The sequence below is a fragment of the Vicia villosa genome, linkage group LG3 (genome assembly GCF_029867415.1).
Source record: "Vicia villosa cultivar HV-30 ecotype Madison, WI linkage group LG3, Vvil1.0, whole genome shotgun sequence".
In the NCBI taxonomy this organism is placed as follows: Eukaryota; Viridiplantae; Streptophyta; class Magnoliopsida; order Fabales; family Fabaceae; genus Vicia; species Vicia villosa.
The window spans coordinates 8915325-8987413 of record NC_081182.1 but is presented as its reverse complement, the minus strand read 5'-3'; the positions used below and the strand labels follow the sequence as shown (position 1 = coordinate 8987413).

Genomic DNA, 72089 nt, shown 5'->3' with positions numbered 1-72089 from the left:
CATGCTCCACCTCAACAGGAATCTCTACCTGTTCCAGCTCTTCGTCAGATGTTTCTGTACTTCGACCAACATCATCAGTTTTCTTAAAAGCCATTTCAGCTTCATTGAAAACTACATCTCGACTGGTGATACACCTCCTGTGACCTGGCTCTAGGCACCATAGCCTATAAGCTTTGACTCCTTCAGGGTATCCCATGAACATGCATTTCAGAGCTCTAGGTTCGACCTTGTCTTGCCTAATGTGAGCATAGGCTACACAGCCAAATACTCTCAGTTTGTCGAGATCTGGTGGATGTTCCGACCAAACTTCTTCAGGTGTCTTCATATCTAACGCTGTCGAAGGACATCTGTTTATCAGATATGTTGCTGTCGAAACAGCCTCAGCCCAGAACACCTTTGTTAACCCCGCACTAGTCAACATGCATCTGACTCTCTCCAAAATAGTTCGATTAAACCTTTCAGCCAAACCATTTTGCTGTGGAGTACCTGCAGTAGTTCTATGTCTTGCAATACCAGAGGCAGCACAAAAACTGTCGAATGCCTCATTGCAAAATTCAAGGCCATTGTCGGTTCTCAACCTCTTGACCTTTCTGCCAGTCTGATTTTCAACCAGAGTCTTCCAACTTTTGAAATTCTCAAAAGTTTCATCCTTAGTCTTCTGGATGAATACCCATAATTTTCTGGAATAATCATCTACTATGGATAGAAAATACCTTGCTCCTGAATGTGATGGACACCTTGCAGGCCCCCAAAGATCAGCATGGATGTAATCAAGGGATCCATGTGTTCTTTGTTTGCCTTTGTTGAACTTCACTCTGCAAGATTTTCCAAGTACACAGGGTTCACAAAACTTCAGCTTTTCGATTTTGTCTCCACCAAGCAGATTTTGTTTCCCTAATTCGACCAGACCCCTTTCACTAACATGGCCCAATCTCATGTGCCAGATTTCTGTCTTCGACAAAGGTTTCGTGGATACAACATTTATCGAACCACTTACAACTTCAGCCTCAAGGGTATACATGTTAGGAGTAAATTAATGGTAAATTCATGTGTTAATATAAGTGATTTCTTCTCTAAACCAATGCAAAAATGTGATGAATCCATAGGTTTTTATTAAGAATTGAACTGAATAAGTTTAGTTCGTGCGTAAAGCAAATCGAATCACTTGTGGGTGTTATTGTTGCAGGTTTTGAGCTGAATAAGAACTTAAGAAGAAGATGAGGAGGAAAGAAAGCTGGAAGTCTCAAAGGCTGAAGAAAAAGATGGAAAGTACAAAGGGCGCGCCGCGAGAGTTCCTAGGCGCGCCGCGAAAATACTTCTGTTTGAGGGGCGCACCGCGCCAGCCCGTTGCCGCGCCGCGGCCTCGGCGTTAAAAGCCCAAAAGTTCTGTTTTAAAGCCATAGTTTTTCAAGTGGTAAGGGATACTTTTGTGGGAGCGAAATTAGGAGAGCTATCTGATTCTGAAGCTGAGAACAACAATTGAAGGTGGATTCTTTACCAATTGAAGACATTCTATTGATGAAGATGAATTCCTCCATTGATTCTTGTATGTTCTTCATGTCTATGGAGAGCTAAATCCCTCTTGTTGAGTCTAAGGTAGTAGTTAACCTATGAATATACATTACCATTGATTAATTCCTGTGAACAATTGTTTGAATTTATTATCAATAAGAAACCTTGCTTTTAATTTACATCATTGTTGAATCTTTGATCGAAAGAAAGGATTTAACTTTTGCCCTAGGTTACTATATTGATTCAATTGCAATTTGCAGAGATGGAATTGTAATTGGGTTTTCATAATTATCGTTCTTAATTACTATTATCGTTATTGTGATTTGGAGAGATCGAATCTCATACCGGTAAAAGTTATCTAATTTGATTTGCAGACATGGAATCTTATTTGAGGATAAGTGAAGATAATGATTCAAAGGATTGTTCTATTGCGAATTAATTGATAATTGTATAGGATTAGGTTGATGAACCCTAAAGACTCAACATCTTTCTTTAATTGTTAACACAAAGTCCTTTACTTGCTTTTATTTTATTATTTGCTTTTGATATTATTATTAGTATAAAACAAACCAAACCAAATTTCTTAACTCAAAATAAACAACTATAGAACGGCAGTGATATTAACCAATCCCTGTGGATACGATATATTACCGAAAATATTTACCCACAAATACTTTCAACAAATTGGCGCCGTTGCCGGGGATTGGTGTCAATATTGCATGCATTGCAATAGTTCTTATTTTGAGTTTTAACTTTTATTTTCTCTATTTGGTTGTTTCACGTGTTTGCTAGTTTTGCAGAAGATTGTGTATGCGCAGCAAAGTTTCTAGCGATCAACTTCTTTTTGATCCCGAGATCGAAAGGACCGCTAGGAGGTTAAATAGCAAAGCACGAAAAAGAGCGAACATAGCAAAAGCAAGAGACAACGCAACCGCGACATCGTCACAACAACTTGAAACCATTGACGAGTCGCAAGAAGGATTCTTCTTTCACGAACTATTCACGGAGGAAGAACCGGAAGTTTTTATACAACCTACTGTTGGCAACATGGCTGCTAATGGTCCATGTGCTAATAGTCCAAGACTCAATCCTCAGTTCGCGAGAACTGCCGCCAACGGGCGACCGACAGAACTGAAGACCGGTATCATACAATTGATTTGTGCAAGTCCTTTCGCCGGATTGGACCATGAAGACCCGTACACGCATCTTACTCGATTCTATGAGTTAGCGGGTACTACGGGTGTCGCTCAAGCTGATGAGGAAGCATTATTTAAGAGGTTGTTCCCACACTCTTTGCTATCTAAGGCAAAGGATTGGTATCTGGATCAACCCGAGGTAGTGATGACAAATTGGAACACATTGGAAGAAAAATTTCTGGAAAGGTTTTACTCTCAAAACCGATTCTTCGAAGCAAAAACAGCAATAGCAGTATTTTCTCAAGGTAGTAATGAATCTTTGAATGAAGCATGGGAAAGGTATAAAGCTATGTTGAGAAAGTGCAAAGGACACGGTTTTTCAGACGTTGACCAAATCCATATGTTCCGTAACGGTCTCACAGCTACAAACAAGACACTTTTGGACGCCACAGCTGGTGGTTCTCTCATGTCCAAAACACCTGAAGAAGCTACTCAGATAATAGAGCGAATGGCTCTAAATGATCGTCAAGGCAATCATGATCGAACAGTAAGAGATAAGAAACCCGGTATGTTAGAGTTGAACAACAGTGATGCTCTACTTGCTCAGAACAAATTGCTAACTTCACAAGTGGAACTTTTGACACAACAAATGTCTAAATTACCACAACAGATCAAGGAGCTGAACTGGGTATCTAATTCATATCAAGTTGCTAAGTGCGAATTGTGCAAGGGAGATCATCAAACAGGATTCTGTCCACCAGTGCAAGAAGAAGAAGTGAATTACATGAACAATAACCAAGGACAAAGGCAGAATCAATATCAGAACCAGCCATACCAACAAGGTTATCCACCAAGATATAACAATCAAGGGTACCAACAAAGGCCACCGAATCAAGGGTATCAACAACAAGCATTCCAACCATACACTCAACCACCACAACAACAGCAAGGAGGACAATCCAAGTTAGAGGAGACAGTGAATCAGTTCATTCAAACATCAGTAATAAATCAGAAGAATCAAGAAGCGGCTATAAAGAGTTTAGAAACTCAAGTGGGCCAACTTGCTAAGCAGATTGCAACTCATCAATCAAATGCAACTTTCTCGGCCAACACTCAAGAGAACCCAAGAGAACATTGCAAAGCAGTGGTAACAAGGTCTGGACAAAAAGGTGGCAAGGATGAAACGAAAACTAATGAGGTTGAAGACGATAAAGAAAAAGAAGATGAAAAACATGATGGAGAAGATGAAGAATATGAAATTATTAGAAAGGGGGATGAAGAGGAAGATTTGAGTAGAGAAGTCAAGAAGGAGAAATTAAAAATAAGGAGTGCTAAAGATAAGATGGCGAACAACACGATTCCGAGTCAACATTTGCCATATCCTCATGCTCCTTCAAAGAAAGACAACGCTAGACAATATGCCAGGTTTATGGAAATTTTTAAGCAGCTACAAATTAATATTCCATTCTCTGAAGCTATTGCCCAAATGCCAAAATATGCGAAATTCATGAAAGATATCTTGACAAAGAAGAAAAGACCGGAAGAAGAAGAGGTTGTTATACTTGATGCACAATGTAGTGCTATCATATCGCGTCTTCCTCAAAAGGCGAGATATCCTGGAAGAGTCACTTTACCGGTTACAATAGGGAATCAAAATATTGGGAATGGATTGATTGATCTCGGATCCAGCATAAATTTAATTCCTTTATCAATAGTAAAGCGGCTGGGAAATATTGAGATGAAAGCAACAAGAATGACTCTGCAACTAGCTGACAAGTCTACCACTCTCCCATATGGAATTGCACAAGACATGTTAGTGAAAGTTGACAAATTTTTGTTTCCGGTAGATTTTGTGGTAATCGATATGGAAGAAGATAAAGTCTCACCTATCATTCTTGGAAGACCATTCATGAAAACAGCCCGGATGATGATTGACATCGATGACGGTATAATGAAGCTAAGAGTCCAAGATGAAGAGGTATGTTTTAACCTCTTTGATGCCATGAAACAACCCAAAGACAAGAATGATTGCTTTCGCATGGATGTAACTGAAACAAGTGTCGAAGAAGTAGCAAGCCAAATTCATCTTTCTAACCCTTTAGAGAGGTCTCTTGTTGAGTCATTTAATGTACTCACTCAAGAAGAAGAAAAAGAAATTGAGTTGTTTCTAAAAGAATTAGAGAAAGGTGGCAACACATCCAACAAAGAAGACAAAGTGGAGGATTTGGAGCTGAAAAAAGAAGTGAAAGAGTCGAAGTTAGAATTAAAAGTGCTTCCAACTCATTTGAAATATGTATTTTTAGATGAAGAAGGAAGAAAGCCGGTCGTTATTAGCTCAAAGTTAAATGCGACCGAAGAGGCAAGACTCATACAAATCCTTCAAAAGAATAAAGCAGCAATCGGATGGGTATTGGCAGATTTGAAAGGTATCAGCCCCGCATATTGCATGCACAAGATTATGTTAGAAGAAGACTTCAAACCAGTGGCCCAACCACAACGAAGACTGAACCCAACAATGAAAGAGGTAGTAAGGAAAGAGGTAATCAAACTCCTTGAAGCAGGAATGATTTACCCAATTTCTGATAGTGCATGGGTAAGTCCGGTACAAGTTGTTCCAAAGAAGGGAGGCATGACGGTAATCCGGAATGACAAGAATGAACTCATACCATCTAGAACTGTGACCGGGTGGCGCATGTGCATAGATTACCGGAGACTCAATAAAGCAACGAGAAAAGACCACTTTCCATTACCATTCATGGATCAAATGCTTGAGAGATTATCGGGGCAGAATTACTATTGCTTTCTGGATGGATATTCCGGATACAATCAAATCGTAGTCAACCCAGAAGATCATGAGAAGACAGCATTTACATGTCCATTTGGAATCTTCGCATATAGGAGGATGCCATTTGGACTATGCAATGCCCCAGCAACCTTTCAACGATGCATGCAAGCCATATTCTCTGACCTTATTGAAAAGAGTATTGAGGTATTCATGGATGACTTTTCAGTGTTCGGAAAGACATTTGATACATGCCTGAATAATCTGGACGTGGCACTTGAAAGGTGTATTGAGACCAACTTGATTCTTAATTGGGAGAAGTGCCATTTTATGGTAACAGAAGGAATTGTACTCGGACACAAAGTATCTTCAAGGGGACTTGAAGTAGACCAAGCCAAGGTGGAGGTAATTTCAAAACTCCCACCTCCAATCAATGTCAAAGGAGTACGAAGCTTTTTAGGTCATGCAGGATTCTACAGAAGGTTTGTTAAAGATTTTTCCAAGATTGCCAAGCCTTTGAGTAATCTACTCAACCAAGGTACGTGTTTTAATTTTGATGAATCTTGTGTTAAAGCCTTCAATGACCTGAAAGAAAGGCTAGCCACCGCACCTGTGATAGTAGCACCAGATTGGAAAAACCATTTTGAACTGATGTGTGATGCTAGCGACTATGCCATAGGTGCGGTGTTAGGCCAACGGAAAGGAAAATTTTTTCATGTCATACACTATGCAAGCAAGGTGCTAAATGACGCTCAAGTCAACTATGCTACCACAGAAAAAGAATTTTTAGCTATAGTGTATGCTCTTGAAAAATTCAGATCCTATCTCATTGGGTCAAAAGTGGTGATTTATACTGACCATGCAGCAATAAAATATTTGCTCACCAAACCGGATTCGAAGCAAAGACTCATTCGTTGGGTCCTTCTCTTACAAGAATTTGACATAGAAATCCGGGATAAAAAAGGGTCAGAGAATGTGGTAGCAGACCATTTATCTCGGTTGGTCAATGTAAATGTCACCAACCAAGAAGCTGAAATAAATGAGACATTCCCGGATGAACAACTTTTTGAAATACAAACAAGACCATGGTTCGCCGATTTGGCTAATCATAAAGCAACCGGTATGATACCGGAGGACTTTGACTGGAACAAAAAGAAAAAGTTGTTAGCCGATGCAAAGTACTATGTGTGGGACGACCCATACTTGTTCAAGATAGGTAAGGATGGAATTCTAAGAAGATGTGTGACTGAAGAAGAAGCCCAACAAATCTTGTGGCATTGTCATAATTCACCAAGTGGTGGTCATTTTAATGGATGGAGGACAGCAACAAAGGTCCTCCAATCCGGATTTTTCTGGCCAACAATTTTTAAAGACGCCCATCACCATGCAAAGAGTTGTGACAAATGCCAAAGAGTTGGAGGGATAAGCAAACGGGATGAGATGCCACTTCAAACCATCATTGAAATAGAAGTTTTTGATTGTTGGGGCATTGATTTTATGGGGCCATTTCTTCCCTCTTTTGCTAACGAATATATTTTAGTTGCAGTAGATTATGTTTCCAAGTGGGTTGAAGCCATCGCTACACCAAAGGCGGATGCCAAAACAGTGCTAAAATTTTTAAATCGTAACATATTCACACGTTTTGGCATGCCTAGAGTGATCATAAGCGATGGTGGATCTCATTTTGTTAATGAACAGGTGGCAAAAGTGCTGGACAAATATCATATCAACCACAAGATAGCTTCGCCTTATCATCCCCAAACCAACGGGCAAGCAGAGATTTCCAATCGAGCAATCAAGAACATTCTCGAGAAGACAGTGTCAGAATCCCGTAAAGACTGGTCGGTAAGGATAGATGATGCCTTGTGGGCATATAGGACAGCATACAAAGCACCAACGGGTGCATCGCCTTTTCAAATGGTTTACGGTAAGGCATGTCATCTACCGGTGGAGGTAGAGCACAAAGCACTATGGGCCTTTCGTTTCTTCAATAGAGATGATAGTTTGGCGTATAAGAAGAGGAAGAATCAACTCCATGAACTTGAGGAATTCAGGTACCTAGCATATGAGTCTAATAAAATGTATAAGGAAAACATGAAAAGGTACCATGATAAGAGAATCAAGAAGAAAGAGTTCAAGGTAGGCGACCTTGTATTACTATTCAACTCCAGACTCAAGCTCTTCCCAGGCAAATTGAAGTCTAAGTGGTCAGGACCGTTTATAATCAAGGAAATTAAACCCTACGGGGCCATTACTATTGAAGATGGTAAGACCAAAGACAGTTGGACCGTTAATGGAGAACGGTTAAAAAGCTACCTTGGGGGAGAGTTTGATAGAGAAGTATGCACAATCTCCCTGTTGAACTCCTAGTCAAAGGGGTTTAACCGTCGAGCCATGCGACGTTAAACGAAGCGCTTGTTGGGAGGCAACCCAACAGAGTAAGCATCTTTCAATTTAAGTAATTTTCTTTTATCTTTTTAGTCTATTCAGTTATCATCAACCAGTGCCATCAGCACAAGGGAAGTTGCAAAAGAGCGAAGTGGGGGAACAAGGAACAAAAGAATTTTTTTTAAAAAGGATCGCGCCGCGGGCGTTAAGCGCGCGCCGCGACGCAAAACAGAAGTATTTGCGCGCCGCGGAGGTACGCTTGCGCGCCGCGGTACAAGGCTAAAAATAGGTTGTATTTTGAAAACCCTCACTTCCCCCTCATTCTATCTTTTACAACTTCCAAGTCCAAAAGCGCAACCTCCGGTTCAGAGCTCCAATCAATCACCCAGTTCGCTATTTTTGCCCATCATTACTTAATCTACAGCAAGGTATGTTCCTCACTCTCCACTCTTGTGTTCTAGCCGCTGTGTTTCACTTGAAGGTAACCCTAAAGTGAGGTATTAAGAATTAAATGATATTTGTGTGAACCCTAGGGTAGAAAACATTGTTTTATTGTCCAATTGCTCTGCTATGGTCTGACTAAGGGCGTTAGGACCTTCAAAGAAGGTTCAGTGCAGGGAAGGAACCCTTAGATGCGCCGCAGCCGCGCCGCGGGAAACCGCAGTCGCGCCGCGGCTGGAGATTGTTGACAAATTTTGTTTTGTTTATCTAACCCTCTATGCTGCTCTGTCATTGTTTGTGATAATTGCAGATGAATCCAGCCAAGAGAGTGCGCACCAATTCCACAAGCTCTGGTCCCAGAGGATCCCGTGCTACTGCAAACCAAGCTGATAGATTTCTAGGTCGGGCCCAAGCAGACAGGTTCAAGAATCTGGGTTCCCGCACCATTTTAACTGAGAAAGTGGTTGTCCCCTTAGGACAAGGAGGGGGTCCTTTTGCTGCTATGTGGGATTTTCTTGAGAATAGGAACTGGCAACGTGTGTTCGAACCACACACCGTCATTGACTATGACATAGTAAAGGAATTCTATGCAAACGCTATCAAAACCACCGATGAATCAGTAGCCTACACATATCAATCCTATGTAAGAGGAAAAACTGTGGCATTTGATAGAGCTTCAATCAATGAATTTTTAGGGGAACCCCTCCAATTGACGGACAATGAGAGGTGTTTCTACAGACAAAATGTAACTAACTGCGTCAATCTTGTGGAGCTGATGTCTGAAACAATTTGTATTCCAGGGAGAGGACCAGAGCTTAGCCGGCAAGGAAATCCAACCCACTACAACAGGAAGGATCTGAGCATTCATGCAAGGGGCATTTTGTCAGTGATCCTGTACAACATCAGGCCAAGGACACATGTCACCACGGTTCCGCTCGAATTGGCATTCCTGATAACCGCCATCATGACCGAGAACACTGTTGATGTTGCCTTCATTCTTTCGAATGAACTGCGCCGAGCTGCATTGAGTGACACACAACATGGCATTAATGCCAAATGTGTGTTGCCACTACCTGGATTGATTATGGGGCTTTGTAAAGAAGCCGGAGTGGAAATTCCTGGACAGGGACATCACGTTATTAACACTTTTATTGATGATGTTTATATTGACAGGTTTTGTGCAAAGCCATACTACAGGGATCAAGCAACCGATCCTCCTCCAGCTGGACCTTCTGTTTCTGCAGCACCCCCTCAGGGTAGTGCAGCCCCTTTTGACCCTCTGGTAGCCCATCATTATTATTCTGCTATGTTTGAAGCAAATCAGAGGTCCCAGATCTTTCTGCACGATGCTATGCAGCAACAATTCAGGAACCTGTCTGTAGCTCCTGAAGAGAGAACTTTCCCAACCAGGGAAAGCTACTTCACTTACTGTGGTTGGCCGGAGACCAACCCTTTTCCTATTGGGGGGGATGCAGGTACGGGTACAGGTGCAGATGCAGGTGGTATTGCTGGGGCTAATAACCAAGGTCAGGATAATGAGGCGGATATTGATAATGATATTGATGCCATGTTTGTTTGAGAGTTGAGAGGAGATGTACGAGTGAGTGAAAAATTGTTTTGTGTTGGTAATTGAGTTGATGATAAGACTGCTGTTTTGTTTTCTGTTTATCTGATCTAGACTCTAGTGAACCGTAGTGGTCACTATGACTTGTTTTGTTTGAATTAAGTTATGGTAAGTTTTGCAATTCGTTGTTTCTTTCAGTTTTAGTTTTTTTTCTCCCAGTTAGAGTAAGTAGTCCCATAACAAAGCGAGAATCTCAAGCGAAGTATCAACAAGGAAGCAACATGTATGAAAAGTGGTAGGAAGTGAATGTTCAAAAAATTTTTCACTTTCACTTTCTTTTTCAATAAGTAACAAAGCAGGTATGAATTTTTGAACTCAAACTCTTAATGTGTGCAATGAAACTTAAGGTGTTAGTAAATACTGTCAGAAGTTCTTTATGGTACATTGTTTGTTGGATCGGCTTAGCCTTAACCATTGTGAGGAAAGATTTCCATTGTTTACTATATGTAGGAGACCATCAATTATTTTGACGTGTTTGTATCATGCTAAACCGTTTGTTGCATCGTTTGTGGAAATCTGTGAAAGTGATTGAGGCACTTGTTTGAATCTGAGAGTTCTTTTAGCCTATTCCAATGAAAAAACTTATTTGCTTCTGTGAGAGTGTGATCCTTTGCTAACCATTCTTTGAGCCTGAGGTCAAGGTAAGTATCATAATATGCACCAAGGAAATACCTGGTGAGTTTGATCTCAATAAAAAGTTTTGTTTTGGACCATCAACCATAAAATTTGGTGATGTGTTTTCTCTTTGACCTTTTTAGAAAGTAGGGGAGCATTCATATAATCTGAATACAGGTTGATCTCCAAGTTGGGGAGAGTCACATTCAAAAGAAGAGTAAGTACTTATGGTAATCGGTGAAAGATAAAAGAAGTCGTAGCTTGAGAAAAAAGAGAAGTAACAACGTTAGAATATAACGGTTGCTGAAAAAAAGTGAAGAAGAAAAACCAAGCTACGAATGAAAAAAGATGGACAGGTAAAGGAAGTAGAGTTTTAGAGAAAAAGAAATAAGTTATGAATTGGATGCTTCCCTATATTAGGAACAACCCTTGATTATCTTCTTTTCTTTGAATCTAAACCACATTACAACCATAGAAAGACCTTCTGATTCTCAGATTCCACAAGACTTGATGCGAGCAATTTGGTGAACGTATGATATGGATCCTTGTTGATTTAATTGTTTGGATGAGTGTTTAACCCCTCTTTTATTCATCATACTTTTTGATGAGAGTGATTAGTGCTAATTCAATTACAATTGTGTAGTGTTTTGAACTTCTGGAGGTAATTTGCTTTCAACGTTTGTTTCATGTGTATATTCTGAGTTTGCAGGTAGAAGAGGAGTATTTGACTTAGTTACTGGATTGAACCACTTGAGAAAAACTTTTTTGAAAAACTTGTTGCTTGATTGTCGGTAAACTTTGCCGGAGGTAAGTAATTTTGTTTAGGGACAAACAAAACTCTAAGTTGGGGAGAGTTTGTTAGGAGTAAATTAATGGTAAATTCATGTGTTAATATAAGTGATTTCTTCTCTAAACCAATGCAAAAATGTGATGAATCCATATGTTTTTATTAAGAATTGAACTGAATAAGTTTAGTTCGTGCGTAAAGCAAATCAAATCACTTGTGGGTGTTATTGTTGCAGGTTTTGAGCTGAATAAGAACTTAAGAAGAACATGAGGAGGAAAGAAAGCTGGAAGTCTCAAAGGCTGAAGAAAAAGATGGAAAGTACAAAGGGCGCGCCGCGAGAGTTCCTAGGCGCGCCGCGAAAATACTTCTGTTTGAGGGGCGCACCGCGCCAGCCCGTTGCCGCGCCGCGGCCTCGGCGTTAAAAGCCCAAAAGTTCTGTTTTAAAGCCCTAGTTTTTCAAGTGGTAAGGGATACTTTTGTGGGAGCGAAATTAGGAGAGCTATCTGATTCTGAAGCTGAGAACAACAATTGAAGGTGGATTCTTTACCAATTGAAGACATTCTATTGATGAAGATGAATTCCTCCATTGATTCTTGTATGTTCTTCATGTCTATGGAGAGCTAAATCCCTCTTGTTGAGTCTAAGGTAGTAGTTAACCTATGAATATACATTACCATTGATTAATTCCTGTGAACAATTGTTTGAATTTATTATCAATAAGAAACCTTGCTTTTAATTTACATCATTGTTGAATCTTTGATCGAAAGAAAGGATTTAACTTTTGCCCTAGGTTACTATATTGATTCAATTGCAATTTGCAGAGATGGAATTGTAATTGGGTTTTCATAATTATCGTTCTTAATTACTATTATCGTTATTGTGATTTGGAGAGATCGAATCTCATACCGGTAAAAGTTATCTAATTTGATTTGCAGACATGGAATCTTATTTGAGGATAAGTGAAGATAATGATTCAAAGGATTGTTCTATTGAGAATTAATTGATAATTGTATAGGATTAGGTTGATGAACCCTAAAGACTCAACATCTTTCTTTAATTGTTAACACAAAGTCCTTTACTTGCTTTTATTTTATTATTTGCTTTTGATATTATTATTAGTATAAAACAAACCAAACCAAATTTCTTAACTCAAAATAAACAACTATAGAACGGCAGTGATATTAACCAATCCCTGTGGATACGATATATTACCGAAAATATTTACTCACAAATACTTTCAACAATACAAGCCTTGTTTCTTCACGCCTCTCAAGACTTCCTTCGAACCCTTCATGACTCTTAGGATACTTTTCTCTCCTTGGAAAACATATCCTTTCTTGTCGAATTCACCAAGAGAAAGCAGATTTCTCTTCAAATCAGGAACATACCTGACTTCAGTCAACAACCTTATTGACTCATCATGGAGCTTGAATCTAACAGATCCAATACCTGCAATCTTCCAAGCCTTGTTGTTTCCCAGCAATACTGATCCACCATCTTGATCACATAATTCCTCGAACAAGTCTTTGTTTGGAGTCATGTGCCAAGTGCAACCTGAATCCATAATCCACTCCTTCTTAGAGTCACTGCTTGAAACCACAAGAACATCAGATGATTCGAAATCATCTTGAACAATGGCAGCGTTGCCATTATCCTTACCTCCATGATATTTCAAGCGTTCAGGGCACACCTTTCTTGTGTGACCCTCCTTCTTACAATGGTAGCACCGAATGCCAGATGCTTCGCCACTGTAAGTCTTCGACTGGCTTTTGCCTTTCTTCTTGTCGAACTTACCATCCTTTCGTAAGAGTTTTCCTTTAACGGCCAAACCTTCGCCAACAGTCAAAGGTTTATGCTCCTTTCGTTCATTCAAGTCCTTAGAGTACAAGGATGATTGAACTTCTTCAAACGTCAGGGACTCCCTTCCATACAAGAGAGTTTCTTTGAAGTGAGCATGTGATCGAGGCAAAGAACACAATAGTAACAGCGCTTGATCTTCATCATCGATCTTCACATCAATATTTTCAAGATCAAGAATCAGCTTGTTGAACATATCCAACTGCTCAGCCAATACTTTGTCTTCAATCATCTTGAATGAATACAAAGCTTGCTTCAGGTAGAGTCGATTTACCAGCGATTTGGTCATATACAAACTTTCAAGTTTCACCAGTAACCCTGATGCCGTCGTCTCCTTTGATACCTGCCGGAGAACCTTATCACCAAGGCTCAACAAAATTGCGCTGTGTGCTTTCTCGATCATATTTGTCTTCTCCGCTGCCGTCAATTCTGCATTCATGGCTGTCTCTCCCTTCAACGCTTCCAAACAACCCTGCTGAACCAGTAGGGCTTTCATCTTCAAGCGCCACAGACCGAAATCATTCACTCCGGTGAACTTTTCAATCTCATACTTTGTTGAAGGCATCTTCTCCACGCTCACCGCACCAATTTGTTGTGAAAAACGATACCAATAACAAAGTATAATAGGAATTAGGGAAGAGAAGAAGAACACAAGAATTGGTTATAACTGCTATTCTTTTACTTTCTCTTAAAACAAGATTACAAGTTTACAAGAATAACAAATAACCTCTCTCACCCTAAATTAGGATTTGCAGCTTGGCAATGATGAGAGACTAGTATGCTATTTATAATAAAACCTAACATACTAACTAATGGGCTTTTTCAGCAAGGCCCATTACACAAGCCAACTTAATAAACAAGCTAACTTAACAAATTAGGGTTTAAACACTAAAACCTAATTTAACATGCTAACAACCCTAGCATCTTCGACATCTGCATGCTAGACCCATCTTCGACTACAGCATGCACACTTCGACACCAGCATGTGAACAATCCTTCGACTTCATGCTTAACTCTGTCGAACTGTCGAACCAAGAAGCTACCCTTCGACAATACTAGAGTTCGATCCAATATCTCACATATATAATATATAAAATATATAAATTAACATATATCTTCGGAGTCGGGGAATCCACGGGGACGGAGGATACTTTCCCAATCCCCGCCCCAAAGTGTTATCGGGGGAACTTTTCCCTCCATCCCCATCCCCACGGGGAAAAAAATCCCCAACTTCGGATCTCCGCACAGATATTCCCCACAGAGATCCCCATTAACAGATGCAATTGACATCCCTACTCATCTTCATATATTTTAACCGGTCTAGCCGATTTAATATCAATTTAATCACATAATCTATCCACAACCTAACTTCTAATAGGTAAAGATTCAATTAAAACGGTCTAATAATTATGGACTCAATTAAACCGGTCGGACCTGACTAAATAGATTTCAAAAGTATCCTTCTACCTTTCTAAATAAAATTATATTTTGATAAACAAAAAGAATGACAATCCAAAAAAGAGTGTGGCTCTGGTCAAAGCAATGATAGCAGGAGGAGGAGGTGCTATGAAGATTCTCTCGTGCAAACAAAATCTTAAGTTTAGCTGTCAGCTATGTATTTATTGGTGGAAACTTAATTAACACCCCAACTGGCTTGGTCTGGTTGATATCCGACCGGTTCATGCAGGCCGGGTCAGACCCACTGCCTTAATCTGCTCGACCCAGCTTTTATCATATACAATTCAAAGTAGTAAAAAAGGTAATGAAAAAGATCAAATTCAGTTTTATAAAAATGGTGGCAGGATCATGAATCATGATGTCTGTTAAAAGCAATAAGTCCGCATATTATGCTTACTTTAGAACTGGAATACTTCATTTAACTTGTTTACTTTAGAAGTGGAACACTTCCTTTACTAGTCACTACCGAATTTCTGCAACCAAATATATAGGGTAGGGCTTTATCAATTTTTTTAATGTCAATATGAATATACTATGAAAAGTAGCTAGCACAAAACTAGTTTACTATTGTTAAAAATGGTTCGTGTATTTTATTCCATAATTCTTAATGCTAGATAAAGGTAAATTTATAAATTTTGTTTATAATAAACCATTAGAGAGTAATGTGCTATATTTCTACTCTAAACTAAAATACATTTAGATATATTGATGATATCTTTTAACCTCTTACTTTTTATTTAATAAAAATATATTATTAAATTACATTTTAAAATATATATATTGTCTTATATAGAAATTTTGTGACCGATTCAAAGACTCAAGTTCAAGACCTATTGAGGAGGATACAAGGCAGCAAATTCTAGAGATGACAGGTTTTAGAGAAGGCACTCTGCCTTTTAGATACCTTGGTGTTCCTCTAACCTGCAAAAGATTGTATGCAGCTCACTATCTCCCTCTTATAGAGAAGATCCTCCAGAGGTTACAACACTGGAGTACTAGATTTCTAAGCAAAGCTGGTAGAATACAACTTGTGCAGAGTGTTAGCTTTGCCATAGCCAATTATTGGCTCCAATGTCTCCCCATGCCCAAGTGTGTGTTGCAGAAGATCCAAACAGCTTGTAGAATTTTTGTGTGGACTGGGGGCACTACTCCTAGTAGGAAAAGCCCAGTTGCTTGGAAGAAGATATGTAAACCTCGTGCAAAAGGAGGGTATAATGTGATTGATCTTGAGAGCTGGAACATTATCACCATGATGAAACTCCTCTGGGATCTGAAAATGAAATTTGATTGCCTCTGGGTCAGATGGATTCATTCTTACTTCATCAAAGAGCAGGATTTGATGCTTATGGAGATACCCACCTCTGCATCATGGATTTGCAAAAGTATCCTTAATACCATATCACATACTACTGAGCTGCAGGTTCAGTGGGATAAAAGTTTGCTGGATAATCTGCTGGTTGGCAATATAGCAAGGCCTCGTGCTCTGTTCTACCTTTGGCTTTCTTGTCATCAAAAGCTTGCTATTTAAACAAGACTAAAGAAGATTGGTATAGATATTGATACAAAATGTTGTTTCTGCCAGGAAGAGGAAACCCTAGAGCACCTTATGTTTTGTTGTGATCCGATGAAAGTCATTTGGCAGGATATTTTACTCTGGATTGGGACTGCCTGTATGCCCTTGCAATGGCATCAGGAAATCGATTGGCTCTCTCGATACTTCAGTGGAAAAGGAAAGAAGTGTGGCTTAATGAAGTTGGTGTTGAAAGAGTATTGTGGTGTACTTTTCGTTTATATCGTATCCACAGGGATTATTGCGATATCACCGCCGTTCTATAGCCTATTTTGTCGTGAGTTAATGTTACTTTAAGTTTGGGTTTGCAAAAGATCATTCAACACTTTTAGTAGCAAAGAGTAAAGTAATGAAAGTTCTAAGTTAAAGAAAATGTATCAAGATTCGATTTCATCGACCTAAATTTGTATGTCTCCTTATAAATATACGTATATGAACATGGTAACGATCAACATAATTACGTATCGACGCCTATATCATCCGTGTCCGCAATGATATAGTTAGATTTACCGTATTGTTTAACCGACGATTTCTCCATCCTTTAAACAATACAAATAACGTTTTAAAACCGATACTAAGTAAACATCAAACGCTAAATCCATGTCTGCAATTTATAGTTTGATAGATGATAAAGTTAGATCTAGATACAAATATTGATGTCTCAAACACTTATACCAAAGAAAATCTTTACTTAACAAACTAAACCATCTATATTGATCATCACATGTTCATACATAATATATTCACAAGAACACATACAAAAAGCTAGGAAGATTACATCTTATCTTGATACAAAAGAGATTTAGCTATCCATGAGAATGGTAGCTTGCTCAAGAAGTAAAGAATGAAGATCAACAAGCATCAAAGGCGATTAATCGACGATCAAGGCTTCTAATCTTCAACTCTTAGTTTGCTACAGTGTTTAGGGTTTATGAGCTCTTAAGAATGTCAAGTCTCCTTCCAAAAATCAGAATTACTCTTTATATAGTAAAACAATTTTCTGTCCAGGGCGCGTCGCGCCCTCCAGCGCGCTTCGCGCCATTACACTTAAGAAATATAAACCGCCCATGCGCGTGACACGCGCAACTCTCTGCTTTGAAGCTCCAAAATATCTTGCCCAGGGCGCGACGCGCCCACATCTCCGCGCGACGCGCGCATACTTCTGCCCAGCACTCTCTTATCATGGTCAAAACAAGCTCCAAACTTCTCAAAAATGGCAAAAACCTACAAAATCACAACTAAAACACATATTATCATTAAAAGAAAGCTTAAAATTATAAACTATAAATAATTATCTAAAACTTCAGGGAATTGTACGAATATACGACAAAAACGGTCGAAAGGTGCCATTAATTAAACTAAATATTAACACAATTTGGCACCTAACAACTCTCCCCAACTTAAACTCTTGTTTGTCCTCAAACAAAACAATGATAAATTACCGGGAACACAAAATTTCACAAATGAAACAACCAGGCAGAAACAAGAACAATTGAGTGGTTCAAATTCCCACAGCACACAAAGATCAATCCTTACCAGTTTTCATCAAAGCACCATGATAACAATGCTAATCCTATATACAAATTTTATGTCAAAAATTCCACAAGCAAAAGAAGTTCAAAAATGAATCACACCTACACACTTCCCTCTTGAGAGAACAAAAAATGGAGGATCCTAACACTCACCAGACAATGACGCAAACATACCGAATTAATTATGAACTCATCTAAGCACAAAATAAATAAAAAAGTATATAAGCATGAATCACTAAGGACTTTCTGGTTGTAGCTTGGCTTGGTTAACAACGAAGTGTCATATCTCACGGCCATTGAATCGAAAGGGTCAATACCTAAGAGAGCATTTAAATACACTTACATCCACACCTCTTTATCAACAGATCATACAACATTATTGCTCAAGAGTTCAACTTTTTATTTTAAAGGACTAGCTATATACAAAGCTTTTTTCTTTTTCTTTTTCTCTTTTTTTTTTCTTGAGCAATCACTTATTTACTTCTCATTACCAATACAACCAAAATTTTTTATTCTCCCCAACTTGAATATTACCACCACATAATCACGAATGCTCTCTATTCTAAGGCGAAAAGGAATCATTCCTAACCACAATTAATGGTGCTCTTCAAGGTTGAAAGAAAATCATCAAGATTCAGATCAAAAATCGGCAAATATAGACAAGGAATTGATACCGATTGAATCTTGGCAAAAACGGCTCAAAATGGTTATCAAATGCACACACACTCACCGGGTAGGTTATATTTGGTAGAGAAGTTATACTCGTAATGCACAACAAAACGCCTTGATCACTTTCATGCTTAACACAATTTAATAATAAATGCAAGATTAATCATAATAAAAACGAGTTAAAACGCACATTGCTGGTATCCAGCACAATTTATTATATATCTACACAGTGGAAAGTCTCCTCACAACTACAGCTAGGCTAAAATGATTCACAATTGAACTAATTTTATCAACAGAAATTAATGACAACTAATTTGTACAATTTAAAAGCATCAGAATCAACGGTACTTGATAAACAAAACGATAAAGGATGTACCTTGCACGTACAGTTTTCAACTTATATCATCACCACTCAAATTGCGTTGCATCGCCTAAATTCATCGTGACACAAAAATTCATGTTCCAACTAATTAATCATCAGGACAACTTATCAAAATTAATTATATCTTAAATATAAATACTAAAAAAAAATAAATGCGATAAATAAAGTAAACTGAACTTATATATATAAGAAGAAACCACACCAAACCGGTGTTAACTATCCAAAGGCTTAAACCTAGCCTTTCAAAGTACCTCATCCAACAGGATGGAACAAAATTAAAAACAAAGTAAAAATTGTTCTAACATAAAACTAAAAACAATAAAAATAACAATAAAACAGTAAAGCAAAACTACTCCTCATCAGAAGTATCCTCATCATCATCAGCCATCCCCTCCTCAGGATCTGGCCTGCCCTCAGGCCATGAAGCATAAGCAGATAAATCATCCCTGGAACCAACAGGCTGCTGCAGAGAAAGCTGCCGGATAGAATCCTGCAAAAACATAAACGCTCTCTGATGCGCCATATGCATCTGATAGTTCCAATCACTTGCATCACCATACTGAGGACCAGCAGGCGGTGCAGCAGCAACCGGAACAGCTTGAGAAGCATCGGGAAGGTCAGATGTATTAGCAGCAACACCAAAAGGACGACCTCCAGGCAAACAGTACCTGTTAGCAAAAATATCATCTATAACACCATCCATGGGAATCATACCACCAGATGGAAACCGGACACCAGCCTTCCTGCATAAACCCATAATTAATCCAGGAAAAATCAACCTACATTTGACCCCATCACCATGAAGAGTCCCATTCAGGGCGACTCTTTTCAGCTCGTTCGCCACAATCCTGGACACATCAATGTTATCACCATTCAAAATACCCTGAACCAAACCTGCAGTATCAATGGTGAGGGAGGAAGTGTGACTCCGTGGCCTAATGTTGTAAAGGACCACCGAAGTCACCAACTGAGCCTCCTCCGTCAACTGACTACGAGTAAAAGTCTTTGGCAGCCCAGCTTTAGTCAGAGTATAGGTGAAACCAGCCCTGCAAATCCTCTCCCTAATACTCTCCACGTCCCAGTTTCCTCTATTCAACCTGGGATGGTACTGGCACTCTTCTACCAAAGCAAGAGGGTTATCCAGAAAATCAAAAATTGCTTCTTTGCTAAAGTCAATGGTCTTACCTCTCACCCACGTTCTAAACGGGTAAGCTTCAGTACCTAACCAACCGCTCGGAGGCAAGGCATTTGCGTAGAATTCTCTGACAATCTCCACCTGATAGAATTTTGGTGGAGTGAACAACTTGTCCCAGCATGTTTCAGACAAAGCAGTCCACGCCCTTTGGAAGAGGCCGTGGTCAATAGGAACCACAGTGCGTTCACTCCACACAACTCGGCTTTCGAGCTCATGGTACCTCGCCTCTTGCTCCGGACCTTGAAACTTCGTCCGATCAAACCTGCCAGCTTGTGAGGAAGATCCCTCACCAGAACCAGTCTTCTTTCTCTTTAAAAAGGGTGCCATTCCTGCACAATTTCAAATCACACAAAACACACACAAATTGAAACAAAGTTAGCATAAACTCTATTTTAATAGCCTATATCAATCACATTCATCATCAATAAAAAAAACAGACCCTATACAACTTCACAGAATGCATAAAAAAATTCAAAGTTTAACCCAGGGCGCGACGCGCGCTCTGCGAAACCCAGAAAAGAACTTCATTTTTCTGCAAAACAGAAGAGAAGAACTTGCTTCTCCTCCCCTCTAAGGGTTCCAGCAGGCTAAAGATACAGCAAAAGGTTGTTTTCTACCCTAGTTTTTCAAAATCTATCAAAAATTCCTAAATCTAAAAACCTAAAGTTCTAAAACTTAAGTTAATGGAAATAGAGAAGAAGAGAGAACATACCTTGATGATTGATGATGGTAGAGAGACAAAAATAGTGAGGAAATGCAACAATCTAAATGAACAAGTGTGTGTTGTGTTTTTTCTTTTCTTGGAACAAAGAGGAGAAAGGGTGGAATGGAGGCAAAGACCTCCAAAACCCTAACTAAACCTTCTGCCAACGAAACCGGGTCGGGCCCAGCATGGGTGGTCCCAAATCAAAATTATTTTTTTTCAAAAATATACACAGCGCGCGACGCGCGAAGACTCGGCGCGACGCTCCCTCATCTCTGCCTGGAAGGGGTCCTTGAGTTCACATAGCGCGCGACGCGCGCATATGGGTGCGACGCGCGCTACACCAGAAACAGCAGAAAAACTGCATTGTTTCAGCACGCCCAAAAATACCGGTAGATCGTTTCTGGCTCGACGACAACTCAAAAATCCCACCTGCACAAAGAACACAAATACAAGTGAATATATACAACTTGGGGTGCCTCCCAAGAGCGCTTTGTTTAACGTCGGTCAGCTCGACGGTCAAAGGCAATCAAGGATCGCCAAACGATAAAACACAAGTTTCACGATTAAAATCGCTTCCTCGATAAACCTTCAACCTCTGACCATTAACTACCCACTCTTGGTTTGATTTTTGGTCCTCTATCACAATAGCCCCTTGGCTTCTCACTTCTTTGACCAAAAACGGTCCGGACCACTTCGACTTCAACTTTCCCGGAAAAAGTCTTAACCGGGAATTGAAGAGTAAAACTAATTGCCCTACCTTAAAGTCCTTCATTCTAACCTTACTATCATGATAGAATTTGGTCTTTTCCTTGTAAATTGAATTAGACTTATAAGCATGCAATCTCATCTCTTCCAACTCATTTAATTGGATTTTTCTTCTCTCTCCACACAACTTGTGGTCAAAATTCAAAAGCTTCAAGGCCCAATATGCCTTATGTTCTAATTCTACGGGAAGGTGGCAACTTTTACCATACACCATTTGGAATGGTGTAAGACCGATCGGTGCTTTGAAAGCGGTCCGATATGCCCACAAGGTTTCATCAAGCTTCATTGACCAATCCTTCCTAGAGCTAGACACAGTTTTCTCAAGAATTCTCTTAATTTCTCTATTGGTCCTCTCAACTTGCCCATTAGTTTGTGGATGATATGGAGTAGCTACCTTGTGTTTTACTCCATATTGCTCCAACACTTTTTCAAGCGGGGCATTACAGAAATGAGATCCACCATCACTAATTAACACTCTTGGCGTGCCAAACCGCGAAAATATATTTTTCTTCAAAAATTTTATCACAGTCTTACCATCCGCTTTGGGTGAAGCAATCGCTTCCACCCACTTAGACACATAATCCACAGCTACCAAGATGTATTCATTTGACATAGAGGAAGGGAATGGTCCGACAAAGTCAATGCCCCAACAATCAAATACCTCTACTTCTACAATACTTTGGAGGGGCATTTCCTCTCTTTTCCCAATTCCACCAGTTCTTTGACAACTGTCGCATGAGGCGACATGGTGGTAAGCATCTTTGAACAAAGTAGGCCACCAAAATCCCGATTGAAGGACTTTTGTGGCCGTACGCAAACCATTAAAATGACCACCATAAGGCGAATTGTGGCAATGCCACAAAATGCTTTTTGTCTCCTCATCCGCGACACATCTTCTCAAAAGATTGTCACTACTCAACTTAAACAAGTGAGGATCATCCCAAACATAAAAATTAGCATCGTTTAAAAACTTTTTTCTTTGATTCCAAGTTAGATCCTCCGGTATCCAGCCAGATGCTTTGTGATTAGCCATATCTGCGAACCAGGGTCTAACTTCTTGTACCATGTACAGTTTTTCATCTGGGAATTCTTCCCTCACCTCTTTTTCATTGTTTGTCACCTCGGTATTCACTAACCGAGACAAATGATCCGCAATCAAATTTTCGGTACCTTTCTTATCTCTCACTTCAAGATCAAATTCTTGAAGCAAAAGAATCCACCGAATAAGCCTCTGTTTTGAATTAGGCTTGGTGAGAAGATATTTGATTGCGGCATGATCTGTATAACACACCACTTTAGAACCAATGAGGTAAGAACGAAACTTTTCCAATGCAAATACAATTGCGAGCAATTCTTTTTCGGTAGTGGCATAGTTAACCTGTGCCTCATTTAAAACTTTGCTCGCATAATGTATAGCATGAAATTGTTTGTTCTTCCTTTGGCCTAAGACCGCACCAACCGCATAGTCACTAGCATCGCACATGAGTTCAAACTCAAGCGACCAATTAGGAGCGACAATTATGGGTGTGGTGGTCAAATTTTCTTTAAGTTCTAGGAAAGCTTTTAGACATGATTCATCAAAATTAAATTCCATACCTTTGTTGAGCAAATTACTCAAAGGCTTTGCGACCTTGGAGAAATCCTTGATGAATCTTCTATAGAACCCAGCATGTCCCAAAAAGCTCCTTATGCCTTTCACATTCACCGGAGGGGGAAGCTTTTCAATAACCTCGATTTTTGCCGGATCGACCTCAAGCCCCTTTGAAGATACCTTGTGGCCAAGAACAATCCCATCCGTTACCATGAAAGTGCATTTCTCCCAGTTGAGAACCAAATTTGTTTCAATACATCTTTCCATCACCACATCAAGGTTTTTCAAGCACAAGTCAAATGACGACCCGTACACAGAAAAATCATCCATGAACACCTCGATGCTTTTCTCGATCAAATCTGAGAAGATAGCTTGCATGCACCTTTGAAATGTTGCGGGAGCATTACATAGTCCAAATGGCATTCTTCGGTATGCAAAAACGCCAAAAGGACATGTAAAAGCAGTTTTCTCGTGGTCCGTCGGATTCACTGATATTTGATTGTATCCCGAATAACCATCCAAGAAACAATAGAAATTTCTTCGGGCTAACCTCTCTAACATTTGATCCATAAAAGGTAATGGAAAATGATCTTTTCTTGTTGCTTGGTTCAACCTCCTATAATCAATACACATACGCCACCCGGTCACCGCTCTCGAAGGAATCAACTCGTTCTTCTCATTTCTCACTACCGTCAACCCACCCTTCTTAGGAACAACATGCACCGGGCTCACCCATTCGCTATCGGAGATGGGATAAATCATCCCTGCCTCTAATAACTTCACAACCTCTTTTCTAACAACTTCTTTCATGGTTGGATTCAATCGCCTTTGAGGTTGTGCTATGGGCCGAAAATCATCTTCTAACATAATCTTATGCATACAATAGGCCGGACTAATACCCTTCAAGTCGGATAAAACCCATCCTATTGCTTCTTGATTCTTTGTCAACATTTCCTTCAATCGATGCTCTTCCTTGTTAGACAAACCACTATTAATGATAACCGGCTTAGTAGAATTGTCACCGAGAAACACATATTTCAAGTGAGACGGTAACACATTCAACTCCACCTTTTGCTCTTCAACTTTAGGTTCATCCTTCAACTCTTCAATTTGAGTTTCAAATGGATTCATCTCATCACAAGCCTCTAAATTTCTCAAGCAATCTTCAATTTCCTTCTCTTGATCTTTGGTGAGAACTTCAAGAGCTTCCATTAAAGTCTTCTCAAGAGGATTCGACAAGTGCATTTGATTCTCCACTTTCATAATAGCCCTTTCGGTAGCATCGATTCTAAAACAATCATCCTCATCACTCGGATGCTTGATGGCTTCAAAGAGATCAAGACATAATTCTTCATCTTGGTACCTTAATTTCATTAAGCCATCATCAATATCTATCATCATTCGGGCCGTCTTCATAAAAGGCCTTCCTAAGATCAATGGAATCTCAGGATCTTCTTCCATGTCTATGACAATAAAATCAACAGGATACCAAAATTTGTCAACCTTGACAAGCAAGTCTTCCGCAACTCCATGAGGATGAGCTGTGGATTTATCCGCTAATGATAACGTCATTCTTGTCGGCTTCAAATCGTTGATTCCTAATCTTCTCACCATAGACAATGGGATCAAATTAATGCTAGATCCGGTATCTACCAAACCTTTGCCTATGTGAACATTTCCAATAGACACCGGTAAGGTTACCCGCCCAGGATCATTTGATTTTATCGGAGTAGTGCGTTGAATTAACGCATTACAACAAGAGCTCACCGTTACTACCTCCGGATCCAAGTATCTTCTCTTCTTAGTGATGATGTCTTTGATGAATTTTGCATACATCGGCATTTGCTCTAATGCCTCGGAAAAGGGAACATTGATTTGTAACTTGCTAAAGATGTCCAAGAACCGAGCATAGTGCTTTGCATCTTCTTTCTTTGACGGACCGGGAGGGTAAGGTAATTTCTTCACTTGTATATAATCATCCACCTTCTTCTTTCCCTTCTCACTCACACTCAATTTTTTTCTCTCTTTTTCTACAACTTCCTCAAGAGTTTCTTTTTTCACTAATTCTTTCTCTTTCTCATTTTCAACTAAATCACCCTCAACATTTTTTTCTACTTCAATCACCCTATCTTTTTCACTCTCAACAATCTCCTCCTCAACTATCTCTCCTACACCCATATCAATATTTCTACCGCTACGAGTTAGAATTGATTTACAATGCTCACGAGGATTTTCTTGTGTAGTAGCCGGAAAAGGACCTTTGTTTTGATCGGCAAGTTGCTTTGACAATTGCCCGACTTGAGTTTCAAGATTCTTTATGGCGGCATCCGTACTCTTTTGGCTTGCAATTTGCAATTGTATGAATTGGCTAAGAGTGTCCTCTATTGAAAGCTTTGATTGTTGAGGTTGTTGGTTGTAACCACCTTGATAAGGATTTTGACGATTCGATGGACCCGCTTCTGGCCTCCATCCTTGTTGATAACCTTGATTACCTCTTTGTCGGTAACCTTGGTTATTGTTGTAAGGTTGTTGTTGTTGTTGTCTCCCACCATAAACTTGATTAGGATTAGACACATAATTCACCTCTTCACCCGGTGGAGGACAAAAACCTGTTTGATGGTCACCCCTACACAATTCACAACACATCACATGTTGATTTTTAGAAGGGCTCCCATTTATCTCTTTGATTTGTTGAGGGAGTTTTGACATTTGTTGAGTGAGCAATTCTACTTGTTGTGTCAATAACTTGTTTTGAGCAAGTATTGCATCACTAGTATTCAATTCAAGAACTCCCGGTTTTCTTTGCGATGCACTACGGTTGTGTTGCCCTTGATGATCATTCAAAGCCATCCTATCAATGATAGCAATTGCTTCAGCAGCTGTTTTTGACATCAACGAACCACCCGCGGTAGCATCTAAAAGAGTTTTTGGTTGAGGTTGGAGTCCATTTCTAAAGATATGGATTTGAGACAATTCATCAAACCCATGACCTTTGCATTTTCTAACCATGGATTTGAACCTCTCCCATGCTTCATTGAGAGATTCATTCGAACCTTGAGAGAACACCGCAATAGAAGTTTTCGCTTCCATGAACCTATTGTGAGGAAAAAACCGATCCAAGAACTTCTCTTCTAACTCGTTCCAATTTGTCATGACATTATTTGGTTGATCAAGGTACCATTCCTTAGCTTTTCCAATTAAGGAATGAGGAAAGAGTCTCCTGAACACCTGTTCTTCTTGGTCTTCCGGAGCACCAATTGTTCCGGCGATCTCGTAGAACTTTGTTAGATGAGTAAATGGATCCTCGTGATCTGCCCCTGTGAACGGATTTTGGTATAATAATTGAAGCAACCCCGTCTTCATTTCGGAGTTTCTTCCATTGGCCTGATCACGAGCAAATTGTGCATTGAGACGAGGGTTGTTAACACATGGCCCTCGAGGTGGAGGATCCGCAGCCATTTCTTCCTCAACCAAGTTTTCAACCGGAGTTGAAGAAGAAGATGCTTCTTGTTGTTGTCTTCTTTCCCTAGCTAGTTGTCTCCTCCTACGAGTTTTGCTATTCTCTCTACGAGCAGTCCTCTCAATCTCAGGATCAAAAAGGAGTTGATCTGCAGGTATACGTCCTCGCATAAACTGTAATCTGAAAAACTAACCAAGCAAATTAACAAACACAAGGAAAATAAATTTAGAAACAAGATATTAATTATAAGACTCAATACAAAACAAACTATTGCAATGCTTGCAATATCTAAACAACAATCCCCGGCAACGGCGCCATTTTGTTGAAAGAGTATTGTGGTGTACTTTTCGTTTATATCGTATCCACAGGGATTATTGCGATATCACCGCCGTTCTATAGCCTATTTTGTCGTGAGTTAATGTTACTTTAAGTTTGGGTTTGCAAAAGATCATTCAACACTTTTAGTAGCAAAGAGTAAAGTAATGAAAGTTCTAAGTTAAAGAAAATGTATCAAGATTCGATTTCATCGACCTAAATTTGTATGTCTCCTTATAAATATACGTATATGAACATGGTAACGATCAACATAATTACGTATCGACGCCTATATCATCCGTGTCCGCAATGATATAGTTAGATTTACCGTATTGTTTAACCGACGATTTCTCCATCCTTTAAACAATACAAATAACGTTTTAAAACCGATACTAAGTAAACATCAAACGCTAAATCCATGTCTGCAATTTATAGTTTGATAGATGATAAAGTTAGATCTAGATACAAATATTGATGTCTCAAACACTTATACCAAAGAAAATCTTTACTTAACAAACTAAACCATCTATATTGATCATCACATGTTCATACATAATATATTCACAAGAACACATACAAAAAGCTAGGAAGATTACATCTTATCTTGATACAAAAGAGATTTAGCTATCCATGAGAATGGTAGCTTGCTCAAGAAGTAAAGAATGAAGATCAACAAGCATCAAAGGCGATTAATCGACGATCAAGGCTTCTAATCTTCAACTCTTAGTTTGCTACAGTGTTTAGGGTTTATGAGCTCTTAAGAATGTCAAGTCTCCTTCCAAAAATCAGAATTACTCTTTATATAGTAAAACAATTTTCTGTCCAGGGCGCGTCGCGCCCTCCAGCGCGCTTCGCGCCATTACACTTAAGAAATATAAACCGCCCATGCGCGTGACGCGCGCAACTTTCTGCTTTGAAGCTCCAAAATATCTTACCCAGGGCGTGACGCGCCCACATCTCCGCGCGACGCGCGCATACTTCTGCCCAGCACTCTCTTATCATGGTCAAAACAAGCTCCAAACTTCTCAAAAATGGAAAAAACCTACAAAATCACAACTAAAACACATATTATCATTAAAAGAAAGCTTAAAATTATAAACTATAAATAATTATCTAAAACTTCAGGGAATTGTACGAATATACGATAAAAACGGTCGAAAGGTGCCATTAATTAAACTAAATATTAACACAATTTGGCACCTAACAGTTGGCTGCAGCGGAAACGATCTACTACTGTTGGAAGTATAAGAATGACACATGTTTTGGTCATACCTGATAGGAATATAGTTGTAAATAATATCAAAGATACCATCATACATAGGGGATGGAGAGTTAGAAAATATAGAAACATAATAGCTCAACTCTTGATGTAAGTACTAGTGTTAGGTTGGATCCTTTGTGATCACCTTGTTTTGTAACTGTTTTTTGAATTAATCCAATATTTTATTGATTCAAAATTCAAAAAAAAAAAGATTTCTCTTACTTTATATATAAATAACATGTTTTTCTAAAATTAAAATATCTCTCATCTTTATCATTTTTTTTTTGCACTTTTACTTTTCAACATTAGGCATACATTAATTCCTTGTAGTTTTATAATAACTTTTTTCACACTTTTAATGTGAGATTTTTATGAGTATTTAATACACAATATTTTCTTTTCATTTCACAATTTCACATTTTTTCACTTTTGATCTTATCAGTTGATCAAAATCTGAATTGGGTCAGAGACTTTATCTACAATGCTAGAATTAAAGAGGAGAGGGTGTATCTGCAAGGCACTCCAATATTAAAGTCAGTAAGAGCGCACAGATACGTGAGAGTGTTTTTAGGATAAGATTTGGAATACCTGACCCTCTCAAATGAGATGGTATTTATAATTCCCCTAGCGCATTGACATGGGTTCCTATTTAGGGTTGGGCATCTAGAATTCAGGCACAAAAATAGGTGACTGGCAGGAATTCTGTGTAAAAATTGGGGCGGGAAGCTCGTGCTCGTCATCCTGGAAGGCTTCCGGGAAGAGTGAAAATTAGCCGTTGGTGCGGGCAGAGATGTCGTTGAGGGTAACGATGGTAAAGTTGGTCTTTGGGTCAACCGACCACGCGTTCCCTTTTGAGGGGAAGAAGGAGAAAAACGCCTTTCGTTGTCCCCACCAATTGGGCCAAATCTTTTGGATCGTCCTGGACTAAGAAGTGGATTGGGCCATGCTCAGCCATTGGGCCAGTCTAGAACAGGAGCCCCCAAGTTGTTGCTTCCGAGCACGGTAGTAATGACTTATGATCAGCCTATGAGTCGGGGAGGAAGATATGTTGTTGGCGAACATCGTTTGAAACGAGGACGTTTCGGAAATTCTCCGAGGACGTCATTGAGAAGTGCAAAGGTTGTCTTTTGTGTTCGACACTCGGGGAACCTGAACGGGTGATTGGAGTCTGTGATATATATATATATATATATATATATATATATATATATATATATAATGTCTTATTGTTGTGATATAATCTAAGTCCAAGCACAAATTAATTAGGGTTTCTTTCTTATTTAGTATATAAGTTAGTTGTATATAAATAGACATATTCTTCACCGTGAGTTGTTAATCAATTGCTGCAAAGATGAATGATACTAATCGTATTCCGAATTTTCTTCCAATTCTTAAGGTAAAAAATTTGAACTGATTGCGCAAGCAGGTGAAAAATTGCTGAGTAACGTACCGAAGACTAGCAGTACGCATGCTTCAAGTAGTCGTCCGCCAATGGAATATGAGGAAAGACCGCCTATTGAATATGAGGAAAACTTTAATCAGATCGGTGACATGGTTGAGGATGCTTTTGGTGTGAACGTGACCTATGATCAACCTGAAGATTGTGATGGGGAAGAGATGCCGAACGAAGAAGCGCAGAGATTTTATCAGTTGTTGAATGAGATGAATACGTCGTTGTTTGACGGTTCGTCTGACTCCAAGTTATCAATGTGTGTGAGATTATTGGCCTCCAAGTCAAATTGGAATGTTCCTGATCAGTGTTTGGAATTCTTTGTAAAAATGATGTTGGACTCAACTGCAATGAAAAACAACTTACCTACAACATTTTATGAAGCAAAGAAGTTGGTGTCGAAGTTGGGCTTAAGAGTAAGAAAGATTGATTGTTGCATTAGTAGTATGTCAGTCACCTCAGATGGCCACGTGTCCTCCCCCACAGAGTCAGGTTAATCGTATGTCCATGGCCAGTACTCAGGATTTTCTGCCACTACTCTCCTTTGACAATCGTCAAATGGAGGCCCAAATGATGGCAATGCGGAATGAGCATCAGCGGGAAATGAAGGTCATGGCGAAAAGACAATCGGATATGGAGGCACAAATGCGACAATTTATGCAATCCTTTGGTGGAAACCAAAATATGGGGGGTTCTGCGCCGACTGATCAGGAAAATCTAAATGAAGATGAGTTTCCTGACCCGGACTGATTGTTGATTTAGTTTAGTTTTTATTTTGTTGTTACTTTTGATTTTGAATTTGTGTAAACTATTAATTAAATTATAATTACATTATTTAGTAATATTAGATTTATAATTTTAGTTTCTTAATTTTAGTATATTTAGTTTATTGAATTAATTTATAAATTTTAATATATTTAGTTTATTAATTTAAATATATATATATATATATATATATATATATATATATATATATATATATATATATTTGATTTTTTGCAAAAAAAAAAAAATTAGTGACGTGATTTCCATGTCACTAAGTAGTGACATGAAAATCACGTCGCAACTAAAGATGCTTTTTCTGACCCTAAACACTGCTACGCCTGCTCTGACTGACTTTGCTAAATATCTAGTACAAATGTTGCGACGTGATTTTTACTTCACTAAATAGTGAAGTGAAAATCACGTCACTAAAAGTTGTCACCTTGCCTCCTGCGACGTAAATAAACACGTCACAAATATTGGTTTGTGATGTGTTTTTTTGGGTTGTGGCGTGAAATTCACGTCACTACTGAGACTTTTTTTTGTAGTGTACATTCAACCGGCAGTAGATTCAGCGATATTTGACAAGATCTCTCATGATGAATCAACGAAGAAGGTATGAAATATTCTTGTCAAGTACTATGAAAGAGGTGAGAATTGTTAACTATGTTGAATTACAACATCATGCCTATTTATTGGTAACCAAGACCCAAGCCCAAAACATACATAATTACACTTCACCTTAACAATTATATGATGTTAAACACTTCGACTTGACTCTACAATTACACAACCTTGTCAAACACGAACTATTTTATAAAATCATGAATTATATCTTCTAACGGTTTTTACTTTGTATCTCCGTCTCCACATAGAAAACTTTCCCATATGAAAGCTCCAAATGAGTAATTCCCCTCGAAATCTCTATACGAGAAATACAAAATATACTCGGATTTGTTGATTCAGTCAATGTATTTTTAGAAAATTGTAGATCGCGCATGAGAGGTCTAAGAACTTCACAAGTATATGAGCCTACGAACCCAACTCATCAAAACTTTTTTATATTAAAAACAAACTTACGGGCCAGGTGGGGTTAAGTCTTTATTCATTGGTGAGTATGATAACGCATGGGGGTACTATTATCTATCACCACTTCACTCGTGTGCGCTATCTATCAATGGCGGCTTGGCCCTCTACCTCGAGTACTATCATCATTAATGGCGTGTTGATGAATCATGACTCTCTTTTTTCTCAATTAATTTAACTCCAACTTTAAGTGCGGTGGGGGTTGTCTTGTCATCCCACAAGGGTGTTGAATTAGTATCAAAGAATGTGGGAGACAAACCACAAACATTTCAATGCTACCAACAGTTGACAAAACGTCTTTATTTCCTCATTGTAGGACCCTCTTCACTATATTTATACCCTCACTCTTCCCTCACCTCTTCACCACTCCCTTCTTCATAACAACACTAAGATAGTAATAGTCTAATATGGCTGATTCAGGTGGTTCTTCTACGAGAATGTGGTGTTCTATACCAGAACGGTTTCAGCTGCATGGGGCCATGCTGGTCCTCCAAGTTGGTTATGCTGGTTTCCATGTGGTCTCTAGAGCTGCCCTTAACATGGGAATTAGCAAACTGGTTTTTCCAGTTTACCGGAATCTTCTTGCTTTTCTTCTCCTTGTTCCATTTGCATACTTCTTGGAAAAGTAATAATATTACCTTAACATAAGTTTATAATAGGTTAATAACTTCAATACATGACATAATCAATTGTTACATTGTTTATTTTCTTGTCCAGGAAGGAAAGGCCAGCTATTAATTTCAACTTTCTTCTACACTTTTTTCTTCTTGCCCTCATCGGGTATGCACCATATTTATACCGCAAACTTTTATATTGACGGAAGACGCCACTACAACATTTTGACTCTACTGCTTAGATACCATGAGAATTACTGTTTTAATGTCGTTGCAGAGACATCAAAATCTTTTATACTAGGGTTAAACTTGCGGTTTCAGACCGCAATTTTAAAAATTTTATTGTTAGTACAATTTTGTTTTGTAATAGTAAAATAAATAAGTTGAAAAACAAAGGTATGAGATTATTAATTCAGTATATAATTAATCTATGAAAATTTTAATTAAAAAATTAAATTTTGTATTACACAGTTTTACAGCCAATCAAGGTTTCTACTTGCTTGGTTTGGACAATACATCTCCAACTTTTGCATCAGCTATACAAAACTCAGTTCCAGCCATTACATTTCTCATGGCAGTTGTACTCAGGTAAGCCCTTAACTACTTGTTTACAGTTACATAAGAAAATGAAGAAAAAAACATTATATAATATACTATATTGTTTAAAAAAAAATACAATTTTCAGAATAGAGCAAGTGAGGTTGAACAGAAAGGATGGAATAGGAAAAGTTGCAGGAACAATATTCTGTGTGGCAGGAGCATCAGTGATTACACTTTACAAAGGTCCAACAATATACAGTCCAGTTCCACCCTCTCTAAACAACAACAATACCATACAAGAGAGTTTGTTTGAGTCATTAGGTGATGCAAAAGGAAAAAACTGGACCCTTGGATGTTTGTACCTTATAGGACATTGTTTGTCTTGGTCTGGTTGGCTGGTGTTACAAGCACCTGTCCTTAAGAAGTATCCAGCTCGTCTCTCTGTCACTTCCTATACATGTTTCTTTGGACTTATCCAATTCCTCATTATTGCTTTGATCTTTGAGAGAAACTCTCAGGCTTGGATTTTCACCTCTGGTGCTGAAGTTTTTACCATTCTTTACGGGGTTAGTATCACAATCTTCAATCAATCTATAGTTATTTATCACGAAAACTTTCGATAAAGCTGTATTATGTGCATGCTTTTGAGATATAATGGTAGGTTGTGCTGTTGGTAATAATGCATTATTGTTGTTGTTAATGATTTTAATATTGCAGGGAGTGGTAGCATCAGGAATTGCGTTCGCTGTACAGATATGGTGCATTGACAAAGGAGGACCTGTTTTTGTTGCAGTATATCAACCTGTTCAAACTCTTATTGTTGCTATCATGGCTTCTCTTGCTTTAGGAGAAGAATTCTACTTAGGCGGGTTCGTCTTATCTACCTTATCTTTCTGTAACTTATTCGTCACAAGTCATACGAGTGTCAGACATCAGCGTGTCTCAGACATCTATCAAGAGTGTTTTGAAACATACATTAATAATATTGAGTCCGAAACGGATGAATTATCACTATTTTGAAAAGGACAAATGAACTCTATTAAAACAACAAGTGAACAAAAGAGGTAAGGCACTATTTGGTTGGTACCTTTAGGTGAGAACTGACTCAACTAAGAAAGGCTAGCCACTAATATATAAATTTTAAAACTTATCTATAATTCAACTTTTTTACATGTGAAATTAGAATGAATTTTTTTCTAAAAGATTCCATGTACCATAGGGTCAAAGAAAGTTTAAAGCATAAACTTTTTTCTTTCTTTATATATACCTTTTGTTACAAAAGCAAATTTGTGATTTTATAGGATCATTGGAGCAGCACTGATCATTGTGGGGTTGTACCTAGTTCTGTGGGGTAAAAATGAAGAAAAGAAATTTGCAAGGGAGCTAGCAGCAACGACTTCGACTCCAGCCGAGCATAGCGGCATTATCAGGGCCTCAGGCCATCATGGAAAATCATCACTTATTCAACCTCTTCTTCCTTCATCAACGGAAAATGTTTGATGAAGAAAAGTTTAAGTTGAAGATGGCTAAGCATTTTCTAGGGACAAGAAAAAAAAAGAAGAAAGGATGATGAAAATGATAGCAGCTGTTATACATTACTACTACTTTATGTCAGGAAGCTTTGTGTGTGTACGAATGGTTTGCTTTTAGTTAATTCAAAATGCTTTCTTGCTGGATAATATGTAGTGTCAAGTTTTTTTATGGGAAGGATTGCAATGGTAGAAATGTGTGCTCACTTGAATTTGGGCTTAGAGCATGAAATCTCATTCTATCTACATGTTATAAATGTGTGCTCACTTGATTTTTATTAAAAGAAGATTAAAATGCCTCTTTGATTAAAGTTTATTAGAATAGAGAGAATGATTTTTTTCATTACTTCCAAAGCATGAAAGATCTCTTATAGCATGTTGTTACTACCGACAACTGCTAGTAGAATAACCAGCTCTATGAGTTAGTTATTCAATTTACAAGTGGTTGCTTATGCACTAATATGCTAAGGTACCTAATGGGACAGGCAAATGATCTCTTATACCCCACCCACCCATCCACTATGCATGGTTAGTCACTTTGAGTTTGTGAAACATGCACCTTGTGAAGAATAAAGTTTTTGAGAAAGATATAGTTTTAGTGGGTACATTTGTCCATTGATCTATTCCTCAAATAAATATGGATCATAGAAAGTTTCAAATTTCATAGAATTTACAACAATTCCACGTTTATAATATTACATATTATAATGACAAAAATAATTACATATTTTTTAAATGGTCTATTTTAAAAAAAATAGACCATTCGTGATACAATATTACAACGGTTTTCATGTTAATTGTGGTAATAAACTATGGGTTGGTATGTTAAGCCCATTCGAATCCCTAAGGATGACGCTGGATTTATTTATCCAACAATCTCCCCCAGTGTCAGCCAGGGGATTCGAACCCATGACCATGCTCTGATACCACTTGTAGGATCAAGCGCTTACCACTGCGCTAAAAGCAATTGCTGTTAGTGAGGGCGCAACTTTATTTCCTTATAGTATGAGCCCTCAGGGGCTGCACCTAAAGCGAGATTTGTAAGCTCTCTCTAGGTGCCATGGGTTGGGATGTTAAGCCCATTCGAATCCCTAAGGGTGACTCTGGATTTATTTATCCAACAATAGTTAGTGCGCTTCTTGACATATAATCACTGTCGCACGGCTGTGGTGAAAAGCATCATACATACAACAACCCTTTACCTCACATCGGTTGGTCAAGTGTTGTGTCTTTTTTCGAACCGTTGTGGTATCACTTTACGTAGTTAGGATTGTTTGAAAATAAATTTCTCTCCCATAAAAAAAGTCAATCTTTATGTGTTTGGTCCTGATATGTAAGATAGGGTTGTGAGTCAATAACACAACTGGGTGATTGTCACAACTCACAAAGCACTAGAAGAGGCTTCACTGGAACACCCAATTCATGAAGGATATTGTTAATCCCAAGAAATTCAACTGATACATGTGTGTAAGGCTTCAATATCCAGTCTCAATGCCAGGCTGAGCTACAACCAATTGTTTTCTTGACCACTATGAGACCAATTTATGGTCAAAATAATATGGAGTTCATGATATGCTTCTTATGTCATCGGGATCACCTTCCTAGTTATCATCACAAAAGGACTTTAAAGGAATGAGTGTAGTGATAGTGGTAGGATGAAAGAGTAAGCCATGACCAATGGTTCATTTTAGATACCTAAGTATCCTTTTGACTACAACCTAATGGTCTTTAGTACAGTTAGACATAAATTGACACACCACATTAATTTCATTAGAGACCTCAAGTCAAGTTAAATTGGCATATTATAAGTCTCCAATAACTAATATGCACATAAAATGATCAAGTAATAAGTCGGATCTTGTCTTACTAAGTTTACAAATAGACTACATATGAGTAAAAATAGTTTTGCATTCAAGCATATTAGTCAGTGTGCTAAGGTACATATGATGATGATATCATTAACATAGAGTAGAAGGTGGGAAACTTTCTTGTTTTCAGATAGGATAAATAAGGAGAAGTAGCATTTGTTATATTTGAATACTATATGAATAAGATCATCTTAAAGTTGTTCAATCCACTACTAAGAAGCTTGCTTTAGGGCATAAAAGGCTTTGTAGAGTTTGCATACAAAATCTGGATGATCTACCATAAATCATGTTGTTGTTCCATGTAGACTTCTTCATCAAGGATCCGTTTAAGAATGTTTTATCTTGTTTTGGTTGATCGTATATGAAATTTAATTTTACTTTTCGTGTTTTGGTTTTCACTGAGTTTTTCTCAAAATTCTCCATGCTCATTTCCAATAAATGGAAATTGAGTATGGATTTGGGTTCGCCTTGATGAAACAGTCACAATATTGTTGGTTTGGTGCCCTAGCACAACCATTTGCCAAACTCCGGTGACAAGCTCACCAGAGAAGATGACCGGAGAGGTGTTGGTGGTGACATGTGTGTGTTTTGGAGTCTCAACCAACCAGAGCACGGCAATTGTTTTAGTTTCGTTGGATCATTCAAAATTGGATTTGGTGTGTGTTTTAAATGAAAGTCTATCGTGATCCTTTTAATCAGATCCCTTGGATGTGCATACTTTGTCCAGTCAACTTGATCTGAGAGCTTTTTTTTCTGTTTTTTTATTTGTTGATTTTTTCTAAAATCCATTTTAAATCAGATTTTCATCAAAAAAATCCCCAAAATTATTTTCCATTATTTTACACCTTGTGTAATTTTTTCACAATTTTATTTTTTGTTTTGATATTTTCTTTTAATTTTCTGATGTCTCATGCATTTTAATTGGTTAAAAATATTTTCATGCATTTAAAAATTCTCTAAAAATTTTTAAAGGTGCTTTGAGTTATTTCTGACCTTCCATGATTTTCTTGAGTTTTTATTTGATGTTTAGATGTTTCATTTGTATTTTTCCTTTATTTTCCATTTAAAAATCATTTAATGCTTTTATTTTGTTTCTTTTTGTCATTTAAATATTGTTTGACTTATGTTGACTTGGATCATGACTTATTTGATCAAAAGTTTCATCAATATCAATGGACTATGGTTGATACTTTGTTTGCATGAATCTTCATCAATTCAAACCTATCATTAAATGATTATTTAAATCATTTTTGGTACTTTGGGTTGATGATAGGTTTATGACATTTTTGCACCAAGAGAGGTAATTGATCTTGATGATAGCTTGAATCAATATTGTGGTTCAATTCGGTTACTTCTCTCTTTATTTCTTTCTTTCTTTTGCTTTTGATCAAATGGATGATCATGGATTCATCTTGTTCATTTAGGTTTAGATTGATGCTTGATGAACTTTCATCATTTCAAATCTACCTTCCAATGATCATTTGATCACTTGAGATACTTTGGATTGATAATAAATTTGTCTCAAGATGTCAAAAAGAAACTAATTGAAGTGATGAACCAATCTCCTTGTGTTGTGCTTGATCCCCTTGTTTTGGTTTTGACTTGTGTTACATGTTTTAGGAGGATGACATTGTGTCATTTCTCTAAAATGTATGGTACATAAATTATTGTTGACCGACCTCATATAGGTGCTACTTCTACATAATTACACTTGCGATTGCTTAATATAAGGCTAAATTGTCCCGAAACGGTTAATTGATCAATAATACTAACATTATGACCATTAGTTGGGCTAACATTTATATTATGCACTTTACTTGTATGCCTTTAAATAAATTTCCATTTACTTCATGCCATTTACATTCATAGAATTTTATTTCTTACTCTTTACTTTTATGTCTGTCATACCCCAAAATTTGCCCATACATTTTTTCCTATTCTAATTCAAATCAAGATGCAAAGCTCCAAGACACACTCTCCCATACCTCAAAAATTGAGGGAGATGGGCCTTGTCAAAGATGGGTTATTTTGAAAAAAAAATGTGAAGGAATTTGGATTTTTACAAATGGGCCCATATTTATTTGATCCAAACATTATTCTAATCTTATTAGAAGACTCCTGACCCAATCCCATGTCATTTTCATTATTTATTATTTATTTTATTTATCTTGATTTTGAAGTCATTTTAAAATTCAATTTAATTAAAATAAATAAATAAGGGAAAATAAAAATTGATTTTAGGTCTATTATGTGATGGAAATATCAAGATAATTGAATCAAATTTTGTGATTAAAGAGATTGGGAAGAGAATATTGAAATTGGAATAAAATTAGAAAGATTCGATGATAATTTTCAATCAATTTCCAAGTTCCTTGATTCACTACAATTTGATTAACCTAAATGCCTCTAATATAAATGGAGATGTTACTGAGGGCAAGAGGAGGTTTTTTGGACGAATTCACAAGGTTTTGCAGCCCTGAAGAACTTGTGGAACACTTGAAAATTTCAAGAGAAAGTTCAAACCGTTCTCTAAGTGGCAGAGCAATTCAGGACGTTTCAGTGATTCAAACACACTCCTGGATCATTCCTGAAGCTATCCCGATCATCAAAGAAGATTAACGCTCGCGAACTTACCTCCATACGCTCACGGTTTTCTCACTTTTTTTTTTCAAAATCGATTTACGTAATTTATGACTCTTAAACATAATTTGATGTTATATTCATGTTCATATGCATGTATGGAATGTTTCTGACACATTTAATTCAAGGTTTGGTACAGATTGAGTAATCCGCCATTGTTAGGTCGCGGAGGTCTCAATTTGGGGCTTTAAGGTAGATACAAAATTAGCCAAAACTAATGGTGCCATTAGATTCAGTGAACAATTTCTAACCGATCCATGGTTTCTATATGAGTTTATGTTGTATTATTTTGATTGTGAAAGATGCAGGTTCTATGGTGACATGTGAAAACCGTGGGTAAAGCCCTGGTAAGAAAAATCCAAAACGAAGAAGAAGACTCCTTTGGGCTGGGCGCGCGTTTTAATTTTTTGAAATATATTTCTTGGTTTTTAAACAACTAACAACAATAGTGCAGGTGGCGAAAGACGCTGGTGGTTGAGTGAGATTGCCTGGGTTCGATACCTGCAGGCGACATTATTTCTTTATCCATTCAATACATGTGTTTGTTTATAGATCCAATGCAACACCAATGGACAAGATCACGATGCACCTTACTTCATCTACTGTCAGATCATCGTCAACTTCAAATCCAACGTCCCACAACGCGAGTGCCCATCATGCACTTCCACTAAGGCGTAGCACAGGATCCAGCTGAGTTTTCTCTATCTTTTTTTTTTATTATTATTATTTATTTACTTTAATCATATTTTATCTTCTTATTTTCTTTAGTTTCCACCATAATTATTACTTATAGCTCTTTTATTTTATTTTTCTTAATAAATTATTATAACAAATTTTAACTATTTATTTTTATCGAAAGTTCTAGTTTTTTACCGTTTTATTCATAATTATTTTATTGTCATTTAAAATTCGATATTATTTTCAAATAAACTTTTTTTATCAATTAAATAATTAGGATTACATCCAATAGTTATTTAATTGACATATATTGATTCGAACTCTCGATTTTTCTCCGTAACTTTGATATTACTTCGATTAGTTTATTATTCTATTAACCATGGTTAACTCGTGCCCTAAATCAGGGTTTGCAAGGTTTGTCGCTAGATCATCCATACACTAAATATTACTTTTTCTGTGTCTTTTTTTCAGGGTTGACTTTTTTGAACCTTCCGATTATGCGCCGCGCCTTTCATAAAGCTAAGTCCCGATTAATTTTATTATTGCTTTATTATTTTTCCTACATTCCTTTTAAATATTTGTTCTGCCTGGTTAATGAAGAATTGTCATACACTCACTGTCTGTCATTTTTCTATCAATTCTCATGGTCAGAGTCAATGCTCGAGGCTACTCCCGACTACGCGCCACATCAAGCCATAAGCTAAGTCCTGATCTCTTTCTTACTTAAATTTTCTTTTACCTTTTATTTATTTTTTTAGGGTATGATTCTCGTTGTCAATGGAACCCTTCTACACTTACTTCCTCTTATTTCTCTATTCAATTATCAGATGGTCAGAGTCAATGCTTCAAGCTACCTCCAATTCTCAACCTTCATCAATCGAAGCTAAGTTTCTTTTACCCTTTTTCTGTATTGTTATGTTTATTTTTAGGGTTAACCCTAGTTGTCTCTGAACAAATAATACACTCACTCTCTTCTGTTTATTCTTTCCTTTTCAAATTTTCAGGGTTTGTTGACCGCCAAGGCTACGAGTGTTGGTAACCCTAAACCCTAACCTTAATATTTTATGCTTTATTATTACTTATGTCAAACCCTATTAAGGGATCCGCTGGTTACAATTTCCCTCCCCCGTATTTGTTGATTATATTGTTTAAATTGCGTGGTTAGTAATTTAAGGAGTGCAATCTTGAACTGAATTAGAGCCATTTAATTACAAGATAATATATTTCGAATTGAATCACATGATTGGTGCACACACGCACACTTTTGGGTAACCCTTGTTGCCTGTTGCCTGTTGCCTTTGTGTTTTTTTGCAGAATAAGCCATGTCCCTCGAATATGAGGATACCTCAGCCATGCTGCCTCGATAACTAAAGGTCATGTGACCCTAAATGATGCTGCCTTCGATACACAAATATGACCTCGACCCTCGGAAGTTGCCTACGGAAAAAGGCTGAGGTATCTTCTGGCTGCCTACGAATAAGGCTTATTCTGATCCTTACCTTAGACTACCTGCCCTCCTATGGCATGGGACAGTCTTATGGCAAAGGATATTTCGATGACCCTTCTACCTCCAAACGAAAGGCTTCCTGCCCTCTTATGGCAAGGATAGACCCTTTCATCCTGAAAGTCTAAAAAGAGACCTATCATCTGAGTTTAAGGTAATTGCCCCTAATTGCCTTGCCATGCTCTATTTTCTACATTCTTTCTCAAAATTCTTCAAAAACTGGCTACGCTCATTTTACGAGCTAAAGTCCATTTTTTTTCTCTTTCATCTACATTTTCTGAAAACGAGCAAGCAAAGCAATTAAGAGCCCATGGCAAACCATGGATGCAAAGGGTGCCTTACACCTTCCCTTTGCATAAATTACCCCCCGAACTTAGATTTCTTTAAAAGGTTTTTTTCTGTTTCTTTTAGCCTTTCTGAATTTGTTTGGATAAAATAAAAGTCGATGGCGACTCATGCTTAACCGCGACATTTCGATCGATAAAAAGTCAGTTCACCGTATTACAGAACTGGCGACTCTGCTGGGGATTTAAGAGGGGTTACCTTAAAAGTTTAGGATTCACTTAATTGTTTTCTATTGTTTGCTTTGCTTGCTTTATTTTTCAGGGCTGTTTCGGGAATTAACTGAAGGACGAATCCTATTCCCGGATTCAAGAACACTTAAGAATAGGAGTGGCATAGTCATGGCGACCTCTTTCACATATGTGGGAGATGAGTCAATATGAAGTTCACTCTTGAGTTAGGACTCCATAGCATATGCACACCTTTCTCAAATGAGGGAGGTCTATGTATGTGTCTGTGGGTGCGCCGGAGCTCAAGGACCTTTAGTTACCCTTAACCCATCCTGGCCTTTAGGAACGTAGTGGGGGGACTACTCTTGACAAATGTTAAGAACTAGTCGCTACCCGATGCTACAATTCAGATAGGTTATTTCTCAAAGTATCATTGCATGGTGCGAATGCATCATGTCCGAGGGTGCTTTAGAAGGGCTGACAATTCTGGATAACTTGTAGAACCTGTCACTGAAATCTCCTTATCAATAGAAGTACCCTTGGGAAGGACACCTGATCATACTCCATGCAAGCCTTAAGCCAAAAATTGTGTGACTTGCGTGACTTGTGTGACTTGTTTGTGTTTGCTACTAACCTTCGTTCCTCGCAGGTTTTGTTGAAAGGACTCACTTGTCCTTACTATCTCACACTATGCCTAACTAACTTCATTCGCATAACATCATGACATCATAAGCATAACATGATTTAACTAACCCTTTCAAGGATCTTAGGAATGTAGGGCGCACAATTTCAGGTGCCTTTATCAAAGACTGAATCCCTATCAAGGGGCAAGAGGATTTATTTTCCTCTGGCCGCATACCTTCCGATTCAGAGACACAATACCTATCAAGGGGCAAGAGGATTTATTTTCCTCTAGCCATGTACCTTCAAATTCAGAAGTATCCCGAATCAGAGGCGATGACCCACTCGATATGGTGAGCATGATTCTCAAAGAAAGACATTCAAAGACAAAAGTCAGAATTCTTCAGACAAAGACGCGGCCAAACCATTTTCTAATGTTGCTAACTAAATTCCTAAAGACCCTATAAAAGATCGCATTTGCATTCATAACATCACATAAAACTAACTTTTCCTTTCAGGCCGACCAACTGGTCAGACAAATACCATCAACAAATCAATCCTAATCAGATGAACATTCTGGAAGCTTGACCCCCAGACTTCTGAAACATTCCAATCAGATGAACATTCTGGAAGCTTGACCCCCAGACTTCTGAAACATTCCAATCAGATATACATTCCGGAAGCTCGAACCCCGGACATTCTGAAAGTTCCAATCAGATGAACATTCTGGAAGCTTGACCCCCAGACTTCTGAAACATTCCAATCAGATATACATTCCGGAAGCTCGAACCCCGGACATTCTGAAAGTTCCAATCAGATGAACATTCTGGAAGCTTGACCCCCAGACTTCTGAAACATTCCAATCAGATATACATTCCGGAAGCTCGAACCCCGGACATTCTGAAACATTCTTATCAGATACACATTCCGGAAGCTCGAACCCCGGATACTCTGAATCTCTACACCAGTTCCACAACAACGACGCAAGCCAGATGCACCTAAGCATCAATTCACCAAAATCAATATGTCGTCGGCTCAAACATTACAACATCTGTTGAAGATCAGATTGATTACTCTGAGGGATGCTCCTAAGAATTCTAAACACCTCTGGCTATAAACTCAATGCGAGGTGCGCGTACCATTCCAACAGTCCTGGACATTACAAAAACAATTGCTGGACATTGGGGAATAAGATTCAAGATCTAATCGATAACGGGGAAATCAAATTCAACCCTCCCGAAACTCCTGTGGTGATCACCGCTCCTATGCCTAGTCATGACAAGACTGATCGGCGTCTAGACGGATGAACTTTTGGATCATTAGATCTACTTTCATTTGCAAGTTTCTTTTCTGTTTGTTTAAGCATTTGACTTATGATAGACATTATATGTCTTAATAATCATCATCAGTGCATTGCATATGTTTGTCTTGAATAATTTACTTCGCTATCACTCATTTTAAATTGCATCTTTACTTTGCATATGTTTTATGATACTCAACTCCTGCTAAAGTTGTATACCTTTTGAGGGAGGATGACGAAAACGATACCACAACCCCATACAATATGCTTTTGAGCGGACTATGCTGACGATGTACAGGCATTGTTTCAATTCCTAAACAGTGGAGATATAAGGATGTTAATCCCTCGTCAACCCCTTTGAGCCTAAGAAGTAGAAGTTTCTTTCTTGTACTAATTAAAACCCTTGATCATAACCTGGGGCAGGGTAGTTCTCAGTTAATCTGGCTGTGCATTCTATTTTAAGAGAATCATTCAGTACACAAAGGTTTCAATCGCAAGCATTCATTCGCACACATCAAAGAAGTGTTAGAGATGTCAATCAAAAGCCAATGAAGGTTCATCAATCATTAAGCAAGGCAGTCAATATCTTTCATAAGGAAAAAAAAATAAAAAAACATATATACAAAGAAAAGCCTGCTAAGTCAAAAATCAAAAAGGTGACTTAGGCAAAAATCAAGGCATCCCGCTGACTGTAATCTCAAAAATAAACAGTTCAGGCAAAAGTCAGGGATATCAAAAAGATGAAAGAAGAAAAGTCAATAAATTCCTGAACAACACAATGTTGTGACTACCAAAAGGAAGAAGTGACTGTCATCTCAAAAGTTCTCTCTGCTTGTGAACCATCATCATTATCAAAGGTGCAAATCCAAAAGTCTCTTGGAACCTGAATGCATAAGTCGAATCAACTGAGCTTAGGATTGAAGATTATCACGAAGAGGGGTGGGTACAATCAAATTTTGAGCCTTTATCCTTTGTTTCTTAAACCGTGAACCAAGCCACGTTACAACCCTTGAAAGTCCTAATTGAAGCATGGTTAGTTCGAAAGCATATTGTTACCAAAAAGGTATCCTGACTCCTTAAGGTTTACCACGAATGCTGAGTTGATACTTCACTTTTACAAACATCGCGTTTTTTACAAGACGTCACGTTTTTACAAACATCATGATTTTACATCTCCAGTTTTAATGTTTTTCAAAAACTCAAGACAGACGTATGCATTGCATCTCATGAATACATTATTAAACATATTCTGCTACATAATTTCAAATGTTAGCAACAGAAAGAACTTGCATAGGGTACAACTAATGACTGAAAGTTATCCCGACAGACAATATTACTCCAAGAGGCCATGTCTCTCAGGTATACAAGGGGGATGACATGTTTTGCCCAATCAATCTGGGGCAATCAAGTCAAGATTCCGAGAATCTCTCATGGATGCTCGAACAATCAGGGGCAGGCATCCAAGTATATCTAAAAGCTACTCCCCGATCAACATGGGACATTGTCATGAACCTATAATTACTGGGGGCATGCCGCCCATAGGGAACATCTCATAAAGTCCTCGCAAGGCGAATCTTTCCAAAGTTCCTGCTAACTGGGGCAAATCTATGCAAGTCCAGTTCAACATCTTGATCAATACTCAGTGGCGTGTCCTGAATCGAGTAGTAAGTTACTATGATACTGGGGGCAACTTTCAAGACATCCACATCTCCCCACAGAGCCAGGTTCATAAGATCATATCCCCACAAAGTAATCATTAAGAAGATATCTTCAAACATACCCATCCAACAAAAGACATAGCTCCTCAACAGAGTTTACCTCTTCAACATTGCTGGTTCCCCGACATCTTTCTCTTCTCCAACATGGGTCACTAATACTTTTGTCCCCAATCAGGGTACATCAAGTTACTGATCATCCCCAAGCAGAAATCATAAATCCCCAGCTGTACTTCTTCAAGATAAGATCAAGCGTCAAAATCACAATGATACATAGATTTAGTTTCTCGAGATACTCCAAAATAACATGTTCATACATCATGTATCATAGTAAATTCATACATAACATACATACGTCTCATTACATAGTCATATTACTCTCATTCATTTCAAAATCACAATACATGCATCACGACATTGCATAAAACTGATGTTTCTTTTGCAGTATACTTCTACAATCAAATGAATATTATCTTCTAGATATAGTGCAGAGATAATCCAGTCAAAGATTTAATTCTGACACTCATTCAAGATGAAGATTTAGTTCTGATACTTAATTTTGGATATCTTCCAAAGATAGTTCAGAGATAATCAAGACAGAGATTTAATTCTGATACTTAACAGTTCAGAGATAATCAAGATAGTTATTTAATTCTGACACTTAATTTTGGGTATCCTCCAAAGATAGTTCAGAGATAATCAAGATAGAGATTTAATTGTGACAATTATTTCGAAGATAGTTCAGAGATAATCAAGACGACGATTTAGTTCTGATACTTAGTTTCGAATATCCTCCATGGATAGATCAAAAGACTTAGATCTAAGTCAGTCTCCAATAAACTTTCTCTCAAGGCCTGGATGGCATCTTCAAGCCCATCTCCGACAAAAGTCCCTACTTCAGCTAGGGCAAATTTCTTGGTATTCTAGTGTTCAATCCTCTTCTACCTTCAGATTCCGACTGGCATACAAACCACTCTACATCTTCAGGTTTAAGATAATTGAACAGGGGCAGCTGTCATACCCCAAAATTTGCCCATACATTTTTTCCTATTCTAATTCAAATCAAGATGCAAAGCTCCAAGACACACTCTCCCATACCTCAAAAATTGAGGGAGATGGGCCTTGTCAAAGATGGGTTATTTTGAAAAAAAAAATGTGAAGGAATTTGGATTTTTACAAATGGTCCCATATTTATTTGATCCAAACATGATTCTAATCTTATTAGAAGACTCCTGACCCAATCCCATGTCATTTTCATTATTTATTATTTATTTTATTTATCTTGATTTTGAAGTCATTTTAAAATTCAACTAGTAAGAAACCCGTGCTATCGCACGGGTCCCGTCTGAGTTCACATTACACGTCTAAAACATTTATAAAGTATGAACTACATTCTTCAATTGGTTCATATTCACATAGTTACAAATATATGCTAATAATATATACCAACTTTTAAGCATTCATTCGTACTTATAATAAATCTACAGTCGATTCTTTAACTTCAATTATAAAAACACCAACAAAAAAAGTTTAGAGATGGACATTAAAATGAACCGTCTACAACTGGTATCTCATATATACGTTTACATCTACCTGTGATTTTTACTTCATATTCTAAAAATTTATTAGTCCATTTTTCCTAACCTAAAATATATGACACTTCCAGTTAAATTTCAGTTTTAAAATTTTCTTATCTTATTAAATCATATTGTTAAATTAAAAACCGAAAACCTTCTTATTAGGTCATATTTACATTTTTTACAAACATAAAATGTATGACAACACCCCGTCTAAATATAGTAAACTGTGTAAAATATGCTCACGCAAGTTCGACATGGTGATTAAAACCAAACCTATAATCTAATCTTCAATAACAATCTTCAAAATAGCAACAATATATATATATATATATATATATATATATATATATATATATATATATATATATATATATATATATATATATATATATATATATATATATATATAAAAAAATTATATATAAATTTATTGTAAAGTTTTATTTTAAAAAAATTTAAAAACCAAAAAATATCATCAAATAAAATTAAAGATTAAAATTATAATATAGATTTTTATATTTTAGATAAACCAAGTATTTTGGCAAAAAAAATTGTTAAACCTCTAAAATTATTGTTACTTTTTTCCGTTAAACAGGACCTTGAACCCGGGTGTCTATTTATAGAAATATATGTATCTTATTCTCATTTATACAAAATAATTGTATAAATAGTTGAATTTATTACATTCATAGAATTATTTGTAACTTATTCCGATTTACAAAAACAATTGTAACTTACTCAGTTTATAAAATTGACTATATTAATAAATTTTTACCTTTTATCATTAATTATTTTTTATTACCATTTATCATTAAATTTTCATGACTACCATTTAACATTATTTTTATAATGATTACAATTATGAAATTAATTTGAAAAGATTATAATAAGTTTTAGTTATTTCATAAGTTTTAAAAAAAAAATTACAAAATCTCAATTAATTTTGTTGTTTTATTAACCTCTGTATGAAAAACTAAATAACTTCAAAATATATTTTATCTCAGATAAGCATCTAAATAATTAAAAAATAATTTTTATTCTTATATTTTAAAAATGATAAATATTTAGTAAGAAGAGTAATTGTAGTTTCTCCATATACTTTAGTTTTTATGTTTAATATTTCTTTAAAATACGTGATTTTTATTAATATTTCATAAAAATACATTATTTTTTAATATTTTTTAATAACAAAATGTTATTTAAACTATAATAATACCTACTTTCAATTTTTAAAAAAATCAAAATTTTGCTAATAAAATAAAATAATATTAGTCTTATCTATATTTCTTAGAAAATCATAACTTTTTAATAATTTTTCAATTTTAATAATTTTTAACAATTTCACGTGTTTTTATATATTTAATTTTAGGTTAATCATTATTCATTTTCGTATATTTATTTTAAAATTAATTTATTTTATCATTTTGAAATAAATTCTAAATTATGTAGTAATTTATATAATTTTTAATATATTTATAATCATAAATCATAATCTATATGATTTTTTTAGATGTGTAGTGTAGAATCAATTGGATACATTATAAATAGAAAATATATTCACGTATTCTATGGTAACAATTATAAGAAATAAAATTTCAATTTTTAAAAAAATATATCAATATTATATAGTTTATTATTATTAATTAAATTTATCTGATTTTAAATAATTAATTAAACTTTTGAAAATAATCTAATTGAATTAGTTAATTATTCTTTGATAAAGTTACCATACAAATAATGGTTATAAATATATTAGTAAACTTATTACCATTTATAAATATATTAGTAATTTATTATCGTTTATAAATTAAAAAAAAAAAAGACTTATTGCCTATTTCATGTTAGAGAGTGTGAGCAAACAATCCAAACAATGAAACTATTTGTAGCATATAAATATGATAATAAGAGTACAATGAAACCATATGTAGCATATAAATATGATAATAAAAGTGTGGAAAGGTGATTATCATGAATAATAACATACTCTTTGGTTTAAGAAAGGAGTATCCATTTTGTATTTTCAAAATTATAACACAAATAACTGCATATCCATCTGCAGCAAGGCATATCCATCCGCAACAACCAGCTTGATGGGTAAAAGAGTCTATATTTTTGCAGCTGCCAAAAACACAGAAATTGGCTTAGGATTGTTAGTTTATTCACAAAAAAATGTCTTTAAGATTAATATAACCAACTTTCTAACCTAATGTATCTCTAATCATGTTGTGTAATATCTTTGTAGTCATAATCAAAATCTGAAAAAACAGCAAAATCTGAAAATACAGCAGAATCGCCAGGAAGAATCACAACATTGTTGTCGCCAAAAGTTTCCCTGAAACTTCACAATAATGATTTTATGGGTGGAAGGACGAAAGGCTTCCCAATAATGATTTTATGGGTGGAAGGACGAAAGGCTTTTTAGACAAAACATTATTGAAGAAAATAGTTTCTATAGCTTCGTCCTTCGTATTAGTTCCACCACACCAACTGCTATCACCAATAGCATCCAAAACATAGCAGAAATATTATCACATAATCTCACTAAAACTACTTGAGCAAATCAATGGTGAGATACTTATAGTGCAAATGCGTGCTTTCCTGAGCAACCAACTACCAGTTTTTTCATCGGCTTCTACAACCTACAACATCATATTTAAAAGGAAATTAAGATAATCTTAAATCATCAACAAAAACGTTACAAATTCATAAACCGAAATTCAAAGAGTTTCGTCTCAGACTATTTTAGACAATGGATAACAGATGGAACAACTCGATTTAGGTGAAAATCAGAATCGACTTATGATTAAAGTTCTTAGGTGAAACAAAAAGGCAGAAACAAAACATAGAAAAATCAATTAAGAGGGAAAATCGATTTGGGCATGGAGATAGATTTATGAATTCAGAAGGAAAAAGGATTGGATCTAAGTTCCACTTTCTTTTTATTTTATAGACTTTTAATGTGATTTTTCAGAAGAAAAATCGGTTGAATGAATCTTGGTTGAATGAATCTTGGAAAAGGGTGGATGAGCTTGAATATTGTGTGCCTTCTCAGTGGGAAGTTAAAAAATTCGGCTGCTTTTTCTGTTTCCAAGGCAAATGCAAATGCAAACAATAATGGAGTTGTTTTTTTTTTCAATACGTGAAATAGTGGTATAGTAAATTAGGGTTAATTAATGATTAGTAATGAAATAATATTACGATTTAAACTAAATAAAAATTATTGGAATAAATTTGGTGTCGACACATCAGCGTCATTTATTGCCAAATCAATATAAATCAAAGATTATGCAATTAGTCAATTTTAACCCTGGAATCAGAATAGTTTAAGTTTGTAATCAGAAGGTTAGTTGTGGTTTTTCCAGGTACTTTACTTTTTATATATTTATAATAGATTTAATTAAAATAAATAAATAAGGGAAAATAAAAATTGATTTTAGGTCTATTATGTGATGGAAATATCAAGATAATTGAATCAAATTTTGTGATTAAAGAGATTGGGAAGAGAATATTGAAATTGGAATAAAATTAGAAAGATTCGATGATAATTTTCAATCAATTTCCAAGTTCCTTGATTCACTACAATTTGATTAACCTAAATGCCTCTAATATAAATGGAGATGTTACTGAGGGCAAGAGGAGGTTTTTTGGACGAATTCACAAGGTTTTGCAGCCCTGAAGAACTTGTGGAACACTTGAAAATTTCAAGAGAAAGTTCAAACCGTTCTCTAAGTGGCAGAGCAATTCAGGACGTTTCAGTGATTCAAACACACTCCTGGATCATTCCTGAAGCTATCCCGATCATCAAAGAAGATTAACGCTCGCGAACTTACCTCCATACGCTCACGGTTTTCTCACTTTTTTTTTTCAAAATCGATTTACGTAATTTATGACTCTTAAACATAATTTGATGTTATATTCATGTTCATATGCATGTATGGAATGTTTCTGACACATTTAATTCAAGGTTTGGTACAGATTGAGTAATCCGCCATTGTTAGGTCGCGGAGGTCTCAATTTGGGGCTTTAAGGTAGAGACAAAATTAGCCAAAACTAATGGTGCCATTAGATTTAGTGAACAATTTCTAACCGATCCATGGTTTCTATATGAGTTTATGTTGTATTATTTTGATTGTGAAAGATGCAGGTTCTATGGTGACATGTGAAAACCGTGGGTAAAGCCCTGGTAAGAAAAATCCAAAACGAAGAAGAAGACTCCTTTGGGCTGGGCGCGCGTTTTAATTTTTTGAAATATATTTCTTGGTTTTTAAACAACTAACAACAATAGTGCAGGTGGCGAAAGACGCTGGTGGTTGAGTGAGATTGCCTGGGTTCGATACCTGCAGGCGACATTATTTTTTTATCCATTCAATACATGTGTTTGTTTATAGATCCAATGCAACACCAATGGACAAGATCACGATGCACCTTACTTCATCTACTGTCAGATCATCGTCAACTTCAAATCCAACGTCCCACAACGCGAGTGCCCATCATGCACCTCCACTAAGGCGTAGCACAGGATCCAGCTGAGTTTTCTCTATCTTTTTTTTTTTATTATTATTTATTTACTTTAATCATATTTTATCTTCTTATTTTCTTTAGTTTCCACCATAATTATTACTTATAGCTCTTTTATTTTATTTTTCTTAATAAATTACTAGTAAACTACCCGTGCTGCCGCACGGGTACATTTATTTGATATTATATATATAGTTTGTTTAGATATTTAGAATATTGAATGATAAGTATAATTATATAAAAAATTAGATATTCATGAGTTTGTATAGGTTAAAATAATTTTGTATAGTTAATTTGTATTCAAATGCATATTGAAAGTAATTTTTATCAAAAAAATTTTTGTGTGAATTTAACTAATCGTGTTCCGTTACAAATAAGAATTGTTAATTAAAATAAAATGGTTATTTAATTGATAGTGCCCCGTGAGAAAAATAGAAAATTTTGACATTTGAAAATAAGAATTTTGTGTCTCAAATCAGTATAATGTCAACTAAAACAAAATATGTATTTTGTTCATAGTGATCCGTGAGAAAAGTAGAAATTTTGACATGTGAAAATAATTTTTTTAATAATTATGAATAATTTTGACATTTGAAAATAATTTTTTTAATAATTATGTTAATTCAATTTATTAAAATTGTGAGCGAAAAAATAATTTGTATAAAAAATTAATGATATTCATGAGTTTGTATAGGTTAAAATAATTGTGTATAGTAAATTTGTATTCAAATGCATATTGAAAGCAATATTTATCAAAAAAAAATTTGCGTAAATTTAACTGATCGTGTCCTTTTACAAATTTATTCAATACGATATAGATTTTATTTAAATATACATCTAAATTTGAAATGAGTTATTTAATTATAAAATGAATAATAATAATTTAAATTTAATTTGAATATTTGAAAATAAAAATTTTGTGTCTCAAATAAAGATAATTATTAATTAAAATAAAATGATTATTTTATTGATAGTGCCCCGTGAGAAAAATAGAAAATTTTGACATTTGAAAATAAGAATTTTGTGTCTCAAATAAGTATAATGTCAACTAAAACAAAATATGTATTTTGTTCATAGTGATCCGTGAGAAAAGTAGAAATTTTGACATGTGAAAATAATTTTTTTAATAATTATGAAACATTTTGACATTTGAAAATAATTTTTTTAATAATTATGTTAATTCAATTTATTAAAATTGTGAGCGAAAAAAATAAAAATAAAAGTGAAAATATTGGAGAGAAAAATGCAAGAGAGAAAGAGAGAGAAAAGTAAGTAGAAATGAAATGAAAAATAAATGTGGAGAGAGAAGTGAGATAGAATAAGAGTAGTGTAAGAAAAAAAAGAAAATAAATATGAATAAGAAAGTTGAAATGTAAGAAAGTAAGTGTAAGAAAAAGAAATGTGGGGGGAAATTTGAAATTTGAATGAAAAGAAGAAAAGGAAAAGGTGAGGATATGTGGGAAGTGTAGAAAAATAGTTGGTTTATGAAATGACCAAACTAACCCTTGAGTAGAAAATTAGTTAAAAAGGAAGGGCAATAATGTAATTGTGCAGGACTATTGTTTTGATTGCTAGATAGTAGATTATAACAAATTTTAACTATTTATTTTTATCGAAAGTTCTAGTTTTTTACCGTTTTATTCATAATTATTTTATTGTCATTTAAAATTCGATATTATTTTCAAATAAACTTTTTTTATCAATTAAATAATTAGGATTACATCCAATAATTATTTAATTGACATATATTGATTCGAACTCTCGATTTTTTTCCGTAACTTTGATATTACTTCGATTAGTTTATTATTCTATTAACCATGGTTAACTCGTGCCCTAAATCAGGGTTTGCAAGGTTTGTCGCTAGATCATCCATACACTAAATATTACTTTTTCTGTGTCTTTTTTTCAGGGTTGACTTTTTTGAACCTTCCGATTATGCGCCGCGCCTTTCATAAAGCTAAGTCCCGATTAATTTTATTATTGCTTTATTATTTTTCCTACATTCCTTTTAAATATTTGTTCTGCCTGGTTAATGAAGAATTGTCATACACTCACTGTCTGTCATTTTTCTATCAATTCTCATGGTCAGAGTCAATGCTCGAGGCTACTCCCGACTACGCGCCACATCAAGCCATAAGTTAAGTCGTGATCTCTTTCTTACTTAAATTTTCTTTTACCTTTTATTTATTTTTTTAGGGTATGATTCTCGTTGTCAATGGAACCCTTCTACACTTACTTCCTCTTATTTCTCTATTCAATTATCAGATGGTCAGAGTCAATGCTTCAAGCTACCTCCAATTCTCAACCTTCATCAATCGAAGCTAAGTTTCTTTTACCCTTTTTCTGTATTGTTATGTTTATTTTTAGGGTTAACCCTAGTTGTCTCTGAACAAATAATACACTCACTCTCTTCTGTTTATTCTTTCCTTTTCAAATTTTCAGGGTTTGTTGACCGCCAAGGCTACGAGTGTTGGTAACCCTAAACCCTAACCTTAATATTTTATGCTTTATTATTACTTATGTCAAACCCTATTAAGGGATCCGCTGGTTACAATTTCCCTCCCCCGTATTTGTTGATTATATTGTTTAAATTGCGTGGTTAGTAATTTAGGGAGTGCAATCTTGAACTGAATTAGAGCCATTTAATTACAAGATAATATATTTCGAATTGAATCACATGATTGGTGCACACATGCACACTTTTGGGTAACCCTTGTTGCCTGTTGCCTGTTGCCTTTGTGTTTTTTGCAGAATAAGCCATGTCCCTCGAATATGAGGATACCTCAGCCATGCTGCCTCGATAACTAAAGGTCATGCGACCCTAAATGATGCTGCCTTCGATACACAAATATGACCTCGACCCTCGGAAGTTGCCTACGGAAAAAGGCTGAGGTATCTTCTGGCTGCCTACGAATAAGGCTTATTCTGATCCTTACCTTAGACTACCTGCCCTCCTATGGCATGGGACAGTCTTATGGCAAAGGATATTTCGATGACCCTTCTACCTCCAAACGAAAGGCTTCCTGCCCTCTTATGGCAAGGATAGACCCTTTCATTCTGAAAGTCTAAAAAGAGACCTATCATCTGAGTTTAAGGTAATAGCCCCTAATTGCCTTGCCATGCTCTATTTTCTACATTCTTTCTCAAAATTCTTCAAAAACTGGCTACGCTCATTTTACGAGCTAAAGTCCATTTTTTTCTCTTTCATCTACATTTTCTGAAAACGAGCAAGCAAAGCAATTAAGAGCCCATGGCAAACCATGGATGCAAAGGGTGCCTTACACCTTCCCTTTGCATAAATTACCCCCCGAACTTAGATTTCTTTAAAAGGTTTTTTTCTGTTTCTTTTAGCCTTTATGAATTTGTTTGGATAAAATAAAAGTCGGTGGCGACTCATGCTTAACCGCGACATTTCGATCGATAAAAAGTCAGTTCACCGTATTACAATGTCCTTTTCTCTTTGCCCCTTGCGCTTTTGTTTTTTCTTCTTTCATTCAAAATATCAAACACTTATAATTATTACAAAACCCTAAAAATACTCTTAATAACTTTGTGTGGGCTTGATGTTATTATCCCATGCTTGCAGATTCTGGACTTTTATACTTAGATCTAGGGCTTTAATCCTATGCTTGGAGCTTCATCTGATACAAGTTCATCTGATACTTTAAGCTTCATGTGATACACTAGTTCATCTGAGACATCTTGGTTCATCTGATACACATTGAGACAATTCACTACAAAAAATCGCGTAAATCGTGTCGGTTATATTACAGAGGCTAGTTAAAACCGCCACAATTAACGGTATATTACGGCGGTTTTTTTGACCGACATGATATTAGTAATAAAGTGGCAGTTTTAACAGTCATTATTTACTTATTATTTATAAACTTTCGCACCAATATAGCGCTTCAGTTCTCACATTAAAATAAATTTTAAATTTTCCCCACTCTTTTTTTTACAAACTTATTATTTATAAACTTTCCCGACATAATATCAGTAATAAAGTGGCGGTTTTGACAGCAATTATTTACTTATTACTTATTATTTATAAAGTTTCCCCACTCTTTTTTTTACTGCTTCTGTTCTCACATTAACATAAATTTAAATTAAAAATAATATTTTTTTTATTCAATATGAATTAAAAAAACAAAAGAGAACTGAATAGTTCACTCTCTCTTCTCCTTTTCCCCAAAAATGAAATGTAACCCTTGTTCTCTCTAAAAAAAAGTCTTTCTTCCGTCTTCCCTCTTCTCTAGAAAGCCAATACCGGCATGCTCAACTCGCCGTCTCTTTCTGTATCTCTTACCTCCTTGGTTAGTTCTCTCCATCATCGCTCTTCCCGTCGTCTCTTTACTCTTCGAAATTATGTATTTCTTTTAATTTCAATATATGAAATTGTGGTATAGTTTAGATGTTGGATAAGTGTATTAGTGATTTATCATGTTATTAATGATATGGTTCTACATCAAACTTGAATTCTCTCTTTTGGTAAAAACCCTAATTTTTTGAAAACCCTCTTTTCGCCCAATTTCGTAGTAGTTTTGCTGTCGGCAGTTCCACAATCCGCAATCTACAGTTTCGTAATCGGCGAATTTCAAGGTAAATTCATCTTTTTAATATTAAATGTTGTATACATTGACTTCTTGCTTCAATCGATTAATTCTAAGATTGTTTCGCTTTATTTTTTTTCCTCGTATACTCTCGATTTATATGATTTTCTTTCCTTCAGTTATTTGTTTGTGATTATGGTTCTTTCTACCGCGGCTAATTTGTATTGTTTTTTATTCTTTGAGATTTGTCAGTTCACCATGTATTATAGTTTGGTTAAAAATTACTTATTAAATGTTCAGTTTGGTTAAAAATTAAGAACCTATTTAAAGAACTATAAATTTAGTACGATTCAGTATAGAAAAATAGTAATGCTTAGATTGGTTTCTTCTAAATTTATGTTATGATTTGGTTTTGTTCAACTCACTTTTTTCATAGCCCTAAGCATCACTTTGTTCTTCATTTTGTTAATGAAGAAGGCTCTCCTACATACATGATGGCTTCAGTAAATTATTAGTATTGATTTCTTTTCAATTAAATGTGAGTATATAATTTGTGAAGGTGATAACTTGAAATGATTTAGTTTATGAAAGTGCTTGTACAACCAGCTATGATCTCCTGAAATATTTTTTTTAAATCTCCATGATATAGCCTTATATAAGTTATGTACTATGTTGGAAATACATGGTTTGTATACTTCAGTCTACAAAATTAAAATGAAAAATATCTTACTAAAATATAATCCTATCTTATTTGTATCTCTTTGGTTATTGGTGGTAGTCACATAGAAGAAATTTAACCATGATTTGATAACTTTAAACATGAATTAGTAAAATATTTGAGGTTAACATGATTGAACCTAATGAGACCAATATTTGTTGTGGAATTAGATGGGTTTTTGCTCAAGGGTTTAGTTAATGTAGAGTGGAACTAGTGGAATTATATTCAAATCCACATAAATGAATTGCATTATGTGCTTTGAAATATTGAAACCAATAGAAACATGATTGCTAATAAAAGTCCTCATATATAAAGGTTTATAACTATTGGTGTTTATTGGTTTTATTGGCTCAGTTTGACATGTTCATTCTCACCGGTTCTGCAGTCTGTTTTTGGTCCTTTCTATAAAGATTAGTTGTAATTAATATAATGAGTTTTCTTTTTTTTTTGCAGGCTTCAGATGCAGAAAGTGAGCCTTCATCATCATATGCCATAAGAAGATCATCAAATGAAAGCAATACACATGATGCAAATCACCAAAGTCCTTCAAATGACACATGATTTATTATTGAAAGTTTTATGTTATAAAACTTGTTTATTTTGAGAATAGCTTAAGATAATGACACAATTGTTGATCATTTTTATGATTTAGTATTATTAAACAAGCTTGTGATATGTATATCAAGCAAGTTAGACCAATTATCAATTTTGAAGAGGTTGAACAATTGCAATGACCTATATATTTAGTGAATGCATTTTTAATATATGTCTTTTAACTTTTTTTATAAGTATACATTCAAAAGTAAACCTCAATTAGAGAGTTTAAATTTACTTTAATGTCGGTAGTAAATAATGACAAGGAATTTAAATTTAATTTTGCATATTTAAAATATATACAAAAATATAATACTGATAGAAAATTATGGCGGTTAAAATTTACGTAGAGTTTTGTATATTTTGCGGTTTCAAATGAAACACTATATAATGAAATTTGTTTAATCGTGAAAATTGTGGTGTTTCAAACCGCCACTATTTTCAATAAAAAAACCACCATTTTAAACTTTAAAATGGAGGTTGTCACGACGTTTATATTAAAACCGCCATAATTTATATTGCGACAGCCAATTCTATGTTGTTTTTCAAAACGCCATTATAGTAAATTGCGGTTGTTGAAACCGCCACAATCATCTTACATTAGCTGCCATAATTTACGCGTTTTTTTGTAGTGATTGGAACTTATCTGGGGGATTCTAGTTCATATGATGCATGTGACTTAACCTAATGCCTTGAATTTATCTGATGCTTTGAATTTTCATCTGCTTATGGTCTTGCTATATCTGATGCTTTACATATGGTTCAATCTAAGGGAAAGAGGCTCATTTTGATTTATTGTCAAGTGCTTGTTTTTTGGGTGGCTAGATCTTTCTTTGCCTATCTTTTATTTTATGTTTTAGGATAGTTTCTTCATCTCCTCATTCTTAAATTTTCAAAACTTCTCTCTTTTTCAAAACCTTCTTATTTTCAAACTTGAACCACTTTTAAAATAAACCTTGAGTTTGTCACCTGATTTTCAAACATTTTCTTAACAAATGCTAAGACAGCTTAAGTATATCAAAATTCATTTAAAAAATTCAAAAAAAAAAACATCAAACTCATTCAAATATTTTGTGCCCTTTTGTGCACTTTTCTTTTAAAAAACATTTTCTCAAAGAATGGACATTAGTTGGTTCTTGAAGTGATGCAACTCCTATACTTCTACAATAATGTTAAGAAGTTATTAACATTTTCCACTTGTATGTTGAGAATTTCCTTGTTGATTAAATTCAAGCAAAATTCTCCATCAAGAAGATTATGCAAATGCTCCTTCCTCATAATTGTGGGTAGTAAGTTGAGTTTTCCACTCGAATACGACGACATGTCTTTTCATTAAAAACAATAAAAACAAATCCTTTTGTTATTGTTACCACGAACTACGAGGTTTTGATCCTTCATTGCACTTGGTTAGTACATAGGCATACGACTCTTGAAGTCTTGTCAAACAAAAATCATAAAAACAATTTATTTTCTCATCTCTACAATCTTTTTTGCAAACAACTCGGTTTTAAGCTAACATAGATTTTCAAGAGGTAGTACCATCGATGTGAGGGGTATTAACACCTTCCCCTTGCATAACCAACCCTCGTACCTTGATCTCTCTTTTTATTAGTTTTGTTTTAAAACTTTTGTGGGTTTTATTCACTCTTTTCTCATTCCTTTGGAAACAATAAAGATCGACGGCGACTCTTGCAATTATTTTCGAGCTAAGTTAATCAATAGTTTAATCTCAATTTTTCCCGCCACTACACTAACATCATGAATAATACACTTTAAACAGCTAGGGTTTTCTAAGCATAATGGTACTAAAGTAGTGATGAATAGCACTAAATTCACCACCTTAACATTTTTTCTCTCAAGAAAAAAATTGATTTTCTTTTCTCTAATAAGTTTGTTGGACTTCATATATAACTCCTAATAACAATATAGACCCTACCTCTGATGTGTCCAGCAAGATGATATGTGTGTGGTCCTTTAACCTAGTCCTTGAGATAAATATATAACCTTTTATGATCTAGTGAGTCGTGCAGAGTCTTGCTTTAGACTATTTCCTCGATCTTAATCAGTACGGGTCTGCTCAATTAGAGATTGTGGTGGGTGACTCGCATATGAGAAAATCTTCAAACGTGGCGAGAACATGTTTTGACTTGTTGAACCCCTATTTAAAATCTTTCATGCATCTCACGAGATTCTAAGTAAGCGAGTCAAGATCAATAATATGATGTATACATAAACTATAATATTTATAACAATTTTCTAAGTAAGCGAGTCAAGATCAATAATATGATGTATGCATAAACTATAATATTTATAACAATTTACATCTCCAAAACACAAAGTCTATAAAGGCAAAGTGATTACAAAAATTGTGTCCGATCCAATTATGATCAATAACAACATATACATAAATTACACATGTTTGCCCAACTCAATTGTTAAGATAAAACTCTATATCCTCCTTAACTCATGTTAAATATATTTAGATTTAGATTGAATCCTACTCCCGTTATCTAGATTTTATTCCATAAATTTTTATATGTCCATATTACTTTCTAGGCTAAATTACAGTTTTGGTCCCTCTGTTTTAGATTTTTCACGATTTTGGTCCCCCTATTTTCTTTTTAAACAGTTTTGGTCCCCCATCCCAATTTTGTCCATGTATAGTGCATGAACAGTACATGTCCGTACATGAACAGTACATGAACAGTTGCATCAAAATTGGGATGGGGGACCAAAACTGTATAAAAAGAAAATAGGGGGACCAAAATCGTGAAAAACCTAAAACAGGGGGACCAAAACTGTAATTTAGCCTACTTTCTAATTAGAAGTTTTTTAATACACTTAATTTTAACTAAAATTAAAAAATGTACATGTGTTAAAATAGCCTTTAATTGTTGGTAGTCATTGTCTTGAACGTAATGCAAGAGATCATGATGACTTTAGAAGGGAATGGTAACTAAAAAGAGACCCACATAATTCCTTAGACGTGAAAACCTAAAGTTATTTCAAAAGCATACCAAGCATGAAGATTTTGATAAGCCACAATTGTCACTCTCAAACGGTATAATCATTTCTGTCGAATTTAATCAATATCTCTAAATCTCATCATTGCACATGTTTAACGACTTTTACTTAAATCAGGTGCATCTTGATAAAATTTCAAACACAAAAAGTACAAAATTAACTATAGCCACTTGTGATATAAACAACATTATGTGTTTGCCATGCTTTTGCAATGGCAGACAGTACGTGATTGATTTTCTTCTACCTAGTTATTTCACATTCTTCTTTAAAGTATTGTTAATTAAGGTGTATATATATATATATATATATATATATATATATATATATATATATATATATATATATATATATATATATATATATATATATATATATATATATATATGGGAGCATATCAAGTGAGAGCAATTTTCAAATGAGAGATGAGAGAAAGAAATATCAACCCTTGGATTCATCAAGAGAGAGAAACTAATAGCTTCATTAAAGTGTTAACATTCTCTCTCTTGATGAATCCAATGGTTGATATTTCTTCCTCTTATCTCTCATTTAAAAATGCTCTCACTTGATATGCTTCATATATATATATATATATATATATATATATATATATATATATATATATATATATATATATATATATATATATATATATATATATATATATATATATATATATATATATATATATATATATATATATATATATATATATATATATATATATATATATATATATATATAAAAAGTTGTGTCACACCTTCATTCACATGGCCACATTCAGCTTTACATTGTTGTACTATGTTGATATTGTATATTAGTAGCATAGAAGAAGACAGAGATAAAAATCTGACAAGCAGATATAGGTAAGGAAATTGATGATATTTAATTTAAAATGTAAAAAATTGAAGTATAATAAAATATAAATTACAAAAACAAATTAATAGAAATAAATTTTAACTAAATATTATATATAAACATTACCATTTTCTTTTTAAAATAGTATTATTTTATTAAATGGGTAATTTTGACATTAATTTTTTTTTAAAATTATAAAAATATGAGTTTAGTTATTTTAACATGTTTTTTTATTTATTTTATTTTTGTAAATTATAGATAAAAATGATTTAGTTTTATAGTAATTTTAGCTTATAAATTCAAAATATTATAAATTAATTTAGGAAAAAGTGTAATTATTTTAGAAAAAATATATAATCATAATAAGATTTTTTTTAGTTTAACTTATATCATTTTTGGTCATGTGTAAAAAATATGGCTTAATTGCAACTTTAATCCCCCTATTTAGCATTTTTTTAATTTTGGTCTCCCTACTTTAAAAACCATTATTTTAGTCCCTTTTTTAAGTTTTCATGTGAATTTTGATCCCCATCAAATCTGGTGCCTATTTTCAGTGACATGGCACATTTTTTGTTGAGCTAAAATGTAAGATTTATTCCACATCATTTTAATCCATTAAACATTATATATGACTATATTTACCATTTAATTTAAATAGAATTGAATTAAATATTTTATCAATTAAATAGTTACCTTATGTTTTACCAACATTATTGTGAAAACAAGAGGAACAAAAGCATTCCATCACCCACGAAGAACTCAGTACCCAATATGAATCCTAACGGATAAAACCTGTCACCCACGAAGAACAATTCATCACCCACGACGAACACAAGCACACAATAAACCCAGCTTTCAGCGATTTAGTTTCTGAGTCGATTGGTATGGCAAACCCAAGCTACGTTTCGAGGTAAGTAAATCAGTCATTTTTTCTATGCGGTCGTTTTCTATGCAATTTGTTGTGGTTCTTGTGCTCTCAAGTTTGCTATGGAGAAGAATAAGAATACTGAAATCAAGAAAAATGACAAGAAGAGAGTGGTTGTCAAATTCATTGAAGGTTGTCCATTTCATATTAGGTTTAGAATGAGGTCTACCAACCAATTTTGACAACTAGTTAGTTTCACCAATGAACATAGTTGTCACAAGACACCTAAGAATAGACAAGCGACAACATAATGGTTAGCTCGCAAATTTATGGATACATTGAGGCACACTCCTAACATAAAAACTAAAGGGTTGATTGTAGAAGGTGTTAGGAGATGGGGGTGAAGTTGTCAAGCCATCAAGCTTATAGAGCCAAGAGAAAAGCTATAGAATTGATTCAAGGTGCAGGTCATGAACAGTTCAACCATCTTAGGAGTTATGTTAAGGAGTTGTTAAAGTCAAATCCAAACTCTACTGTCAAAATTAAGTGTGTTGATTCAGAATCTGGACCTGTTTTTGAACGAATATATATATATATATATATATATATATATATATATATATATATATATATATGCTTAGAATCTTGTAAGGCAACATTTGAAACCGCTTATAGGTCTTTAATTGGATTCGATGCTTGTTTTCTAAAAAGGGCATTTGGAGGTCAGTTAATAGGTGTTGTTGGTAAGGATGGAAATAACAAGATTTATCCAATCGCTTATGCCGTCGTGGAAGCGGAAACAAAAGACTCTTGGCAATGGTTCCTTAAGTTGTTACTTGAAGACTTGCAGTCCATCCAACACATGGATTACGAATTTATATCTGATCAACAGAAGGTTAGTTAATATTGTTACATTATGTCTTAAAATTACTAATGACTTACATATGTCTTAAAATTACAATATGTGTTAAACACTTGTACACAGGGTTTGGTGCCGGCTATTCTAGAAACAAGCCAGCATATTGAACACAGGTTATGAGTCAAACACTTGTATGGAAATTGGAGGAAAAATCCTGGGATAGTCATGAATGAAGCTTTATGGAGAGAAGCTAGGGCCACAACAATACCTGGATGGGAAAGAGCAATGAATTTGATGAAAGAGCTCAATCCAAACGCTTGGAAGGACATGATGGATGTACTTGCTGCATGTTGGAGTAGATCGCATTTCAAGACAAACACGCAGTGCGATTCGCAAGTTAACAACATGTGTGAAGCTTTTAATCAAGCAATATTGGAATATATAGACAAGCCAATCATTTCACTGCTTGAGGGAATCAAACATTACATAACTGTTCGAATTTCAACTCAAAAGGAGAGATTAGGTAGGTTCAAAGGTGTAACAAGTCCTAACGTTAAAAATATCTTGGAAAAAACAAAGAGGGACGCTGAAGGAGGTGAGAGGTATTCTGTTAAATTGTTGCATAGGAAGTGTGGTTGTAGGAGGTGGGATTTAACCAGAATACCGTGTTGCCATGTGTAATACGGTGAACTGACTTTTTTTATAATCGAGATGTCGCGGTTAAGCATGAGTCGCCACCGACTTTTATTTTATCCAAATATCGGAAAGGCTAAAAGAAACAGGAAAACACCTTTTAAAAAGATTTGAGTTCGGGGGGTAATTATGCAAAGGGAAGGTGTAAGGCACCCTTTGCATCCATGGTTTTCCATGGGCTCTTAATTGCTTTGCTCTTTTTTGTTTCAGAAATGTAGAAGAAAAAGAATAGGGACTTTAGCTCGTAAATGAGCGTAGCCCTTTTAAAGGTTTATGAGAAAGAATATAAAAAACTTTATCCAGAGCAAGGCAATTAAAAGCAATTACCTTAAACTTAGATGATAGGTCTCTTTTAGCCTTTCAGGGGAAAGGGTCTATCCTTGCCATAAGAGGGCAGGAAGCCTTTCATTTGGAGGTTAAAGGGTCGTCGAAACATCCTTTGCCATAAGACTGTCCCATGCCATAGAAGGGCAGGTAGTCTAAGGTAAGGATCAGAATAAGCCTTATTCGTAGGCAACCAGAGGATACCTCAGCCTTTTCCGTAGGCAACTTCCGAGGGTCGAGGTCATATTTGTGTATCGAAGGCAGCATCATTTAGGGTTGCATGACCTTTATTTATCGAGGCAGCATGGCTGAGGTATCCTCGTATTCGAGGGACATGGCTTATTCTGCAAAAAACACAAAGGCAACAGGCAACAAGGCAACAAGGCAACAAGGCAACAGAGAGGTTACCTCAAAAGAGTGCGTGTGTGCAACAATTATGTGGTTCAATTCAGTTATTTATCTTGTAATTAGTGACTCTAATCCAGTTTAAATTTGCACTCCCTAAATTACTAACCACGCAGTTATAAAGCAATAAAGGGGAGGGGGAAAGTGAAACCAGCGGATCCCCAACAGGGTTTGGCATAAGTAATAATAATAAAAGGCATAAAATAAAAATAGGGTTTAGGGTTACCAACAACGTAGCTTTGGCAATTGACAAACCCTGAAAAGGAGAAAGAAGAGACAGAAAACAGAGAGTGAGTGCATTATCGGTTCGAAGGCGAACTTTATTAACCATAAAAAAGGAATAATGAAATTAATAAAATAAATGAATGAAAAGTACTTAGCTTGGCATTTGCCCTGACAGGGTTGATGGGCAAAGGTTTGCCTGAAGCATTGACTCTGACCATTGAGAACTGAAAGAAGAAACAACAAGGCGTGAGTGTATAGGCAGTTCATTGATATTTAATAACAAACCCTAATTATAAAAATAGGGAAGATAAACAAAGAGAATAAAAACAACAAGGGTTGAATTGGGACTTAGCTTTTAGTCTTGATCGGATGCGCGGTCGGAGTGAACCCTTATTGATAACCCTGAAAAGGCAAGACACAAAAAGAAAATATTTTTAGTGTATTATCAATCCTGGCTAAAATTCAAACGGAATATAATGATAAACCGATTTAATTAATTATTGGTCTTGCGACCTAATTAATTAAATCGGGACAAAAGATTAAATTGAGTGAAAAATAATTTTCATGGATTTTTATGAATTTAAATTAAATATATATGGATTATCAAAAATACTAAAATAAATAATCTAATTAAGATGATTTAAATATATAAACATAATATAAAAAATAAATAATAATAAAATAAATGTCATGAATAATATAATTATTATCATGTAAAAGAAAAATTTATTGGAAGAAATTACACAAAATAAAAATAATGCATACATATAAAAATAGAACATTATGTAAATAAAAATAATAAAAAAAGATTTTGGAGGACTCAGCTTGTAATCAGGTGCATCTCACATTGAGGGTGCATGATGGTCTTTACAATCCACAGGCGCTAGATGTTAGAAGGTCATGATCCAGCGGCTGGTGAATCGAAGCGCATGGTGGTCCCTTTGGCATGAGAAACATGGGATCTGAAATATGAAAGAAACCAAAAAATAGTTGGAGGAGTCAGGGATTGAACCCAGGACTCCTTGGTTACCAGGCGCACCTCTCACCATTCAGCCAGACGCCATATGCGTGACAGGCAACGCGTCCCCACATATAAAATATGAACAAAAAGCAATCAACGAAAAAAACAAAAACGCGCGCTAGATTTTCGAATCAGGCCAACCAAGACACACCACATAATCATCTTCTCCAACAATTCTGTCCATGAATTCGCTGCGCTTTTAGCTACGGTTTTGCTACGAGATTTCCGTAGCTAAACCTCACGATCTCTTCACCGTGACTTCTTGTTGACGATTGGGAACGTGCTTTGATTCAAGAATGGTCGGGAAAGCTCCAGGGGTGCCTGAGGATTGTTTAACAATGCTTAAAGTCCTCTGAAACTTCACCAAATCCTGAAACCGAGTTGAGCTTTTTTGTGAACTTTTTGCAACTTGGTTTGTTCTTTGGAGGCCGAAAATTTCTAACCCTTGCCCTCTGATCCTGTTATGTATATATAAGAGAGTAGAATAGGTTAACTTTTGTGAGAAAAATCTTATTGAATCAATCTTTGCTCATTATGAAAATTTGATTGAAAATGTGTTATGAAATCTTTCTATAATTGCCCAAAATTTGATTCAATTATTCCATTCATCAAGTGCACGAAATTTGATTGAATTTGGAGAATATTTGCTGATCAAAATAGATCCAAAATACATATTTTATAAAATATTTGATTTTTTAGTGATTTACTTGATTTTAATCATTTTTAAATGAATTAAAAATTCAAAATAAATCACATAAATCAAATGATTTCGTGGGAAATAGATTTTGGGTCTTTGGATACTTGGGAATCAAGATTGAACCAAAATAATTTGGGCCCATTTGCAAAAATGTTCAAGTTCCTTCACATTTTTCCCTCCAAAATAGTCCAACTTTGACAAGATGCATCTCCCTCAATTTTTGAAGTATGGAGGTGTTCTAGGACTTTTTAGAAACCTCAGAGAGTCCTCTAACCCATGTCTTTGGTATCGCATCAAAATTCTTTTCCGTTCTCATTTTATGCCCTTTTGAAGAAAGTGTCTTTTTGTTGACTTTTGAAAAGGACCTATAATGTTTTAGTCCATATCTCTTAAATGAAGCATTTCTGGACTTGGCATGTGAGAGACAATTTTGTAGAGAATCAAATTTCCTTTAAAATGAGCTTTGTATGGGAAATTTCTGATGTTCCATGTGAGAGTTATGGCTGGTCAAAGTTCAGTTGACTTTTCCTATACAAAACCCTAATTTTAGAAACTTTTTGAATTGTTGATTTCTGATCTTTCCTTGATGAACCATGATCAATTCTTGATCAAATGGTGAATGATACTTCAATATGAGGATCTTGACAAAAAATCAGGAGTTTTGACTTTGCTTTGACCACAGTTTACTTTTTAGGTTAAATAGTCGATTGTTGACTTTCTGAGCTTTTGAATGACCAATGCTTTGAGATAGGCCTTGATACTTGTCATTGAGGTAATGTGGGATATGTTGAGCCATGTGAGATGCCTTGGAACCATTGATTCAGTGATTTCCTCTTGAAATAATCAAACCCTAGTTCAGAGCCTTTGTGCAGAAGAATTTGTCTAGGAGCTTTGCATATGTATTTGAAACTTGAATAGGGGAAATAATGTGGGCAAATTTTGGGGTATGACAGCTGCCCCTGTTCAATTATCTTAAACCTGAAGATGTAGAGTGGTTTGTATGCCATTCGGTATCTGAAGGTGGAAGATGATTGAACACTAGAATACCAAGAAATTTGCCCTAGCTGAAATAGGGACTTTTGTCGGAGATGGGCTTAAAGATGCCATCTGACTTGATAAGCTTGAGAGTTAGAATGTGTCATATGTTAGACAGTTTGCATCCTCAGATGTCTGGAAAACCATGCGTTAGGCTGAAGATAGGTCGTACGTTGGACTAATCTTGATTGCATCCTCAGATGTCTGGAAAACCGTGCGTCAGGTTGATGGATAAGCCGTACGTTAGACTACCCACTTTGCATCCGTAGATGTCTGGAAGACCGTGCATTAGATCGAAGAATAGATCGTGCGTTAGACTATTCTCAATTGCATCCTCAGATGTCTGGAAAACCGTGCGTTAGGTTGATGGATAAGTTGTGCGTTAGACTACCCAATTTGCATCCGTAGATGTCTGGAAGGCCGTGCGTTAGGCTTTGCCTTGAATAAGATTCGAACTTTTGTAATGTACCTGTCAGATAATATTCACTTGGTAACAATGTCAGTTTTATGCAATGTTTATGATGTATGTAATGAATGAGATGGAACACTTCGTATGTTATGTATGAATTATAACCGCATTCAATGTATGAATATGCATGTGATGTATATGATGTATGCCTGTGATTTATGTTACTCGAAGCATCTTGAGAAGATAAATCCCTATGTCATTGTGAGTTTGATGTTTTTGATCTTTTCTTGTAGATGCTCAGCTGGGGATTTATGATTCCTGCTTGGGGATGAATAATAACTTGATGTACCCTGGCTGCGGATGAGAGATATTAATAAGCCATGTTGGAGAAGAGCAAAGTGTTGGAGAACCGGTGGTGTTGAAGATGTCAACTCTGTTGGGGAGCCATGTCTTTGTCGGGACGAGTATGTTTGAAGATATCTTCTTGAAGGATTGCTCTATGGGGATATGATCTTGTGAAATTGGAATTGCGGGAAAGTATGGGTGTCTTGAAGGTTGCCCCCAGTATTATAGTAACTACCATTTAATTTAGGACACGCCACTGAGCATTGATCAAGATGTCGAACTGGACTTGCATAGATTTGCCCCAATTAGCAGGAACTTTTGAAAGATTCGCCTCGCGAGGACTTTATGAGATGTACACTATGGGCGATATGCCCCCAGTAACCAACGGGCTTAAGACAATGTCCCATGTTGATTGGGGAGTAGCTTTAGATATACTTGGATGCATGCCCCTGGTTGTTCGAGCATCCATGAGATTCTCGGAATCTTGATTTGATTGCCCCAGATTGATCGGGAAATAGTTTGAAACCCACTTGGAATGTATGCCTTTGGCTTTTTGGCATTTGAAAGATTCTTGGGATCTTGACTTGATTGCCCCAGATTGAATGGGGAGAACCTGTCATGCCCCTTGTATACGTAGAGACATTGCTTCTCGGAGTAGTCTTGTCTGCCGGGATAACTTTCAGTCATTAGTTGTACCATGTGCAAGTTCTTTTTGATGCTAACATTTGAAATTATATAGCAGAATTTGTTTAATAATGAGTTCATGAGATGCCATGCATACGTTTGTCTTGAGTTTTTGAAAAACATTAAAACAGGAGGTGTAAAATCATGATATTTATAAAAACATGATGTTTGTAAAAAAACAGGATATCAACTTAACATTAGTAGTAAATCTTAAGGAATCGGGATACCTTTTTGGTGACAGTATGCTTTCGAACTAACCATGCTTCAATTAGGACTTTCAAGGGTTGTAACGTGGCTTGGTTCACGGTTTAAGAAACAAAGGATAAAGGCTCAAATTTTTATTGTACCCACCCCTCTTCGTGATGATCTTCAGTCCTAAGCTCGGTTAATTCAACTTATGCATTCAGGTTCCAAGAGACTTTTGGATTTACACCTTTGATAAGGATGATGGTTCATAAGCACAGAGAACCTTTGAGATGGCAGTCACTTCTTTCTTTTGATAGTCACAACATTGTGTTGTTCAGGAATTTATTGACTTCTCTTTTTTCATTTTTTGATATCCCTAACTTTTGCCTGAACTGTCTATTTTGAGCCAATAGTCAGCGGGATGCCTTTTTTTTTGTTGCCTAAGTCATCTTTTGATTTTTGACTTAGCAGACTTTTCTTTGTATATATGTTTTTTCATTTTTTTCTTTTTGAAAGATATTGACTGCCTTGCTTAATGATTGATGAAACATCTTTGGCTTTTGATTGACATCTCCAACACTTCTTTGATGTGCGCGGATGAACGCTTGTAGTTGAAACCTTCGTTGAAAGGTGTATTGAATGGTTTCTCTTAAAATAGAATGCAAAGCCAACTTAACTGAGAACTACCCTGCCCCAGGTTAAAAATGCGGTTTTTTCGTACAAAAAGAAAACTTCTACTCCTTAGGCTCAAAGGGGTTGACGAGGGATTATCATCCTTATATCTCCGCTGTTTAGGAATTGAAACAATGCCTGTACATCGTCAGCATAGTCTGTTCGAAAGCATATTGTATGAGATTGCGGTATCATTTTCGTCATCCTCCCTTAAAAGGCTTACAGCTTAGCAGGAGTTGAGTATCACAAAACATATGCAGAGTAAAGACATAATTTAAGAAGAGTGATAGCGAAATAATTTATTCAAGACAAACATATGCAATGCAATGATGATGATTATTAAAACAAATAATGTCTATCATAATTTGAGTGTTTAAACAAACAGAATAGAAATTGCAAGAGAAAGTAAATCTAATGATCTAAAGAGTTCATCCTTCTAGCCATTCATAGTATTAGCAATCTTGTTATGTTTAGGCATGGGAGCAGTAATGATGTTCGGAGTTTCAGGAGCTTCGAACTCGATCTCCCCAGCATCTATCATATCTTGAATTTTGTTTCTCAGGGCCCAACAACTATCAGCATCATGCCCAGCAGCATTGGAGTGGTAAGCACATGTAGCTTTGGGATCGTAAGACGGGCTTGCAGTGTTGGGAAACTTCGGAGGATCCTTTACGGTGATCAGATTGGCTTTCAGCAGATGTTGTAGAGCTTGAGATAAAGGCATGTTGATCTTGGTGAATTGCCTTTTAAGTCTATCAGTCTTGCGTTGATATTCTGGTCTAGCGGTTTGTTGAGATGTTGGGGTAGAGATAAGGACGGCGCCAACAGATTGGTTCTGATCGTTCTTACCATGGCCCTTCTGACTTTGAACAGCATTAGACTCGTTTCTTCCCTGATATGGCTTCTTTGTAGTACCAGAAGATGAGCCCACTTGAATCTTCCCACTTCGAATACCATTCTCAACACGTTCTCCAGTCAAGATAAGATCAGTAAATCCAGACGAGGAACTACCCAGCAAGTGACTATAGAACGGCCCAGTTAGCGTACCCATGAACATGTCCACCAACTCCCTATCAGTCAAGGAAGGTTGGACTCTCCCAGCTAGATCCCTCCACTTTTGCGCATATTCCTTGAAACTTTCTTTGGGTCCCATAGACATGCTTTGTAGCTGCATGCGAGTTGGTGCAAGATCAGAATTGTATTGGTATTGCTTGTAGAAAGCAACAACCAAATCCTCCCAAGTACGGATGCTAGCACCCTCCAGTTGATAGTACCATTCGAGTTGAGTTCTAGATAAACTTTCTTGAAAGAAATGGATCCAGAGCCTCTTATCAGCAGTGTGAGGTTGAATCTTCCTTACATACGACCTCAAGTGCATCTTGGGACAGGAGACTCCATCATACTTAGCAAAGGCAGGAGTTTTGAATTTCGGAGGAATAACGACCCCAGGAACGAGTCCTAGTTCTTCAAAATCCAACCCAGGTACTTTCTGAATTTCCACGCTTCTCAGACGCTCTTCCAATAGCCTAAACTTCTCATCAGATTCATCCTCGTCTTGAGGATCCTCTTCTTCGTCCTCACCTTGACCATCAGAGCCCACATTACTTCCAGCGTCACCATCATGTTCTTCTCCTTCCTCATCCTTGGGAATTTGAGCTTCTTCAGCTTTCTTAGGACGACCTTTGAACCTTCTCCCCAGGTTGATCACTCCTTTGGGTTTCTGAGTCTTCGTCTTCTTAGTCAGGAGAGCTTTCAGTTCATCTTGCCCCTTGGACAAGTTCAGGATCAAGGCTTGAAATTCAGCATTCTGAGTTTGGAGATTCTTGACAGATTGTTCGAGATCCATCTTTCTTACTGAAATAAACAGCGGAAAGATGAGGCACTTGTTTTTTATGAAACCTGTGATGCGATGTTTATGAATGATATGATTATGCATGTGCAATGTTTTCAAGGAATTGGGAAAATTTTAACACATATTAAAAGAAAATAAAAGGAGAAGAAATATTATTATTAAGTATATTACGAACTTTTAAAGTTATAATCTCTTGGTTACATTAAAACGAAAAGAAATAATTAATAATAATTAAATAAAAATAAAAGTCTAAACTCCAGTGATCTTGTCTTCTTGACGACGCCTCCTTTTTAGAACTCTAACTTCTTCTTTGTGTGCTTTGATCATTTTCTCTCTTTCTTGAACAAGCCTTGAAATTTCATTTTCCCATGAATTAATTTGATCGGGGGAAACAAAATCTTCAATTTTCCATTTACTAGAAAAGTAATCAAGCAAAGTCTCTCGCTCTTTAGCCTCTTGTGTCATCACTTCCTTTTCAGCTTCAGCTTTCAGCAAGCGTCTCTCAAAGTCGTCCCTTTCCCTCTTTAGTTGGTTAACGGTTGCAACCAGATCTTCATTTGGGGTAGGAAAATATGGCTCAAATATAACCGGGACAGCAGGAGGAGCTACCCTTGGAACTATGGGCGTATCAGAAGGGTAAGGCATTCCAAAATCCATAACTCGATCATAAACCCATTGGAAGTACGGGTCCCATGGCATGTAGTTTCTTCTTCCTATATCTTTCGCATCAACTTTCTTTACTTTCAACCAAGCTTTGATAAAAAGATCTCTTTTATTTGCCTTATCCGAATCATAGCTGAAATATTCTGAACTGAGATACAAGGAACATGGCTTATCCTTCAAAGCAAAACCAAACTGATGTCGAGCTAGAACGGGATTATAAGTTATTCCTCCATGAACACCAAGAAGAGGTATATTAGGGAATTCTCCACAACTATCAAATAACAAACTTCCTTCAAACTTCTTTTGGTACCAGATGATGTCGTCAAAAGAATGCTTCATAATTCTTTGAGCCCAAGTTAATCCTTCTTCATTCTTTCTTACGGAGAGAGGTAAGTGCGAAATAAACCACTTATACAAAAGAGGAGCACATCCTAGGACACAACCTTTCCT

General features: G+C 35.9%; 1 protein-coding gene and 1 long non-coding RNA gene across 2 annotated transcripts; both read left to right on the top strand.

Moving 5' to 3' along the window:
- Nucleotides 1-31699: 31699 nt before the first annotated feature.
- LOC131660231 (protein WALLS ARE THIN 1-like) lies at nucleotides 31700-34259 on the top strand. Its single transcript, XM_058929414.1, has 6 exons — nucleotides 31700-31969; nucleotides 32062-32124; nucleotides 32430-32546; nucleotides 32644-33064; nucleotides 33216-33367; nucleotides 33800-34259. Exons 1-6 carry the CDS (start codon nucleotides 31752-31754, stop codon nucleotides 33996-33998), a joined length of 1170 nt encoding a protein of 389 aa, XP_058785397.1. The 5' UTR covers nucleotides 31700-31751; the 3' UTR covers nucleotides 33999-34259.
- A 20867-nt stretch (nucleotides 34260-55126) lies between these two features.
- Nucleotides 55127-56969, top strand: LOC131654864 (uncharacterized). Its single transcript, XR_009299585.1, has 3 exons — nucleotides 55127-55276; nucleotides 55500-55562; nucleotides 56685-56969. It is a non-coding gene; the product is annotated as an uncharacterized LOC131654864 (long non-coding RNA).
- The last annotated feature ends 15120 nt before the right edge of the window (nucleotides 56970-72089 follow it).

Excerpts from the sequence above, each read along its gene's own strand:
- LOC131660231 (XM_058929414.1), top strand. The coding sequence starts at position 31,752 with ATGGCTGATTCAGGTGGTTCTTCTACGAGAATGTGGTGTTCTATACCA. Across the intron at positions 32,547-32,643 it reads CTCATGGCAGTTGTACTCAG|AATAGAGCAAGTGAGGTTGA; the intron begins GTAAGCCCTTAA and ends TACAATTTTCAG. Across the intron at positions 33,065-33,215 it reads TTTTTACCATTCTTTACGGG|GGAGTGGTAGCATCAGGAAT; the intron begins GTTAGTATCACA and ends TTAATATTGCAG.